The sequence below is a fragment of the Anas platyrhynchos genome, chromosome 25 (genome assembly GCF_047663525.1).
Source record: "Anas platyrhynchos isolate ZD024472 breed Pekin duck chromosome 25, IASCAAS_PekinDuck_T2T, whole genome shotgun sequence".
In the NCBI taxonomy this organism is placed as follows: domain Eukaryota; kingdom Metazoa; phylum Chordata; class Aves; order Anseriformes; family Anatidae; genus Anas; species Anas platyrhynchos.
In genome coordinates, this window is record NC_092611.1 from 714,087 (window position 1) to 786,175 (window position 72,089).

General features: G+C 46.0%; 1 pseudogene; it reads right to left on the minus strand.

Moving 5' to 3' along the window:
- Positions 1–1,740: 1,740 nt before the first annotated feature.
- On the minus strand, positions 1,741–51,863 carry LOC139999416 (cysteine protease ATG4A-like; annotated as a pseudogene).
- Between the last annotated feature and the right edge of the window lie 20,226 nt (positions 51,864–72,089).

Here is a 72,089-nt window from a genome sequence, read left to right on the forward strand (position 1 = left end):
ATAGAAGCTGCTGCTGCCCTCCTCCGAGTTGACTAGGGCTGAACTACTGAAAAAGAAAAGAAAAGCTATAAATAAGAGTGAGAGATGGTGAATACCTAACCATCTCTTAAAAGCAGGATTTTAAGAGAATAAGTAATTGATAAATGGAGTTAAGATCGGAGGGAAAAAAATCCACTGTTGCAATCAATAGAGTTAAGAAGTTTTTCAAGTACATTAGGAACAAAAATTAGAGTAATGACACAGATCTGATACGGGATGGGTATTGCTTCAGTGAGAAATGATGGAAAAAAACACAACACAACACATGTGTATGTGTTGTTGGGTATTTGTAAAAAAAAAAAAGAAAAAAAAAAACAGGTTAATGAAAACTGCATGCTCAATTAGATGATTTTTTTGTTGTCATTGGTAGGGAATTGTGTGCTTTACAACACAGTATGTGTTATATATATATATTATATATGTTTTATATATGTTTTATATATGTTTTAATAAAATAAGGAAATGATATTTTTTTTCTACGTTTGTGGTTTCCAAACTGTAGTTAATAAACATTAAACAAGATGCAATAGGATCTCGTTAACTCTTTTGTTTGAAAAAACAGTGGCCCTGATGGAGAGGTGCAAGTGAGAGGAGACAATATTCAGTATTTCTCTATGTTGTCATTTATTGGTGAAGATGAAAGTCTGCAGTTCATGTTCATTACACTAGCATGACAAAATGACCACAAGGGGGACTGTCTGGTAGTGAAAAGGAACTTCAGCATGGATTAAAAATCTTTGCCTTTCTTTATTCTGAACTGTTTTTCTTATGGCTGCTAGAGAGAGATTCTCTGCCTTAGAAATAAAACTGCCCAGGCTGTTCTGATAAACCTGTAGGGTTAAGGCACGTCTACCAAAACAGATTTCAAAAGGCAAGAAGTCAAAAAGCAACAATTCAGTAATCTGTGTACGCTTCTATATTAAGTTTTAAGATAACCTGGTTTATATTTAGTTCACACAAATTAACCAAACATAGCAGCATACAACCTAAGAAAAGCTTAAGAAATTTATTAGATGCACAGATAAAGTGCTGTAACAGAGAAACTTGTGTAAATCTATTCTAAAATAAATAAGGTACAGTTAAACCACCTTTGACTCGTTTTAACTCGGAAAGAAATAACCTAAGTTTTAATCATTTGAATTTTAAGGTCAAGGTGAAATATACCATAACTATAACAGTGGTTGTGATCTGTATCAACTATTTGAGGCTCCTGTTCCTCTTGAGGTCTCCCAGAAACAGGAAGGCTATTGCAAAATGTATCCATTAGACATAGCTCCTTTTACAGAAACATTTTTGTAATAAAGTCTGGTTGCTCAAATACATGTTAAAATATTTAACAAGGAAACAATTTTCTCCTGATCCAGTCGATCTTTTAAACAAGACGATGTATTTTTCCTATGACGCAGCCCACAGGAGGGAACAGAAGTAAACATCCTCCTTAACTGAAGACTGTTTTGCTTGAAGAACTAAACTATTGCATTATTATATGAGAGCAAGAAATATCCATTTGGGTTATCCCTTTCTCCAAACATGGTGCCCAGTGATACATGTATTTTTGCCTTAATCTCAAAGGCCCGTTTGTCTCCAAGTAAGGTACGTTAAAAAGAGATTCCCTTTAAGCATCTTATCACAAGATCTCTTACTGCCTTTCCACCCGGGGAAGCTTGTGTGTTAGACTGCCCTTGGAGTTTTGGATGCTACTAGATTTCTGTGCTCTGTTATCCATAATTTCAGGCACTTCGGGGCTAACATGGCTGTTTAAGTCAATGCAATAATATTACCAACATATTCAACACTCAGAAGAGTCACCACAGTTTCATCACACACTCAGGATTTCAAATTCTTCTTCCAATTCAAATAGCTTGTCAGTAGATTCAATGAGTTCTGTAAAAAAAGATAAAGAAAAAAATGCTTCTAAAGACATGCCTGATTTTGTTCACTTAAAAAAAAAACTTTGAAAGACGCATTCCAGAAAAGTACTTTGTAAGAGTGAAAAAAAAAATCTGTGCTAGCAATTGTATGGCTTGTTTGGATACATGCCTGCTATATATTGCTTGACACTCACAAAGGATAGTTATTCTACCTGTGATTATTCTTTTATTTGCTAACGAGGAACATAACATTGCACAATTAGGCTTTTAATCGGTGCCTTACCTGCTCCTGTGGTTGTCACTTCTGGTTTTGTTGGAGGTATGAAAGGAGGCCAGTGTGGCGGGTGCTTCTGGACCAGCTCAAACATCCGTAGACTCTGCTGCTTTAGAATCTCCTGAGGACAGAATGCTTTCATTTTAAAAGCTGGCTCGGGAGACGCTTCAAACACAAAACGTGTCTGCTTAATTGAAAGTGTTTTTTAATTACGCATGTCCATCAGGAAAATAAAGTCTTTATACAGACATACTGTGAAATCCAAGCACCATGGTCTCTGTAATACATCCCTAGTTAAAACACATCTGGAAGACAGATCTCTTGAACTGTACTACAAATTATCAGTCTTATCATCTTTTGATATCAGCTTTGATATCTGCAAACCTGTAATTTTGTTTACAGGTAGCAAGCACACTAGGAATGTACAATATTTTCTGCTTTTTAAAAGGAAGTTGCTTGCATAGAACTCTCCTCAAGTTTTCTGTTGATCAATAGCACAAAAGACAGATCTATCAGCTCCTCCAAAGGGGAAAAAAAAAAAAAAAACGCATCAGATTTTGAAGGACAGGTTTTGGTCAGGAAAAAAGGTGTTCCTGAAGCCAAACGCTATTCCTCTTCAAAGAGAAGTTACCTTCTGTCCTGTATTTCAGTTATTTACAAACTGTTTTCCTTAGATGATTTTTTTTTTTTTAAATAAATGCCCTTAGAGGTTGATGGTACTTTACATTCAGACGTCTGGTGCTTAGCTTAACAGCTGCATGCAGAAACATCCTCAAGTCTGTTTCCTGTGGCAGCCAGCACCTTCTGTTCTCCCTAGATCAGCAGGAGCTAGAGGCCTGCAGCACTTACAGAATCAGATCTTTAAGATAGCAGGGACTAACAGTCATAATTAGAACACGCAATCTATTATGTCAAACAATAAAAAAGGATCAGGAAGCAAATCATTGATACATCACTACAATATGGCAGTTAAACCTTAGTCATTTAGTGAGAATTAGAAGTTAAAAGCAAGTGTCACCCAGTAACACCTTCAAGTGTGGATGTTTACACCCATTTTCCAACTGGCAGGGTTTGTGGCTGGTAAAGTGCTGAACAATTTCCAATTAGCAATTCAGTAGTATTGCCTTACCCTGATGCTTTAATGCATTCTTCTCTATGGCTCATACAATTTGTATACAAAGGAAAATGCAAAGGAAAATTTTACAAAAAACAAACAATAAAAAACAGACTTTATAAAGAACAAATCGAGATGCTAAGTTCCCACTCTTACCTTTTGTACAAGACTACACCGGTTATCAAAATCACATTCTTCTTTGCAAAAGAAGCCCTTAGGGGAAAAAACAAACACACAGAGTTTTACCTTTGCTGATGGTAGGTATGTGGTACCAGCAGGTAAGGCGGTTTGACCTCTGATACAGTAATGCCCTGTACGATCAGTAGATATAAGACTCCAAATATGTGGCAGCTCTAGGGAGAGAACCCACGGGGAGAACAAGGCCCTGCAAACCCCTAACGAAATAGTCAAGCAAAAAATAGCAGCAGCTCCTGTGTGCTCCTCCATGGAGCGCCACCCAGTTCCTACAGTCCAGGTATCAGCAGAAGCTGAAAACTTGTAGATGATGGACCACCTAAGGAACATTTCCATTCTGGTATCTATACTGAAAATATTTGCTCTTCATTATGATTTTGTCTGTCTCGTTGCATCATGCCACATTTTGCACAGTTACGTAGTTAAGTATTAAAACAAAACAAAACAAAAAAACTTTCTAAAAAGCAGCAGTATTAAAAAACAGGTATGTGAATGAATGACAGATACCGGTATCTTTACAGATTGTTTAAAGCTTTAGAAACACATCCCACTGGTGACAACTGCCAATCACCCAATCACAGGATACTGGCATGGGATCAGATCCAATTTTTTCAAATACCACACTACCCCCATGACATTTTGGGTGAATTACAAATAATACATTTGTATTTGTAATTTGGGGTGAAATACAATAATTCCACTTAAACAGTTTCAACTTATGATATAAAGTAAGTTTAAGTAACTTGTCTAGAGGTGACCAAACATAAAGTAGTGATAGAATAAAACACGTAAACCTGTTTCAGTTCCTTGCTCTGACCATTATAATGCCTCTTGAAAGAAGTAAAAGCTGCTCAGTAAAGAAAACAAAGCGAGCTCCCTACAGTACAGACAGCTCCCCACTTGCCCTAAGATTCTCCATGTAGTTATGTACAAACTACTATGTGTTGATCACAGAAGACAGCTTTGTGATCTTGGTTCTGTTCAAGGAGATGCATTGCTGCCCTTACCAATGTAGAGAGACATTACTTTGAGATAAAGTACATGCATTCCAGATTTCCTGACACTTACTAAAGCTACTGAAGGGTCCAAATTCATGATCTTCATTCTATGTGGGGCTTCCTGGCAGTGGAAACTCTCATCGTCAACCGTGCCATTTTCTTCTGAATCTACAAAGCTTTGAGTGGTGTGAGGGTCCAGATAGATCAGCTCATTGCCTGGATGGGTAAAAGCCGTATGTTAAAAATAAGCAAGTGACATTAATAAGCACTTGGTCCAGAACTGTAAAATAGAAATTAGATTGCCATCGCAGTCAGTATAATCTAGAATTTCCAGCTAGGGATTCTTTAAGAGAATCGGAAGGGTTAGACACAACGTTTCCCACAGGGTATTTAGTATAACTTCCTATTGTGACCTATTACTGTAATTTTTTGGTTGGTTATGTTCTGTCTTTGTCACATACTTTTATTTTTCCATGTGAGATCCAGTACTTTTTTTTTTTTTTTTTTTTTTTTTTTTTTTAAATCTCAAGTGTTGTAAACACTAACATTTGACAGATTAAAAGGTACAGGATGTTCACAGATGCAATCTGTAATCCCATTAGGCATTCATTCAGAAATTGGAACAAAAAAGCCTAACTAAAACAGGTTAGGTTTTACAAAAGGACAAAATAGGGTTGCAAAATTTTGGCCCAAAGTGGGGTGAAATCTGAAGGAGTGCATTTTAAATTAATTAGAGCAATACTTAATAACAGAAGGTATGCAAAAGGTGAAAAAGATACTGCTATCAGAAACAGTTTTGAAATACAAGAAAATAAAAGTGACATTTGACCAATACACTTGTCAAATGCTATCAGCTATTCTTAGTACGTTGCTCTTGTTGATGTCATCACTTATTTTTACACCTAGCTTTGCTGTTAACTTTCTGCTCCTGTTAAGGATCATCTCATACTGTTTCTAAACTCTTTTAGATATGCTTCTTCATTTATTTTATTCTATTCTCATCTTTCTTTACTTCTAGAGGTTCACGCTTAGACCCCTTACTATTTCCCCTTCAAAAAATGTTCTCTTTTGATCATCTGCACATTTGGAATAAGTTTCTTTTTTCCTTACCTAAAAATCCTATGAAATAATAGGCATTCTTTGGTTTCCCTCCTAATGCTCCCAAAGACTGTGGCATCTTAAAGCATTCCTAGGAGTTCAAAAGGAATAAAGGAAATTGTAATTCATTTCTTTACTGACATCACAGATACCCAAACTTATTTGACAGTAACGAGCAATGAATTGAAAGAAAACCTTACTTTAAATGCATCAATATATACGGGATTTATGTGATTTATCCCTAGTCGTAGAGGTATAATAAGCAAGAGGGCTTTCCAGCCTGTGCAGAGTCCAAATGTGCACTGCTGTGGGACGCGCTGCTGCTCTGAGGAGGGCACCAGCACATTTTTTCTGCGGGAATAAAACTAGAAATCAGTCAACGCACAGAGGAACACAAAGCAGATCTTCCTCTCAGTAGTGAATTAAGCTAGTTTGCCTGGGATCTTTATAGGGCACCCAAGACAAAACGAGCCGGGCATGGCAATTACAGCTATTTAGTAGAAGTGATTCTAGCAGACAGTATGTGCTGGCACGTCCAAGTGAGACGTTAGATAAATGATTGGGAGATGACAATTTAAGACTGCAGTGACATGTCCTATTAATGTTATTAATAGTGTCAAGCTTTGCCTATAAAACGCCAGAGAAATGAAATGGCAGCAATGATGACAGTAGAAATTCTTCAAGGAGCTCTTCACATCCAGTGATGTGAGCACGAAGTTGGCATCAGGGATCAAAAAAACACAACTGAGTTTGTATGTCCTTCTTCCCTCTTCTTACCCTTGCAAGACAAACCCATGGCCCCCCAAGTATTTGTTCATGTTTAGATACATGCTGGCAAATGGAGTCAAATCAGAAACTGTTACCAGAAAACTGATGAGGTTTCACTTACTGATGTCTTCAATGACCACCGTATTGCCCATAGATACATAAACTGCTAATGAATTCCATTCATCAAATAAAGCAAGCTTCCTAGAAAACATTAAGGTACTAATTAATATAAACTAGTTGGATCAAAAGGGTAGCTTTACACTCAGAACCATTTGATTTATTTTTTTTTTTTTTTCTTAAGAAAAAACATCCTTTCTGCATTTTTTAAAGTCTCCATGTAAGAAAAAGAAAACTTTAAACATTAAATGTTTAATATCTTTAGAAAAATAGGTACTGACTGGTACCAGGAAAAACATATGCGCTGCACCATGTGCAAACTGTTTTGTCTTACTGCTAAGTGCAGTGACAGTAACAGTCCAACTACATCAAGTTTATTACTTTTTATTGCACTCGACAGTCTCTGCACTGGGTTCTTGCCCAGTTGTGTCTTTTCTCATCTGGAAAAGAAAAAAATTCCTATGCCAGTTTTGCAGATTACTTTTTGCTTAAGAAATTCCACTGAATTCAGTGGAATTACTTCTGCCTGAGCCTGCGTGCACAGCAGAAATGGGGCATTAAAAGCTAAACCAGCTAAGGGTTTGGGGCACCAAAACTTCAGTGGGAGACAGCAGCACACAGTTTTATGTCCACTTCTGCAAAATCCAAACCTTTGGGGAAGGGAGCTACACTCTTAAGCTGCACTGGCAGAATTAGCTGTTTCAAATAAGCCAGAAAGAAATGGGGGTGAGCGTTTCACCATGAAAAACTTGGCCATGAAAGATCTGGAGTCCAGGGCATGCTTCAGCTCCCCTCCCTCTTCAGATCATGTGCCTGTTCCAGGGTGTCAAAGACTTGCTGCTGAGCTCGCAGGACCTGTAGCCTAGCCCCTGCCTGAGGTAAGACACCTCCACGTACCCCTGGAGAACTGAGCAGCCTCAGTTCCTTTCAGTGTGGCTCCCAGACTATGAGGAGCTGCCCATCTTTATCCAGTAGCCTTGCTGGCAGAACTGCTGCGCAGAAAGGGAGGAATTGCAGCTCAGTTCCCTCCTCAGCCGAGATGGCTTCTCTCTGATGTTTCACACCACCACTCCGACCTACACGGTGGCACTCTCGACCTGCCAGAGCTGTGCCACTGTGCAGAAAGGAATATACATCTGTGGTGTGACTGGTGAGGGCATGCAGACAGCATAGCAGGAGACCTTCCTGCAGTTTCTTCTTCTCAGGCTCTTCCTTTATTAAAATTTAGAGGTCACCCATTCCCAACTCAGTACCTGCACACCGAGCTGTGGCATGACATTCCATGCTGCACTTGTAAATAGATGGCAAGTACATTCCTGACTGTGGGACAGGGGGAGATGCAGCCTTCAAAACTCTGCCTGGGCCTTCTCTTGGCTGCCCCAGGGGAGTACGTTCTGAATGAGACTGGTATGATCTCACTTACTTTAGTACTTGAGCAACTGTATTTGGTCCAAACCATTCTCCAATTGACTTCCCCTCTCCAACACCCACCTGTGCTGTTTTCATAGTGAAAAAAAGACACACGTACACAAAATCAAAGAAAAATGAGACCATAAAGAATGTGGGAACAATATACAGTAAATACCGTGACTGTCAAACATTCTAGAGTAACTGCAATCTGTATTTACCAATAACAATTATTTTCTCAATCTATGCTCTTTTCAAAACTTAGGGAGTGCCAGTTTCTTTAAAAAACAAAAGGCTTCTAAACTACAATGAGAATTACAAGTTAACAAATGTTAGTGCCCCTTATTACAAATTACAGCAATAAGCTACAAGACTGTCTGTTCTAACATTACTGACTCTGGTACCCAAGGCTTACAGAGTTTATCAAGAGCTAGATTCTAGTACATGGCTTTATTTAGGTCTCAGGGAATGTTTCTGTACTACTAGTCTTTGCGCCCATCTGCATACCTTTTTATTTTTGTATAAGCATACACATTGTCTTCACATCCACTTTTTAAAATTATGAATTAACATACTGCAAATTAGTGATTCAACACAGTAGAAATTTCAGTGGAAAAAACCTGAAAGTTTATGTTTGTTCTTACCCATCTGGTGGATTGAATAACAGCAAGCCTTCCTGTCGAGAAAGCATCGTAGGATTCTGTGATATTCTTCTGGTTGTTTTTTGTGTTTTTCCCATTGCCAATCTGAAAGGAAAAATTGATATGGAATAAAAAATGGTGACGTTTTCATTACACTGATCAAATGTCTAGACAGCAGAAAGCTTTATAATGAGATGTTAAAAGACCTTTCAATTCAACTCGAATATTTACATTTTGTGTAGAGCTCCTAGAATTCCAAGCTTGTTATTTATCATCAAGCTGCCCTTTATCATCATAGGCTAGATTGTAAAAACAGGGAAAATAAAACAAAACAAAAACATCAACTGCAAACATATTCTGACGGATCATGCTGCGTGTTGATAGCCATTCCAGTATCTCTGAGCTTCCAAGATTATTTAAAAGTACAGGCTGTGTTTAGACCTTGTTGGATTTCTAAGCACCCATTAAATAACAACATAAGATCCATACAGAAAGTCCAAACACTCCACTGGCAGCATCCTGGGATGTGACATGCATGCTTAAGAGCTTGCACCAGGGGGGTTTGGACCTCGTGCTGCTGACAAGTGAGTAGTGAAGAGAAGGGTAAGAGCACTGTCCCACGGTGGCAGGTTTTCCCTTGGCCTCAACTTGGGTGTTACACTTGGGTGAGGTTTATAAAATAATGGCGACAGGATTCCCCATTTGTTCTCCTTCTATGCCTATTTCTCTGCTTCAGGCTGGGATGATTTCACCCAGCTGAATATGAATTGATTCATTAGGAACTGTTACCAGGGCATCAAAGAAAGTCTCACTAATAAATTCAGGGTTTGTGCTTTTAATGGAGTACTTACGAAGAAGCGTCTGCAGACAATACCAAAGTTCCCTCAGGACCAGCACTCACCTCTCCCTAAGTGTCTGCAGATCAGTGCTTGGGCCAGCATCATCTGCCCGCATCGCAGCATACATCCCCAGCCAGCGTCCGACGAAGGACCCGTGCCTCCTGTTAGGAAAGTTCAGCACAATCAGTGCAGGCTTTCAACTGGGTGCAGCACCACAGAGGACATTTCAGAGTGCTAGAAAACAGATAGGGCTGCTGAAGCCTCCATGAACTGTCCTACAGATAAAAGGCACACAGCAAGACTTTGGTTCCATGCTGTTGGTCTAATTCTAATCTCTGCATTGCACAAATAAACAAAATTCATTTATTCCTTGTGGAGCTGACTTACTCTTTTCATTCTTCAAGCAGCATTCACAAACCATTTACTGCATGCTATACAACATGATCACCTGTTTACATACAGACCTAAATAAACACTGATTTTAATAATCTTCATGTTTGCATAAACAGTTAAAATGATGCTCAAAATGCGCTAATACTCTAGAAATATTTTCCCAGCCTACGATGCCATCACTTATCTTGCTATTTAATTTAGAACAATGCAGCAAATCTGCAGTATACTCACCAATAGGCGAAAACTTTCTTCTATACGTAAACCACAGTAAACCACACGTGAACACACCTTGGCTTATTGTCTGACTTTGGCTTATGGTGCGTCTGTTGCTGTGTCCAGCACAGTGCAGCCCCTAAATTGCTACCAAAACCTTGCCACAAACCTCAATCCCCCTGTTAAAAGAGACCCTCTTGTTTGTTGCCCTTCTTTCGACACTCTCTAACAGTTTTATGTCTTCATACATATATATACAACAAAACATCAAAGAGCTCAGCAAGGTCCACCAAGGAAAGGAAGCAATGCAGGAGAAAGAAGACAGGACAACAGGGAGAATGGGCAGCATAAGGGAGGAGGCAGCCAGTGGCCTTAAAAACAAAGCCTAAAAAATAACTTCCACTAGTGGGACATAGTGAATTGGAGCTCTGGGGTCTGCATCTAGAGATGTCTTTTCTATTTATCGTCTTGTTGCGGAGATGGGTCCTCTGGCTTTGGTTGTGTTTTTTCATGTTGGGCAATTATCTCCCAAGAAGAACCCCCTGTTGGACAGAAAGGTAGAGGTGTGCTCCAGAAACACAGTGATGGCAAGGAGTTCTCCACTTCATTCTGGCATTTTTTTCCAGCTGGAAGCATTCCCAGTTGTCAACGGAACTGGTTTTGAGGAGTAGGAAAGACAGCATTGCTGGATTTCTGCTTTCTCCTCCATCCTATCAGACCACATCATGAGAGTTGTCTTTGTTTGATGTTCTTATGTCGCGTTCTGTTATTCTATATTTTTTTCTCTCTTATGTGATTTTATGTTCTTCTGTTACGTTATGTTCTTATGTTCACAACAGGACTCCTTGCCAACACCGCCTCACAGACACCTGGGCCAAAGAGCAGGGCCTTGAGCGGCTAGCTCACCATGACAGAGCTCATTTCCTTCCCAGTAGCTGCCAGGTGCCCTCTGGGGGCATTTCGGGGCTACAGCATGGGAAGACTTCCTTGGGGTGGGAAGCCATTGGGCTAGGAAATGGGCAATGTTCCCTAGGAAGGAAATCCCTGGGAAGCAAAAGCCTTGGGATGGGAAGTCTTGAATGGGGTGGGTACCATTCCCTGGAGAAGGAAGTGCTTGGAGAAGTCCTCCAAGAGAGGGAAATTCTTTGGGACGAGGTCTCTTTGGCTGAAGAAACGCTTGATGGGGCAGATTTCGTCTGGGTGGCTGGGAATGTGCCATGCGGTGAAATGGCAAGGATGGGCACTGCCGCTGAGGCCGAGAAGCTGGTCGTGGGCTGGGCAAGCCTTGGGCCGGGCAAGTGGTGGTGTGGAAGCGTCGTGGGCATGGCAAGTGCTGCGTGGGAGGGAAAGCCTGCTGGGGATGGCCAAGTCTTGCGCTGGGCAGCCTGCTTGGCTCCAAAGCCTGCAGTCCTCCCCAAGATGTCGGCGAGGGGCTGGTCAGCCGTTGGGACGGAACCCCCGTTGCCCGCGTTCCCCAAGCAACCGCCCCACTCTCCAGCCACCATGGCAGGTCCAGCAGCCGGCTCCCGCTCCTCCCGGGGCTGCGGCCCTGCTGGTGAGCCCAGCGCCCCAGAGCTCAGCCCAGCGCCCTTTTTCCCACAGAGGGTTTCCCCAGACGGCTTCCGCGGCTTCCGCAGACGCAAAACTCCCCCTTCGTCGTCCCAGCCGTGCCGCCAACGGTGGCTGCCTGGCTGCTTCCCTCCCTCCCCGGAGCGATGGCGCTGCCCTTGCAGCCCCCCCAGGTACCCACCCTCCCCTCCGCACTGCCCCAGGCCACCGTCTGGCACGTGGTGCCGGGGGTCCAGGGGCAGGTGCTGCAGCTCCCCGCCAGGGTGCAGCTGCCACCTGGGTGGCACCTCCCAGCCCAGGGGCACCACCTGCAGCTTGGGCAGCTCCCCGCCGCCGCCGTGGGGCAGCTCCCTGCTGTGGGGCAGCTCCCCCACAGCGCTCCTGTGGGTGCCCCCAGTGTCTCCCAGCCCCTGCTGATGTGGACGGGGACGCTGGTGCCCCAGGATGGTGCTCCCCTCTGCTTGAGGCCCAGGGCCGTGCTCCATGGGGAGCTCCTGCACCCCGCAGGCACCTGCCTGTTGCAGGCCCCTGCCTACCCCGGCCCCACAACACTCCTCGTGCCGGGGCCTCCGCTTGCTTTTTCCTCTGCGGCGACACTTGCAGAGGTGCCTGAGGAGCCCCTGGAGCTGCTGGAGCTGGGCCCCGATGCCTTCGCCGAGGCCTTTCCCCAGCTGGCAGGGGACAGCCAGCAGCTGCAGCACCTGCAGGACCAGCTCCCGGCCAACCTGGACAGCTCCGGCTTGGAGGAGCTGCTCAGCTGCCTGGATGCCGTGGAGCCCCAGGACGCCTTCGCCGCTGTCCCCAGCAGTCCTGTCCTCAAGCGCTTCCTCTCGCAGCTGCCCGACCTCTGCGAGGACATCGAGGAGCCCAGCACACAGGGACTGGCAGCCACCAGAGCGCTGGGTGAGGTCCCCTCAAGCCCTGGGCTGCACCCCAACAAGGTGCAGGCTGGGCGGGCGCTGCAGCCCCCTGCAGCTGCTGTGCCGCCACTCAGCTCCCCCCTCAAGCCTGCAGCCCGGCCCCAGCTCAGGAGAGCCCTGCCCAAAAGGCCCCCCCTGCAGGAATTCTTCCCTGCCCGCAGGAGAACCCTGCCCCAGCCTCCCTTGGCTCCCCTCAAGAGGCGCCCCGACCCTGACTGCCTCCCTGCCCACAAGAGACCCCTGCCCCAGCCTCCCCAGGCTCCCGTCCAGAGCCCCCCTGACCCTGATTTCCTCACTGCCCTCAGGAGAGCCCTGCCCAAGCCTCGCCTGAGTCCCCTCCAGAGCCCCCCCGACCCTGCCCGCAGGAGACCCATGCCCAAGCCTCTCCCCAAAAGGCCCCCCCAGCAGGAATTCATCCCTGCCCGCAAGAGAACCCTGCCCCAGCCTCCCTTGGCTCCCCTCAAGAGGCCTCAACTTCTCCCAGCCCTCAGGAGAGCCCTGCCCAGTCCCCCTCGCAGTCCCCTCCAGAGCCCCCCGCTCTGGAGGGGACTGCCCACGGCTCTGCCCACGCAGCCGCGCACGCTGCAGCGTCCGGCGCAGCCCCGCGGGGACTACGTGCCCTGCGTGGGGCCCTGGGCGGGCGGCGACGCAGCGCCCACACCGCTGGAGGAGCAGGAGTCGTCGGTGCCCATCACGCCGCAGCAGCGTCCCGAGCGGGAGCGCCTCAAGAAGCTGGCCCAGGAGGAGCGGCAGCGGGCGGCCCACCACATGAAGATCGGCCCCGGGCAATTCTTCGAGCAGCGGCAGAAGGACCACGCCAGAGCCTACTCTTACGGCTACCCGTGACCGACCTCGGGCTTCTCCTCGATGGCCCCCGCAGCACCCAGGCCCGCTCAGCACGCAGGCAGGCACAGAGACCTCTGCAGGCACCTGCTCCAGCTTCAGCCACGCTCCTCAGCCCTTGCCCCTCTCGCTTGCCCTCTCCCCTCTCTCGTGCTGGACCTACGCACTGCTTGCCACTCTCAGGGATGGGCAACGGCAAATGCCAATGGCAAATGCGCGCGCGCCTCACCCAGGAAGGTGGCAATGGCAAGCTGGGGGGATGCTGGCAGCAGCTGGGCTGGGAAAGCTTGCCCATGGCAACTGCTGCTTGGGACACCAAAGGGCTGAGAGACAAGACTTAGCTCTTCTTTCGGGGCATTGCTCTTCTTTGCTGCCTTCTGGATTACATTCCTCTCCTTAGGTGCTCACTCAGCAAGGCCTCTGCCTGCAGCTCTTCTTGCACTGGGACACCGAGGGGATCAGAACTGGGACGTTGTTGGGATAGGAAATGATCAGTGGGATGGGAAGTGATGATGGGGATAGGAACGCATTGGCACGGGAAAAATGGGTTTTATTTGTATTAAATTTACATTTTTAAATTTTATTTAAATTTCTGAGTTTTATTTTTATTAAATTTAAATTTTCAAATTTTATTTAATGTACTGGTTGTATTATTTATTTCATGAAATCCACTTTATTGACTGTGTTGTACAGTATGGCATTGTTTCATTATTAGAAAATGATAAGTATTTACTATTATTAATTAAACAATATTTACATATTTTATACATTATAAATTATCAATATTCTCATTTCTAATTTTGTTTGTTTTTATTCCTTTTCTACCCTATTAAACTCTCTTTATCCCAGTGCACTGGTTTGGACTTTAGTTTTTCTTCCGAGTCGTTGTGGATCCACTCCGGATGGGGGGACATTAGCGAACGCCTGTGTGCTTCAGATCCAAGGTCACCTTTGCCCTCAACTCAAGATCCATGTTTGCATCTGTTGTCATGAAGCAATGTTAACAACAGCAACAATTAAGTTACCTTATTTATTATTTCATGTTATTTCATGATTTCATGTTCAGTTATTTCATGCAGCCCGCTCCCGCTGCCCATGCTCAGGCCGGGCATGGATGTGGGCATGGCCAGCACGGACGGCAGAAAATGGGTGCATGGCTGGATGGATGGCTGGGTGGGAGTTGGGAATTCAGCCTTGGGATCAGAACTGGGAGGTTATTGGGATAGGAAATGATCAGTGGGATGGGAAGTGATGATGGGGATAGGAACTCATTGGGATGGGAAAAATGGGTTTTATTTGTATTAAATTTACATTTTAAAATTTTATTTCATTTACTGGGTTTTATTATTTATTTAATTAAATCCACTTTCTTGACTGTGTTGTACAGTATGGCATTGTTTCATTATTATAAAATGATAAGTATTTAATATTATTAATTAAACAATATTTATATATTTTATACTCGTAAGGGGGTGTCGAGAGGCAGGAGACCTTTTCTCCATTAACACCAGCGACAGGACCCACGGGAACGGGGTTAAGCTGAGGCAGGGGAAATTTAGGCTTGACATAAGGAGGGGGTTCTTCACAGAGAGGGTGGTTGCACACTGGAACGGGCTCCCCAGGGAAGTGGTCACTGCACCGAGCCTGTCTGAATTTAAGAAGAGATTGGACCGTGCACTTAGTCACATGCTCTGAACTTTTGGGTAGACCTGTGCGGTGTCAAGAGTTGGACTTGATGATCCTTAAGGGTCCCTTCCAACTCAGGATATTCTATGATTCTATGATTCTATGATACATTATAAATTATCAATATTTATCAAATATCAAAATATTTATCAAATATCAAAATTATCCCCTTCCGGCCCCACCTTCCCAGGTGCCCTTACAAAACAGGTTTGAGGCCCTGGAGATTGAGAGACCAGCAATTGAGAGACCAGCAACTGAGGAAGAGATAGACAGTGTTCCCAGGAGGATGCCTAGGGCGAGGAGGTCGACTCCACGCATCAGGACTGCCTCCACCAAGAAAGAAAGAAGGGTGATTGTCGTGGGAGACTCTTTCCTTAGGGGGACAGAGGGCCCTATTTGTCGGCCTGACCCTACCCGTAGGGAAGTCTGCTTCCTCCCTGGGGCCAGGGTCAGGGATGTTGCCAGGAAGCTCCCCAACCTGGTACGCCCCTCTGATTATTATCCTCTCCTGATAGTCCAGGCGGGCAGTGATGACATTGATGACAGAAGCCTGAAGGCTATCAAAAGAGACTTTAGGGGGCTGGGACGGTTAGTGGACGGAGCAGGAGTGCAGGTAGTATTTTCGTCCATCCCTACGTTGACAGGGAGGGGTACGGAGAGGACAAGGAAAGCCCACCTGTTAAACACGTGGCTCCGGGGCTGGTGCCTACGCAGAAATCTTGGGTTTTTCGACCATGGGGCAGTTTACTCAGCACCTGGTCTGATGGCCGTAGACGGGTCCCTATCCTTTAGGGGAAAAAGGATCCTGGGCCAGGAGCTGGCGGGGCTCATTGATAGGGCTTTAAACTAGGTAAGAAGGGGGATGGGGCTGAAGCAAGGACTGTTGGGGCTATGCCAGGGGGAGCAATGGCAAGGCTGGAGGATAAGGTAAAGGCCCAGATGAAGTGCATCTACACCAATGCACGCAGCATGGGTAACAAACAGGAGGAGCTGGAAGCCATCGTGCAGCGGGCAGGCTACGACTTGGTTGCCATCACGGAAACGTGGTGGGACCAGTCTCATGACTGGAGTGCTGCGATGCCTGGCTATAGGCTCTTCAGAAGGGACAGGCAGCACAGAAGGGGTGGCGGTGTGGCTCTCTATATTAGAGAGTCTTTCGACGTTGTAGAACTCGAGGCTGGGAATGACAAGGTCGAGTCCCTTTGGGTTAGGATCGGCAGGGACAACAAGGCTAGTGTCCTGGTCGGGGTCTGCTATAGACCGCCGAACCAGGATGAAGAGATGGATGAGGAGTTCTACAGGCAGCTGACAGAAGTTGCGAAATCGTCGGCGCTTGTACTCGTGGGGGACTTCAACTTCCCTGACATATCCTGGAAGCACAACACAGCCCAGAGGAAGCAGTCTAGGAGGTTTCTGGAGAAAGTGGAAGATAGCTTCCTGACACAGCTGATTAGTGAACCTACCAGGGGTGGTGCCCTGCTAGACCTTCTCTTCACAAACAGAGAAGGACTGGTGGAGGATGTGATTGTCGGGAACAGTCTTGGGCAGAGTGACCACGAAATGGTGGAGTTCACTATTCTTAGCAGGGCCAGGAAGGGAACCAGTAAAACCACTGTATTGGACTTTCGGAGGGCTGACTTTGGGCTGCTCAGGACACTAGTTGGTGGAGTCCCATGGGAGGCGGTTCTGAAGGGCAGAGGGGTCCAGGAAGGCTGGGCGCTCTTTAAGAGGCAAATCCTAATGGCGCAGGAGCGGTCTATTCCCATGCGCCCAAAGATGAGCCAGTGGGGAAGAAGACCAGCCTGGCTCAACAGAGAATTGTGGCTTGAGCTTGGGAGAAAAAAGAGGGTTTATAATCTTTGGAAAATTGGGCAGGCCACTAAGGAGGACTATAAGGATGTAGCGAGGCTGTGCAGGGACAAGATTAGGAAGGCCAAAGCTCATCTGGAGCTCAATCTGGCTACTGCTGTTAAAGATAACAAAAAACGCTTTTATAAATACATCAACACCAAAAGGAGGACTAGGGAGAATCTCCATCCTTTACTGGATGCGGGGGGAAACTTAGTTACAAGAGATGAGGAAAAGGCGGAGGTGCTTAATGCCTTCTTTGCCTCAGTCTTTAGCGGCAAAACCGGTTGCTCTCTGGATACTCAGTACCCAGAACTGGTGGAAGGGGACGGGGAGCAGGATGTGGCCCTCACCATCCACGAAGAACTGGTTGGTGACCTGCTACGGCACTTGGATGTCCACAAATCGATGGGGCCGGATGGGATCCACCCAAGGGTACTGAGAGAACTGGCAGAGGAGCTGGCCAAGCCCCTATCCATCATTTATCAGCAGTCCTGGCTATCGGGGGAGGTCCCAGCTGACTGGCGACTAGCAAATGTGACGCCCATCTACAAGAAGGGCCGGAGGGCAGACCCGGGGAACTACAGGCCGGTCAGTTTGACCTCAGTACCAGGGAAGCTCATGGAGCAGATCCTCTTGGGAGTCATCATGCGGCACTTGAAGGGCAAGCAGGCGATCAGGCCCAGCCAGCATGGGTTTATGGAAGGCAGGTCCTGCTTGACGAACCTGATCTCCTTCTACGACAAAGTGACGCGCTGGGTGGATGAGGGAAAGGCTGTGGATGTGGTCTACCTTGACTTCAGCAAGGCTTTTGACACCGTCTCCCACAGCATTCTCCTCAAGAAACTGGCTGCTCTTGGCTTGGACTGGCGCACGCTTCGTTGGGTTAGAAACTGGCTGGATAGCCGGGCCCAAAGAGTTGTGGTAAATGGAGCCAAGTCCAGTTGGAGGCCAGTCACTAGTGGCGTCCCCCAGGGCTCGGTGCTGGGGCCGGTCCTCTTTAACATCTTCATCAATGATCTGGATGACGGCACTGAGTGCACCCTCAGTAAGTTTGCAGATGACACCAAGCTAGGTGCGTGTGTCGATCTGCTCGAGGGTAGGAAGGCTCTGCAGGAGGATCTGGATAGGCTGCACCGATGGGCTGAGGTCAACTGTATGAAGTTCAACAAGGCCAAGTGCCGGGTCCTGCACCTGGGGCGCAATAACCCCAAGCAGAACTACAGGCTGGGAGAGGAATGGTTGGAGAGCTGCCAGGCAGAGAAGGACCTGGGAGTGATGGTGGACAGTCGGCTGAATATGAGCCAGCAGTGTGCTCAGGTGGCCAAGAAGGCCAACGGCATCCTGGCTTGTATCAGAAACACTGTGACCAGCAGGGCTAGGGAGGTGATCGTCCCCCTGTACTCGGCTCTGGTGAGGCCGCACCTCGAGTACTGTGTTCAGTTTTGGGCCCCTCGCTACAAGAAGGACATCGAGGTGCTTGAGCGGGTCCAAAGAAGGGCGACGAAGCTGGTGAGGGGCCTGGAGAGCAAGTCCTATGAGGAGAGGCTGAAGGAGCTGGGCTTGTTCAGCCTAGAGAAGAGGAGGCTCAGGGGTGACCTTATTGCTCTGTATAAGTACATTAAAGGAGGCTGTAGAGAGGTGGGGGTTGGCCTGTTCTCCCATGTGCCTGGTGACAGGACGAGGGGGAATGGGGGGGAATGGGCTAAAGTTACGCCAGGGGAATGGGCTAAAGTTACGCCAGGGTAGTTTTAGGTTAGATGTTAGGAAGAATTTCTTTACTGAAAGGGTTGTTAGGCACTGGAACGGGCTGCCCAGGGAGGTGGTGGAGTCACCATCCCTGGAAGTCTTCAAAAGACGTTTAGATGTAGAGCTTAGGGATATGGTTTAGTGGGGACTGTTAGTGTTAGGTTAGAGGTTAGACTCGATGATCTTGAGGTCTCTTCCAACCTAGAAATTCTGTGATTCTGTGATTCTCATTTCTTATTTTGTTTGTTTTTATTCCTTTTGTACCCTATTAAACTCTCTTTATCACAGTGCACTGGTTTGTTCGGATACTTTTTCTTATACTGTGGAGCCCAAAACTGCACTCAGTACTCAGTACATGGAATACCAAGAGAGACTGCCTGGCATTTTCTCTTCTCTGCAGAAGCTCTGTTGCTAACACTGTCCAGAAATCACCACTGTCACAGACAGTAGTAGCATTCCCTCCTCCCACAGTTGGTTCTTCCCCCCCAAGACTTAGACACCATCCAGAAAAATAAGAAGAATAATACTAATCAAATAAAATAAAATAAATAAAATAAATAAAATAAAATAAAATAAAATAAAATAAAATAATAAAATAATAAAATAAATTAAAATAGTCAAAAGCCGTCAGGAAGGCAGTGGTGCAGACTGTGGAGAGCCTGGGTTCAAATCCTTCTTCTGTGAGGCTCTGAACCTATATCCCACCACAATCTCTCTGCTAATGTATGGCAGGGAAAGGAGGAAGAAAGAACGTATCTCCTGCACTTTCCATTTATTGTTGACTGACAATTCTGTAGAGTTATAAAGCCTCAATCAGTGAGATACAGGGTTCTTCTCACATTGTCTCACTGTGCCCTAAGCGGAACAGCTCTCATTTAATAGATGCTTCACCACAAAATCATGAGTCATCTGCAGTTTTGAACCTTTCTGGGATCAAGTCCCTTCAGATGGTTGAGGAATCTGCTCCAGCACCTATGTAAACTGGTGCTCTACTAAGCTAGTGAGTGAACAAGAGAGAACATAACTCATATAGAGAGAATAGAACTCATACAATTGCTAGCACAGATTTTTTTTTTCACTCTTACAAAGTACTTTTCTGGAATGCGTCTTTCAAAGTTTTTTTTTTTAAGTGAACAAAATCAGGCATGTCTTTAGAAGCATTTTTTTCTTTATCTTTTTTTACAGATGTTTGTTTGTTTTTATTCCTTTTCTACCCTATTAAACTCTCTTTATCCCAGTGCACTGGTTTGGACTTTAGTTTTTCTTCCGAGTCGTTGTGGATCCACTCCGGATGGGGGGACATTAGCGAACGCCTGTGTGCTTCAGATCCAAGGTCACCTTTGCCCTCAACTCAAGATCCATGTTTGCATCTGTTGTCATGAAGCAATGTTAACAACAGCAACAATTAAGTTACCTTATTTATTATTTCATGTTATTTCATGATTTCATGTTCAGTTATTTCATGCAGCCCGCTCCCGCTGCCCATGCTCAGGCCGGGCATGGATGTGGGCATGGCCAGCACGGACGGCAGAAAATGGGTGCATGGCTGGATGGATGGCTGGGTGGGAGTTGGGAATTCAGCCTTGGGATCAGAACTGGGAGGTTATTGGGATAGGAAATGATCAGTGGGATGGGAAGTGATGATGGGGATAGGAACTCATTGGGATGGGAAAAATGGGTTTTATTTGTATTAAATTTACATTTTAAAATTTTATTTCATTTACTGGGTTTTATTATTTATTTAATTAAATCCACTTTCTTGACTGTGTTTTGTGGTATGGCATTGTTTCATTATTATAAAATGATAAGTATTTAATATTATTAATTAAACAATATTTATATATTTTATACTCGTAAGGGGGTGTCGAGAGGCAGGAGACCTTTTCTCCATTAACACCAGCGACAGGACCCACGGGAACGGGGTTAAGCTGAGGCAGGGGAAATTTAGGCTTGACATAAGGAGGGGGTTCTTCACAGAGAGGGTGGTTGCACACTGGAACGGGCTCCCCAGGGAAGTGGTCACTGCACCGAGCCTGTCTGAATTTAAGAAGAGATTGGACCGTGCACTTAGTCACATGCTCTGAACTTTTGGGTAGACCTGTGCGGTGTCAAGAGTTGGACTTGATGATCCTTAAGGGTCCCTTCCAACTCAGGATATTCTATGATTCTATGATTCTATGATACATTATAAATTATCAATATTTATCAAATATCAAAATATTTATCAAATATCAAAATTATCCCCTTCCGGCCCCACCTTCCCAGGTGCCCTTACAAAACAGGTTTGAGGCCCTGGAGATTGAGAGACCAGCAATTGAGAGACCAGCAACTGAGGAAGAGATAGACAGTGTTCCCAGGAGGATGCCTAGGGCGAGGAGGTCGACTCCACGCATCAGGACTGCCTCCACCAAGAAAGAAAGAAGGGTGATTGTCGTGGGAGACTCTTTCCTTAGGGGGACAGAGGGCCCTATTTGTCGGCCTGACCCTACCCGTAGGGAAGTCTGCTTCCTCCCTGGGGCCAGGGTCAGGGATGTTGCCAGGAAGCTCCCCAACCTGGTACGCCCCTCTGATTATTATCCTCTCCTGATAGTCCAGGCGGGCAGTGATGACATTGATGACAGAAGCCTGAAGGCTATCAAAAGAGACTTTAGGGGGCTGGGACGGTTAGTGGACGGAGCAGGAGTGCAGGTAGTATTTTCGTCCATCCCTACGTTGACAGGGAGGGGTACGGAGAGGACAAGGAAAGCCCACCTGTTAAACACGTGGCTCCGGGGCTGGTGCCTACGCAGAAATCTTGGGTTTTTCGACCATGGGGCAGTTTACTCAGCACCTGGTCTGATGGCCGTAGACGGGTCCCTATCCTTTAGGGGAAAAAGGATCCTGGGCCAGGAGCTGGCGGGGCTCATTGATAGGGCTTTAAACTAGGTAAGAAGGGGGATGGGGCTGAAGCAAGGACTGTTGGGGCTATGCCAGGGGGAGCAATGGCAAGGCTGGAGGATAAGGTAAAGGCCCAGATGAAGTGCATCTACACCAATGCACGCAGCATGGGTAACAAACAGGAGGAGCTGGAAGCCATCGTGCAGCGGGCAGGCTACGACTTGGTTGCCATCACGGAAACGTGGTGGGACCAGTCTCATGACTGGAGTGCTGCGATGCCTGGCTATAGGCTCTTCAGAAGGGACAGGCAGCACAGAAGGGGTGGCGGTGTGGCTCTCTATATTAGAGAGTCTTTCGACGTTGTAGAACTCGAGGCTGGGAATGACAAGGTCGAGTCCCTTTGGGTTAGGATCGGCAGGGACAACAAGGCTAGTGTCCTGGTCGGGGTCTGCTATAGACCGCCGAACCAGGATGAAGAGATGGATGAGGAGTTCTACAGGCAGCTGACAGAAGTTGCGAAATCGTCGGCGCTTGTACTCGTGGGGGACTTCAACTTCCCTGACATATCCTGGAAGCACAACACAGCCCAGAGGAAGCAGTCTAGGAGGTTTCTGGAGAAAGTGGAAGATAGCTTCCTGACACAGCTGATTAGTGAACCTACCAGGGGTGGTGCCCTGCTAGACCTTCTCTTCACAAACAGAGAAGGACTGGTGGAGGATGTGATTGTCGGGAACAGTCTTGGGCAGAGTGACCACGAAATGGTGGAGTTCACTATTCTTAGCAGGGCCAGGAAGGGAACCAGTAAAACCACTGTATTGGACTTTCGGAGGGCTGACTTTGGGCTGCTCAGGACACTAGTTGGTGGAGTCCCATGGGAGGCGGTTCTGAAGGGCAGAGGGGTCCAGGAAGGCTGGGCGCTCTTTAAGAGGCAAATCCTAATGGCGCAGGAGCGGTCTATTCCCATGCGCCCAAAGATGAGCCAGTGGGGAAGAAGACCAGCCTGGCTCAACAGAGAATTGTGGCTTGAGCTTGGGAGAAAAAAGAGGGTTTATAATCTTTGGAAAATTGGGCAGGCCACTAAGGAGGACTATAAGGATGTAGCGAGGCTGTGCAGGGACAAGATTAGGAAGGCCAAAGCTCATCTGGAGCTCAATCTGGCTACTGCTGTTAAAGATAACAAAAAACGCTTTTATAAATACATCAACACCAAAAGGAGGACTAGGGAGAATCTCCATCCTTTACTGGATGCGGGGGGAAACTTAGTTACAAGAGATGAGGAAAAGGCGGAGGTGCTTAATGCCTTCTTTGCCTCAGTCTTTAGCGGCAAAACCGGTTGCTCTCTGGATACCCAGTACCCAGAACTGGTGGAAGGGGACGGGGAGCAGGATGTGGCCCTCACCATCCACGAAGAACTGGTTGGTGACCTGCTACGGCACTTGGATGTCCACAAATCGATGGGGCCGGATGGGATCCACCCAAGGGTACTGAGAGAACTGGCAGAGGAGCTGGCCAAGCCCCTATCCATCATTTATCAGCAGTCCTGGCTATCGGGGGAGGTCCCAGCTGACTGGCGACTAGCAAATGTGACGCCCATCTACAAGAAGGGCCGGAGGGCAGACCCGGGGAACTACAGGCCGGTCAGTTTGACCTCAGTACCAGGGAAGCTCATGGAGCAGATCCTCTTGGGAGTCATCATGCGGCACTTGAAGGGCAAGCAGGCGATCAGGCCCAGCCAGCATGGGTTTATGGAAGGCAGGTCCTGCTTGACGAACCTGATCTCCTTCTACGACAAAGTGACGCGCTGGGTGGATGAGGGAAAGGCTGTGGATGTGGTCTACCTTGACTTCAGCAAGGCTTTTGACACCGTCTCCCACAGCATTCTCCTCAAGAAACTGGCTGCTCTTGGCTTGGACTGGCGCACGCTTCGTTGGGTTAGAAACTGGCTGGATAGCCGGGCCCAAAGAGTTGTGGTAAATGGAGCCAAGTCCAGTTGGAGGCCAGTCACTAGTGGCGTCCCCCAGGGCTCGGTGCTGGGGCCGGTCCTCTTTAACATCTTCATCAATGATCTGGATGACGGCACTGAGTGCACCCTCAGTAAGTTTGCAGATGACACCAAGCTAGGTGCGTGTGTCGATCTGCTCGAGGGTAGGAAGGCTCTGCAGGAGGATCTGGATAGGCTGCACCGATGGGCTGAGGTCAACTGTATGAAGTTCAACAAGGCCAAGTGCCGGGTCCTGCACCTGGGGCGCAATAACCCCAAGCAGAACTACAGGCTGGGAGAGGAATGGTTGGAGAGCTGCCAGGCAGAGAAGGACCTGGGAGTGATGGTGGACAGTCGGCTGAATATGAGCCAGCAGTGTGCTCAGGTGGCCAAGAAGGCCAACGGCATCCTGGCTTGTATCAGAAACACTGTGACCAGCAGGGCTAGGGAGGTGATCGTCCCCCTGTACTCGGCTCTGGTGAGGCCGCACCTCGAGTACTGTGTTCAGTTTTGGGCCCCTCGCTACAAGAAGGACATCGAGGTGCTTGAGCGGGTCCAAAGAAGGGCGACGAAGCTGGTGAGGGGCCTGGAGAGCAAGTCCTATGAGGAGAGGCTGAAGGAGCTGGGCTTGTTCAGCCTAGAGAAGAGGAGGCTCAGGGGTGACCTTATTGCTCTGTATAAGTACATTAAAGGAGGCTGTAGAGAGGTGGGGGTTGGCCTGTTCTCCCATGTGCCTGGTGACAGGACGAGGGGGAATGGGGGGGAATGGGCTAAAGTTACGCCAGGGGAATGGGCTAAAGTTATGCCAGGGTAGTTTTAGGTTAGATGTTAGGAAGAATTTCTTTACTGAAAGGGTTGTTAGGCACTGGAACGGGCTGCCCAGGGAGGTGGTGGAGTCACCATCCCTGGAAGTCTTCAAAAGACGTTTAGATGTAGAGCTTAGGGATATGGTTTAGTGGGGACTGTTAGTGTTAGGTTAGAGGTTAGACTCGATGATCTTGAGGTCTCTTCCAACCTAGAAATTCTGTGATTCTGTGATTCTCATTTCTTATTTTGTTTGTTTTTATTCCTTTTGTACCCTATTAAACTCTCTTTATCACAGTGCACTGGTTTGTTCGGATACTTTTTCTTATACTGTGGAGCCCAAAACTGCACTCAGTACTCAGTACATGGAATACCAAGAGAGACTGCCTGGCATTTTCTCTTCTCTGCAGAAGCTCTGTTGCTAACACTGTCCAGAAATCACCACTGTCACAGACAGTAGTAGCATTCCCTCCTCCCACAGTTGGTTCTTCCCCCCCAAGACTTAGACACCATCCAGAAAAATAAGAAGAATAATACTAATCAAATAAAATAAAATAAAATAAAATAAATAAAATAAAATAAAATAAAATAAAATAAAATAAAATAAAATAAAATAAAATAATAAAATAATAAAATAAATTAAAATAGTCAAAAGCCGTCAGGAAGGCAGTGGTGCAGACTGTGGAGAGCCTGGGTTCAAATCCTTCTTCTGTGAGGCTCTGAACCTATATCCCACCACAATCTCTCTGCTAATGTATGGCAGGGAAAGGAGGAAGAAAGAACATATCTCCTGCACTTTCCATTTATTGTTGACTGACAATTCTGTAGAGTTATAAAGCCTCAATCAGTGAGATACAGGGTTCTTCTCACATTGTCTCACTGTGCCCTAAGCGGAACAGCTCTCATTTAATAGATGCTTCACCACAAAATCATGAGTCATCTGCAGTTTTGAACCTTTCTGGGATCAAGTCCCTTCAGATGGTTGAGGAATCTGCTCCAGCACCTATGTAAACTGGTGCTCTACTAAGCTAGTGAGTGAACAAGAGAGAACATAACTCATATAGAGAGAATAGAACTCATACAATTGCTAGCACAGATTTTTTTTTTCACTCTTACAAAGTACTTTTCTGGAATGCGTCTTTCAAAGTTTTTTTTTTTAAGTGAACAAAATCAGGCATGTCTTTAGAAGCATTTTTTTCTTTATCTTTTTTTACAGATGTTTGTTTGTTTTTATTCCTTTTCTACCCTATTAAACTCTCTTTATCCCAGTGCACTGGTTTGGACTTTAGTTTTTCTTCCGAGTCGTTGTGGATCCACTCCGGATGGGGGGACATTAGCGAACGCCTGTGTGCTTCAGATCCAAGGTCACCTTTGCCCTCAACTCAAGATCCATGTTTGCATCTGTTGTCATGAAGCAATGTTAACAACAGCAACAATTAAGTTACCTTATTTATTATTTCATGTTATTTCATGATTTCATGTTCAGTTATTTCATGCAGCCCGCTCCCGCTGCCCATGCTCAGGCCGGGCATGGATGTGGGCATGGCCAGCACGGACGGCAGAAAATGGGTGCATGGCTGGATGGATGGCTGGGTGGGAGTTGGGAATTCAGCCTTGGGATCAGAACTGGGAGGTTATTGGGATAGGAAATGATCAGTGGGATGGGAAGTGATGATGGGGATAGGAACTCATTGGGATGGGAAAAATGGGTTTTATTTGTATTAAATTTACATTTTAAAATTTTATTTCATTTACTGGGTTTTATTATTTATTTAATTAAATCCACTTTCTTGACTGTGTTTTGTGGTATGGCATTGTTTCATTATTATAAAATGATAAGTATTTAATATTATTAATTAAACAATATTTATATATTTTATACTCGTAAGGGGGTGTCGAGAGGCAGGAGACCTTTTCTCCATTAACACCAGCGACAGGACCCACGGGAACGGGGTTAAGCTGAGGCAGGGGAAATTTAGGCTTGACATAAGGAGGGGGTTCTTCACAGAGAGGGTGGTTGCACACTGGAACGGGCTCCCCAGGGAAGTGGTCACTGCACCGAGCCTGTCTGAATTTAAGAAGAGATTGGACCGTGCACTTAGTCACATGCTCTGAACTTTTGGGTAGACCTGTGCGGTGTCAAGAGTTGGACTTGATGATCCTTAAGGGTCCCTTCCAACTCAGGATATTCTATGATTCTATGATTCTATGATACATTATAAATTATCAATATTTATCAAATATCAAAATATTTATCAAATATCAAAATTATCCCCTTCCGGCCCCACCTTCCCAGGTGCCCTTACAAAACAGGTTTGAGGCCCTGGAGATTGAGAGACCAGCAATTGAGAGACCAGCAACTGAGGAAGAGATAGACAGTGTTCCCAGGAGGATGCCTAGGGCGAGGAGGTCGACTCCACGCATCAGGACTGCCTCCACCAAGAAAGAAAGAAGGGTGATTGTCGTGGGAGACTCTTTCCTTAGGGGGACAGAGGGCCCTATTTGTCGGCCTGACCCTACCCGTAGGGAAGTCTGCTTCCTCCCTGGGGCCAGGGTCAGGGATGTTGCCAGGAAGCTCCCCAACCTGGTACGCCCCTCTGATTATTATCCTCTCCTGATAGTCCAGGCGGGCAGTGATGACATTGATGACAGAAGCCTGAAGGCTATCAAAAGAGACTTTAGGGGGCTGGGACGGTTAGTGGACGGAGCAGGAGTGCAGGTAGTATTTTCGTCCATCCCTACGTTGACAGGGAGGGGTACGGAGAGGACAAGGAAAGCCCACCTGTTAAACACGTGGCTCCGGGGCTGGTGCCTACGCAGAAATCTTGGGTTTTTCGACCATGGGGCAGTTTACTCAGCACCTGGTCTGATGGCCGTAGACGGGTCCCTATCCTTTAGGGGAAAAAGGATCCTGGGCCAGGAGCTGGCGGGGCTCATTGATAGGGCTTTAAACTAGGTAAGAAGGGGGATGGGGCTGAAGCAAGGACTGTTGGGGCTATGCCAGGGGGAGCAATGGCAAGGCTGGAGGATAAGGTAAAGGCCCAGATGAAGTGCATCTACACCAATGCACGCAGCATGGGTAACAAACAGGAGGAGCTGGAAGCCATCGTGCAGCGGGCAGGCTACGACTTGGTTGCCATCACGGAAACGTGGTGGGACCAGTCTCATGACTGGAGTGCTGCGATGCCTGGCTATAGGCTCTTCAGAAGGGACAGGCAGCACAGAAGGGGTGGCGGTGTGGCTCTCTATATTAGAGAGTCTTTCGACGTTGTAGAACTCGAGGCTGGGAATGACAAGGTCGAGTCCCTTTGGGTTAGGATCGGCAGGGACAACAAGGCTAGTGTCCTGGTCGGGGTCTGCTATAGACCGCCGAACCAGGATGAAGAGATGGATGAGGAGTTCTACAGGCAGCTGACAGAAGTTGCGAAATCGTCGGCGCTTGTACTCGTGGGGGACTTCAACTTCCCTGACATATCCTGGAAGCACAACACAGCCCAGAGGAAGCAGTCTAGGAGGTTTCTGGAGAAAGTGGAAGATAGCTTCCTGACACAGCTGATTAGTGAACCTACCAGGGGTGGTGCCCTGCTAGACCTTCTCTTCACAAACAGAGAAGGACTGGTGGAGGATGTGATTGTCGGGAACAGTCTTGGGCAGAGTGACCACGAAATGGTGGAGTTCACTATTCTTAGCAGGGCCAGGAAGGGAACCAGTAAAACCACTGTATTGGACTTTCGGAGGGCTGACTTTGGGCTGCTCAGGACACTAGTTGGTGGAGTCCCATGGGAGGCGGTTCTGAAGGGCAGAGGGGTCCAGGAAGGCTGGGCGCTCTTTAAGAGGCAAATCCTAATGGCGCAGGAGCGGTCTATTCCCATGCGCCCAAAGATGAGCCAGTGGGGAAGAAGACCAGCCTGGCTCAACAGAGAATTGTGGCTTGAGCTTGGGAGAAAAAAGAGGGTTTATAATCTTTGGAAAATTGGGCAGGCCACTAAGGAGGACTATAAGGATGTAGCGAGGCTGTGCAGGGACAAGATTAGGAAGGCCAAAGCTCATCTGGAGCTCAATCTGGCTACTGCTGTTAAAGATAACAAAAAACGCTTTTATAAATACATCAACACCAAAAGGAGGACTAGGGAGAATCTCCATCCTTTACTGGATGCGGGGGGAAACTTAGTTACAAGAGATGAGGAAAAGGCGGAGGTGCTTAATGCCTTCTTTGCCTCAGTCTTTAGCGGCAAAACCGGTTGCTCTCTGGATACCCAGTACCCAGAACTGGTGGAAGGGGACGGGGAGCAGGATGTGGCCCTCACCATCCACGAAGAACTGGTTGGTGACCTGCTACGGCACTTGGATGTCCACAAATCGATGGGGCCGGATGGGATCCACCCAAGGGTACTGAGAGAACTGGCAGAGGAGCTGGCCAAGCCCCTATCCATCATTTATCAGCAGTCCTGGCTATCGGGGGAGGTCCCAGCTGACTGGCGACTAGCAAATGTGACGCCCATCTACAAGAAGGGCCGGAGGGCAGACCCGGGGAACTACAGGCCGGTCAGTTTGACCTCAGTACCAGGGAAGCTCATGGAGCAGATCCTCTTGGGAGTCATCATGCGGCACTTGAAGGGCAAGCAGGCGATCAGGCCCAGCCAGCATGGGTTTATGGAAGGCAGGTCCTGCTTGACGAACCTGATCTCCTTCTACGACAAAGTGACGCGCTGGGTGGATGAGGGAAAGGCTGTGGATGTGGTCTACCTTGACTTCAGCAAGGCTTTTGACACCGTCTCCCACAGCATTCTCCTCAAGAAACTGGCTGCTCTTGGCTTGGACTGGCGCACGCTTCGTTGGGTTAGAAACTGGCTGGATAGCCGGGCCCAAAGAGTTGTGGTAAATGGAGCCAAGTCCAGTTGGAGGCCAGTCACTAGTGGCGTCCCCCAGGGCTCGGTGCTGGGGCCGGTCCTCTTTAACATCTTCATCAATGATCTGGATGACGGCACTGAGTGCACCCTCAGTAAGTTTGCAGATGACACCAAGCTAGGTGCGTGTGTCGATCTGCTCGAGGGTAGGAAGGCTCTGCAGGAGGATCTGGATAGGCTGCACCGATGGGCTGAGGTCAACTGTATGAAGTTCAACAAGGCCAAGTGCCGGGTCCTGCACCTGGGGCGCAATAACCCCAAGCAGAACTACAGGCTGGGAGAGGAATGGTTGGAGAGCTGCCAGGCAGAGAAGGACCTGGGAGTGATGGTGGACAGTCGGCTGAATATGAGCCAGCAGTGTGCTCAGGTGGCCAAGAAGGCCAACGGCATCCTGGCTTGTATCAGAAACACTGTGACCAGCAGGGCTAGGGAGGTGATCGTCCCCCTGTACTCGGCTCTGGTGAGGCCGCACCTCGAGTACTGTGTTCAGTTTTGGGCCCCTCGCTACAAGAAGGACATCGAGGTGCTTGAGCGGGTCCAAAGAAGGGCGACGAAGCTGGTGAGGGGCCTGGAGAGCAAGTCCTATGAGGAGAGGCTGAAGGAGCTGGGCTTGTTCAGCCTAGAGAAGAGGAGGCTCAGGGGTGACCTTATTGCTCTGTATAAGTACATTAAAGGAGGCTGTAGAGAGGTGGGGGTTGGCCTGTTCTCCCATGTGCCTGGTGACAGGACGAGGGGGAATGGGGGGGAATGGGCTAAAGTTACGCCAGGGGAATGGGCTAAAGTTACGCCAGGGTAGTTTTAGGTTAGATGTTAGGAAGAATTTCTTTACTGAAAGGGTTGTTAGGCACTGGAACGGGCTGCCCAGGGAGGTGGTGGAGTCACCATCCCTGGAAGTCTTCAAAAGACGTTTAGATGTAGAGCTTAGGGATATGGTTTAGTGGGGACTGTTAGTGTTAGGTTAGAGGTTAGACTCGATGATCTTGAGGTCTCTTCCAACCTAGAAATTCTGTGATTCTGTGATTCTCATTTCTTATTTTGTTTGTTTTTATTCCTTTTGTACCCTATTAAACTCTCTTTATCACAGTGCACTGGTTTGTTCGGATACTTTTTCTTATACTGTGGAGCCCAAAACTGCACTCAGTACTCAGTACATGGAATACCAAGAGAGACTGCCTGGCATTTTCTCTTCTCTGCAGAAGCTCTGTTGCTAACACTGTCCAGAAATCACCACTGTCACAGACAGTAGTAGCATTCCCTCCTCCCACAGTTGGTTCTTCCCCCCCAAGACTTAGACACCATCCAGAAAAATAAGAAGAATAATACTAATCAAATAAAATAAAATAAAATAAAATAAATAAAATAAAATAAAATAAAATAAAATAATAAAATAATAAAATAAATTAAAATAGTCAAAAGCCGTCAGGAAGGCAGTGGTGCAGACTGTGGAGAGCCTGGGTTCAAATCCTTCTTCTGTGAGGCTCTGAACCTATATCCCACCACAATCTCTCTGCTAATGTATGGCAGGGAAAGGAGGAAGAAAGAACATATCTCCTGCACTTTCCATTTATTGTTGACTGACAATTCTGTAGAGTTATAAAGCCTCAATCAGTGAGATACAGGGTTCTTCTCACATTGTCTCACTGTGCCCTAAGCGGAACAGCTCTCATTTAATAGATGCTTCACCACAAAATCATGAGTCATCTGCAGTTTTGAACCTTTCTGGGATCAAGTCCCTTCAGATGGTTGAGGAATCTGCTCCAGCACCTATGTAAACTGGTGCTCTACTAAGCTAGTGAGTGAACAAGAGAGAACATAACTCATATAGAGAGAATAGAACTCATACAATTGCTAGCACAGATTTTTTTTTTTCACTCTTACAAAGTACTTTTCTGGAATGCGTCTTTCAAAGTTTTTTTTTTTTAAGTGAACAAAATCAGGCATGTCTTTAGAAGCATTTTTTTCTTTATCTTTTTTTACAGATGTTTGTTTGTTTTTATTCCTTTTCTACCCTATTAAACTCTCTTTATCCCAGTGCACTGGTTTGGACTTTAGTTTTTCTTCCGAGTCGTTGTGGATCCACTCCAGATGGGGGGACATTAGCGAACGCCTGTGTGCTTCAGATCCAAGGTCACCTTTGCCCTCAACTCAAGATCCATGTTTGCATCTGTTGTCATGAAGCAATGTTAACAACAGCAACAATTAAGTTACCTTATTTATTATTTCATGTTATTTCATGATTTCATGTTCAGTTATTTCATGCAGCCCGCTCCCGCTGCCCATGCTCAGGCCGGGCATGGATGTGGGCATGGCCAGCACGGACGGCAGAAAATGGGTGCATGGCTGGATGGATGGCTGGGTGGGAGTTGGGAATTCAGCCTTGGGATCAGAACTGGGAGGTTATTGGGATAGGAAATGATCAGTGGGATGGGAAGTGATGATGGGGATAGGAACTCATTGGGATGGGAAAAATGGGTTTTATTTGTATTAAATTTACATTTTAAAATTTTATTTCATTTACTGGGTTTTATTATTTATTTAATTAAATCCACTTTCTTGACTGTGTTTTGTGGTATGGCATTGTTTCATTATTATAAAATGATAAGTATTTAATATTATTAATTAAACAATATTTATATATTTTATACTCGTAAGGGGGTGTCGAGAGGCAGGAGACCTTTTCTCCATTAACACCAGCGACAGGACCCACGGGAACGGGGTTAAGCTGAGGCAGGGGAAATTTAGGCTTGACATAAGGAGGGGGTTCTTCACAGAGAGGGTGGTTGCACACTGGAACGGGCTCCCCAGGGAAGTGGTCACTGCACCGAGCCTGTCTGAATTTAAGAAGAGATTGGACCGTGCACTTAGTCACATGCTCTGAACTTTTGGGTAGACCTGTGCGGTGTCAAGAGTTGGACTTGATGATCCTTAAGGGTCCCTTCCAACTCAGGATATTCTATGATTCTATGATTCTATGATACATTATAAATTATCAATATTTATCAAATATCAAAATATTTATCAAATATCAAAATTATCCCCTTCCGGCCCCACCTTCCCAGGTGCCCTTACAAAACAGGTTTGAGGCCCTGGAGATTGAGAGACCAGCAATTGAGAGACCAGCAACTGAGGAAGAGATAGACAGTGTTCCCAGGAGGATGCCTAGGGCGAGGAGGTCGACTCCACGCATCAGGACTGCCTCCACCAAGAAAGAAAGAAGGGTGATTGTCGTGGGAGACTCTTTCCTTAGGGGGACAGAGGGCCCTATTTGTCGGCCTGACCCTACCCGTAGGGAAGTCTGCTTCCTCCCTGGGGCCAGGGTCAGGGATGTTGCCAGGAAGCTCCCCAACCTGGTACGCCCCTCTGATTATTATCCTCTCCTGATAGTCCAGGCGGGCAGTGATGACATTGATGACAGAAGCCTGAAGGCTATCAAAAGAGACTTTAGGGGGCTGGGACGGTTAGTGGACGGAGCAGGAGTGCAGGTAGTATTTTCGTCCATCCCTACGTTGACAGGGAGGGGTACGGAGAGGACAAGGAAAGCCCACCTGTTAAACACGTGGCTCCGGGGCTGGTGCCTACGCAGAAATCTTGGGTTTTTCGACCATGGGGCAGTTTACTCAGCACCTGGTCTGATGGCCGTAGACGGGTCCCTATCCTTTAGGGGAAAAAGGATCCTGGGCCAGGAGCTGGCGGGGCTCATTGATAGGGCTTTAAACTAGGTAAGAAGGGGGATGGGGCTGAAGCAAGGACTGTTGGGGCTATGCCAGGGGGAGCAATGGCAAGGCTGGAGGATAAGGTAAAGGCCCAGATGAAGTGCATCTACACCAATGCACGCAGCATGGGTAACAAACAGGAGGAGCTGGAAGCCATCGTGCAGCGGGCAGGCTACGACTTGGTTGCCATCACGGAAACGTGGTGGGACCAGTCTCATGACTGGAGTGCTGCGATGCCTGGCTATAGGCTCTTCAGAAGGGACAGGCAGCACAGAAGGGGTGGCGGTGTGGCTCTCTATATTAGAGAGTCTTTCGACGTTGTAGAACTCGAGGCTGGGAATGACAAGGTCGAGTCCCTTTGGGTTAGGATCGGCAGGGACAACAAGGCTAGTGTCCTGGTCGGGGTCTGCTATAGACCGCCGAACCAGGATGAAGAGATGGATGAGGAGTTCTACAGGCAGCTGACAGAAGTTGCGAAATCGTCGGCGCTTGTACTCGTGGGGGACTTCAACTTCCCTGACATATCCTGGAAGCACAACACAGCCCAGAGGAAGCAGTCTAGGAGGTTTCTGGAGAAAGTGGAAGATAGCTTCCTGACACAGCTGATTAGTGAACCTACCAGGGGTGGTGCCCTGCTAGACCTTCTCTTCACAAACAGAGAAGGACTGGTGGAGGATGTGATTGTCGGGAACAGTCTTGGGCAGAGTGACCACGAAATGGTGGAGTTCACTATTCTTAGCAGGGCCAGGAAGGGAACCAGTAAAACCACTGTATTGGACTTTCGGAGGGCTGACTTTGGGCTGCTCAGGACACTAGTTGGTGGAGTCCCATGGGAGGCGGTTCTGAAGGGCAGAGGGGTCCAGGAAGGCTGGGCGCTCTTTAAGAGGCAAATCCTAATGGCGCAGGAGCGGTCTATTCCCATGCGCCCAAAGATGAGCCAGTGGGGAAGAAGACCAGCCTGGCTCAACAGAGAATTGTGGCTTGAGCTTGGGAGAAAAAAGAGGGTTTATAATCTTTGGAAAATTGGGCAGGCCACTAAGGAGGACTATAAGGATGTAGCGAGGCTGTGCAGGGACAAGATTAGGAAGGCCAAAGCTCATCTGGAGCTCAATCTGGCTACTGCTGTTAAAGATAACAAAAAACGCTTTTATAAATACATCAACACCAAAAGGAGGACTAGGGAGAATCTCCATCCTTTACTGGATGCGGGGGGAAACTTAGTTACAAGAGATGAGGAAAAGGCGGAGGTGCTTAATGCCTTCTTTGCCTCAGTCTTTAGCGGCAAAACCGGTTGCTCTCTGGATACCCAGTACCCAGAACTGGTGGAAGGGGACGGGGAGCAGGATGTGGCCCTCACCATCCACGAAGAACTGGTTGGTGACCTGCTACGGCACTTGGATGTCCACAAATCGATGGGGCCGGATGGGATCCACCCAAGGGTACTGAGAGAACTGGCAGAGGAGCTGGCCAAGCCCCTATCCATCATTTATCAGCAGTCCTGGCTATCGGGGGAGGTCCCAGCTGACTGGCGACTAGCAAATGTGACGCCCATCTACAAGAAGGGCCGGAGGGCAGACCCGGGGAACTACAGGCCGGTCAGTTTGACCTCAGTACCAGGGAAGCTCATGGAGCAGATCCTCTTGGGAGTCATCATGCGGCACTTGAAGGGCAAGCAGGCGATCAGGCCCAGCCAGCATGGGTTTATGGAAGGCAGGTCCTGCTTGACGAACCTGATCTCCTTCTACGACAAAGTGACGCGCTGGGTGGATGAGGGAAAGGCTGTGGATGTGGTCTACCTTGACTTCAGCAAGGCTTTTGACACCGTCTCCCACAGCATTCTCCTCAAGAAACTGGCTGCTCTTGGCTTGGACTGGCGCACGCTTCGTTGGGTTAGAAACTGGCTGGATAGCCGGGCCCAAAGAGTTGTGGTAAATGGAGCCAAGTCCAGTTGGAGGCCAGTCACTAGTGGCGTCCCCCAGGGCTCGGTGCTGGGGCCGGTCCTCTTTAACATCTTCATCAATGATCTGGATGACGGCACTGAGTGCACCCTCAGTAAGTTTGCAGATGACACCAAGCTAGGTGCGTGTGTCGATCTGCTCGAGGGTAGGAAGGCTCTGCAGGAGGATCTGGATAGGCTGCACCGATGGGCTGAGGTCAACTGTATGAAGTTCAACAAGGCCAAGTGCCGGGTCCTGCACCTGGGGCGCAATAACCCCAAGCAGAACTACAGGCTGGGAGAGGAATGGTTGGAGAGCTGCCAGGCAGAGAAGGACCTGGGAGTGATGGTGGACAGTCGGCTGAATATGAGCCAGCAGTGTGCTCAGGTGGCCAAGAAGGCCAACGGCATCCTGGCTTGTATCAGAAACACTGTGACCAGCAGGGCTAGGGAGGTGATCGTCCCCCTGTACTCGGCTCTGGTGAGGCCGCACCTCGAGTACTGTGTTCAGTTTTGGGCCCCTCGCTACAAGAAGGACATCGAGGTGCTTGAGCGGGTCCAAAGAAGGGCGACGAAGCTGGTGAGGGGCCTGGAGAGCAAGTCCTATGAGGAGAGGCTGAAGGAGCTGGGCTTGTTCAGCCTAGAGAAGAGGAGGCTCAGGGGTGACCTTATTGCTCTGTATAAGTACATTAAAGGAGGCTGTAGAGAGGTGGGGGTTGGCCTGTTCTCCCATGTGCCTGGTGACAGGACGAGGGGGAATGGGGGGGAATGGGCTAAAGTTACGCCAGGGGAATGGGCTAAAGTTATGCCAGGGTAGTTTTAGGTTAGATGTTAGGAAGAATTTCTTTACTGAAAGGGTTGTTAGGCACTGGAACGGGCTGCCCAGGGAGGTGGTGGAGTCACCATCCCTGGAAGTCTTCAAAAGACGTTTAGATGTAGAGCTTAGGGATATGGTTTAGTGGGGACTGTTAGTGTTAGGTTAGAGGTTAGACTCGATGATCTTGAGGTCTCTTCCAACCTAGAAATTCTGTGATTCTGTGATTCTCATTTCTTATTTTGTTTGTTTTTATTCCTTTTGTACCCTATTAAACTCTCTTTATCACAGTGCACTGGTTTGTTCGGATACTTTTTCTTATACTGTGGAGCCCAAAACTGCACTCAGTACTCAGTACATGGAATACCAAGAGAGACTGCCTGGCATTTTCTCTTCTCTGCAGAAGCTCTGTTGCTAACACTGTCCAGAAATCACCACTGTCACAGACAGTAGTAGCATTCCCTCCTCCCACAGTTGGTTCTTCCCCCCCAAGACTTAGACACCATCCAGAAAAATAAGAAGAATAATACTAATCAAATAAAATAAAATAAAATAAAATAAATAAAATAAAATAAAATAAAATAAAATAAAATAAAATAATAAAATAATAAAATAAATTAAAATAGTCAAAAGCCGTCAGGAAGGCAGTGGTGCAGACTGTGGAGAGCCTGGGTTCAAATCCTTCTTCTGTGAGGCTCTGAACCTATATCCCACCACAATCTCTCTGCTAATGTATGGCAGGGAAAGGAGGAAGAAAGAACATATCTCCTGCACTTTCCATTTATTGTTGACTGACAATTCTGTAGAGTTATAAAGCCTCAATCAGTGAGATACAGGGTTCTTCTCACATTGTCTCACTGTGCCCTAAGCGGAACAGCTCTCATTTAATAGATGCTTCACCACAAAATCATGAGTCATCTGCAGTTTTGAACCTTTCTGGGATCAAGTCCCTTCAGATGGTTGAGGAATCTGCTCCAGCACCTATGTAAACTGGTGCTCTACTAAGCTAGTGAGTGAACAAGAGAGAACATAACTCATATAGAGAGAATAGAACTCATACAATTGCTAGCACAGATTTTTTTTTTCACTCTTACAAAGTACTTTTCTGGAATGCGTCTTTCAAAGTTTTTTTTTTTAAGTGAACAAAATCAGGCATGTCTTTAGAAGCATTTTTTTCTTTATCTTTTTTTACAGATGTTTGTTTGTTTTTATTCCTTTTCTACCCTATTAAACTCTCTTTATCCCAGTGCACTGGTTTGGACTTTAGTTTTTCTTCCGAGTCGTTGTGGATCCACTCCGGATGGGGGGACATTAGCGAACGCCTGTGTGCTTCAGATCCAAGGTCACCTTTGCCCTCAACTCAAGATCCATGTTTGCATCTGTTGTCATGAAGCAATGTTAACAACAGCAACAATTAAGTTACCTTATTTATTATTTCATGTTATTTCATGATTTCATGTTCAGTTATTTCATGCAGCCCGCTCCCGCTGCCCATGCTCAGGCCGGGCATGGATGTGGGCATGGCCAGCACGGACGGCAGAAAATGGGTGCATGGCTGGATGGATGGCTGGGTGGGAGTTGGGAATTCAGCCTTGGGATCAGAACTGGGAGGTTATTGGGATAGGAAATGATCAGTGGGATGGGAAGTGATGATGGGGATAGGAACTCATTGGGATGGGAAAAATGGGTTTTATTTGTATTAAATTTACATTTTAAAATTTTATTTCATTTACTGGGTTTTATTATTTATTTAATTAAATCCACTTTCTTGACTGTGTTTTGTGGTATGGCATTGTTTCATTATTATAAAATGATAAGTATTTAATATTATTAATTAAACAATATTTATATATTTTATACTCGTAAGGGGGTGTCGAGAGGCAGGAGACCTTTTCTCCATTAACACCAGCGACAGGACCCACGGGAACGGGGTTAAGCTGAGGCAGGGGAAATTTAGGCTTGACATAAGGAGGGGGTTCTTCACAGAGAGGGTGGTTGCACACTGGAACGGGCTCCCCAGGGAAGTGGTCACTGCACCGAGCCTGTCTGAATTTAAGAAGAGATTGGACCGTGCACTTAGTCACATGCTCTGAACTTTTGGGTAGACCTGTGCGGTGTCAAGAGTTGGACTTGATGATCCTTAAGGGTCCCTTCCAACTCAGGATATTCTATGATTCTATGATTCTATGATACATTATAAATTATCAATATTTATCAAATATCAAAATATTTATCAAATATCAAAATTATCCCCTTCCGGCCCCACCTTCCCAGGTGCCCTTACAAAACAGGTTTGAGGCCCTGGAGATTGAGAGACCAGCAATTGAGAGACCAGCAACTGAGGAAGAGATAGACAGTGTTCCCAGGAGGATGCCTAGGGCGAGGAGGTCGACTCCACGCATCAGGACTGCCTCCACCAAGAAAGAAAGAAGGGTGATTGTCGTGGGAGACTCTTTCCTTAGGGGGACAGAGGGCCCTATTTGTCGGCCTGACCCTACCCGTAGGGAAGTCTGCTTCCTCCCTGGGGCCAGGGTCAGGGATGTTGCCAGGAAGCTCCCCAACCTGGTACGCCCCTCTGATTATTATCCTCTCCTGATAGTCCAGGCGGGCAGTGATGACATTGATGACAGAAGCCTGAAGGCTATCAAAAGAGACTTTAGGGGGCTGGGACGGTTAGTGGACGGAGCAGGAGTGCAGGTAGTATTTTCGTCCATCCCTACGTTGACAGGGAGGGGTACGGAGAGGACAAGGAAAGCCCACCTGTTAAACACGTGGCTCCGGGGCTGGTGCCTACGCAGAAATCTTGGGTTTTTCGACCATGGGGCAGTTTACTCAGCACCTGGTCTGATGGCCGTAGACGGGTCCCTATCCTTTAGGGGAAAAAGGATCCTGGGCCAGGAGCTGGCGGGGCTCATTGATAGGGCTTTAAACTAGGTAAGAAGGGGGATGGGGCTGAAGCAAGGACTGTTGGGGCTATGCCAGGGGGAGCAATGGCAAGGCTGGAGGATAAGGTAAAGGCCCAGATGAAGTGCATCTACACCAATGCACGCAGCATGGGTAACAAACAGGAGGAGCTGGAAGCCATCGTGCAGCGGGCAGGCTACGACTTGGTTGCCATCACGGAAACGTGGTGGGACCAGTCTCATGACTGGAGTGCTGCGATGCCTGGCTATAGGCTCTTCAGAAGGGACAGGCAGCACAGAAGGGGTGGCGGTGTGGCTCTCTATATTAGAGAGTCTTTCGACGTTGTAGAACTCGAGGCTGGGAATGACAAGGTCGAGTCCCTTTGGGTTAGGATCGGCAGGGACAACAAGGCTAGTGTCCTGGTCGGGGTCTGCTATAGACCGCCGAACCAGGATGAAGAGATGGATGAGGAGTTCTACAGGCAGCTGACAGAAGTTGCGAAATCGTCGGCGCTTGTACTCGTGGGGGACTTCAACTTCCCTGACATATCCTGGAAGCACAACACAGCCCAGAGGAAGCAGTCTAGGAGGTTTCTGGAGAAAGTGGAAGATAGCTTCCTGACACAGCTGATTAGTGAACCTACCAGGGGTGGTGCCCTGCTAGACCTTCTCTTCACAAACAGAGAAGGACTGGTGGAGGATGTGATTGTCGGGAACAGTCTTGGGCAGAGTGACCACGAAATGGTGGAGTTCACTATTCTTAGCAGGGCCAGGAAGGGAACCAGTAAAACCACTGTATTGGACTTTCGGAGGGCTGACTTTGGGCTGCTCAGGACACTAGTTGGTGGAGTCCCATGGGAGGCGGTTCTGAAGGGCAGAGGGGTCCAGGAAGGCTGGGCGCTCTTTAAGAGGCAAATCCTAATGGCGCAGGAGCGGTCTATTCCCATGCGCCCAAAGATGAGCCAGTGGGGAAGAAGACCAGCCTGGCTCAACAGAGAATTGTGGCTTGAGCTTGGGAGAAAAAAGAGGGTTTATAATCTTTGGAAAATTGGGCAGGCCACTAAGGAGGACTATAAGGATGTAGCGAGGCTGTGCAGGGACAAGATTAGGAAGGCCAAAGCTCATCTGGAGCTCAATCTGGCTACTGCTGTTAAAGATAACAAAAAACGCTTTTATAAATACATCAACACCAAAAGGAGGACTAGGGAGAATCTCCATCCTTTACTGGATGCGGGGGGAAACTTAGTTACAAGAGATGAGGAAAAGGCGGAGGTGCTTAATGCCTTCTTTGCCTCAGTCTTTAGCGGCAAAACCGGTTGCTCTCTGGATACCCAGTACCCAGAACTGGTGGAAGGGGACGGGGAGCAGGATGTGGCCCTCACCATCCACGAAGAACTGGTTGGTGACCTGCTACGGCACTTGGATGTCCACAAATCGATGGGGCCGGATGGGATCCACCCAAGGGTACTGAGAGAACTGGCAGAGGAGCTGGCCAAGCCCCTATCCATCATTTATCAGCAGTCCTGGCTATCGGGGGAGGTCCCAGCTGACTGGCGACTAGCAAATGTGACGCCCATCTACAAGAAGGGCCGGAGGGCAGACCCGGGGAACTACAGGCCGGTCAGTTTGACCTCAGTACCAGGGAAGCTCATGGAGCAGATCCTCTTGGGAGTCATCATGCGGCACTTGAAGGGCAAGCAGGCGATCAGGCCCAGCCAGCATGGGTTTATGGAAGGCAGGTCCTGCTTGACGAACCTGATCTCCTTCTACGACAAAGTGACGCGCTGGGTGGATGAGGGAAAGGCTGTGGATGTGGTCTACCTTGACTTCAGCAAGGCTTTTGACACCGTCTCCCACAGCATTCTCCTCAAGAAACTGGCTGCTCTTGGCTTGGACTGGCGCACGCTTCGTTGGGTTAGAAACTGGCTGGATAGCCGGGCCCAAAGAGTTGTGGTAAATGGAGCCAAGTCCAGTTGGAGGCCAGTCACTAGTGGCGTCCCCCAGGGCTCGGTGCTGGGGCCGGTCCTCTTTAACATCTTCATCAATGATCTGGATGACGGCACTGAGTGCACCCTCAGTAAGTTTGCAGATGACACCAAGCTAGGTGCGTGTGTCGATCTGCTCGAGGGTAGGAAGGCTCTGCAGGAGGATCTGGATAGGCTGCACCGATGGGCTGAGGTCAACTGTATGAAGTTCAACAAGGCCAAGTGCCGGGTCCTGCACCTGGGGCGCAATAACCCCAAGCAGAACTACAGGCTGGGAGAGGAATGGTTGGAGAGCTGCCAGGCAGAGAAGGACCTGGGAGTGATGGTGGACAGTCGGCTGAATATGAGCCAGCAGTGTGCTCAGGTGGCCAAGAAGGCCAACGGCATCCTGGCTTGTATCAGAAACACTGTGACCAGCAGGGCTAGGGAGGTGATCGTCCCCCTGTACTCGGCTCTGGTGAGGCCGCACCTCGAGTACTGTGTTCAGTTTTGGGCCCCTCGCTACAAGAAGGACATCGAGGTGCTTGAGCGGGTCCAAAGAAGGGCGACGAAGCTGGTGAGGGGCCTGGAGAGCAAGTCCTATGAGGAGAGGCTGAAGGAGCTGGGCTTGTTCAGCCTAGAGAAGAGGAGGCTCAGGGGTGACCTTATTGCTCTGTATAAGTACATTAAAGGAGGCTGTAGAGAGGTGGGGGTTGGCCTGTTCTCCCATGTGCCTGGTGACAGGACGAGGGGGAATGGGGGGGAATGGGCTAAAGTTACGCCAGGGGAATGGGCTAAAGTTATGCCAGGGTAGTTTTAGGTTAGATGTTAGGAAGAATTTCTTTACTGAAAGGGTTGTTAGGCACTGGAACGGGCTGCCCAGGGAGGTGGTGGAGTCACCATCCCTGGAAGTCTTCAAAAGACGTTTAGATGTAGAGCTTAGGGATATGGTTTAGTGGGGACTGTTAGTGTTAGGTTAGAGGTTAGACTCGATGATCTTGAGGTCTCTTCCAACCTAGAAATTCTGTGATTCTGTGATTCTCATTTCTTATTTTGTTTGTTTTTATTCCTTTTGTACCCTATTAAACTCTCTTTATCACAGTGCACTGGTTTGTTCGGATACTTTTTCTTATACTGTGGAGCCCAAAACTGCACTCAGTACTCAGTACATGGAATACCAAGAGAGACTGCCTGGCATTTTCTCTTCTCTGCAGAAGCTCTGTTGCTAACACTGTCCAGAAATCACCACTGTCACAGACAGTAGTAGCATTCCCTCCTCCCACAGTTGGTTCTTCCCCCCCAAGACTTAGACACCATCCAGAAAAATAAGAAGAATAATACTAATCAAATAAAATAAAATAAAATAAAATAAATAAAATAAAATAAAATAAAATAAAATAAAATAAAATAATAAAATAATAAAATAAATTAAAATAGTCAAAAGCCGTCAGGAAGGCAGTGGTGCAGACTGTGGAGAGCCTGGGTTCAAATCCTTCTTCTGTGAGGCTCTGAACCTATATCCCACCACAATCTCTCTGCTAATGTATGGCAGGGAAAGGAGGAAGAAAGAACATATCTCCTGCACTTTCCATTTATTGTTGACTGACAATTCTGTAGAGTTATAAAGCCTCAATCAGTGAGATACAGGGTTCTTCTCACATTGTCTCACTGTGCCCTAAGCGGAACAGCTCTCATTTAATAGATGCTTCACCACAAAATCATGAGTCATCTGCAGTTTTGAACCTTTCTGGGATCAAGTCCCTTCAGATGGTTGAGGAATCTGCTCCAGCACCTATGTAAACTGGTGCTCTACTAAGCTAGTGAGTGAACAAGAGAGAACATAACTCATATAGAGAGAATAGAACTCATACAATTGCTAGCACAGATTTTTTTTTTCACTCTTACAAAGTACTTTTCTGGAATGCGTCTTTCAAAGTTTTTTTTTTTAAGTGAACAAAATCAGGCATGTCTTTAGAAGCATTTTTTTCTTTATCTTTTTTTACAGATGTTTGTTTGTTTTTATTCCTTTTCTACCCTATTAAACTCTCTTTATCCCAGTGCACTGGTTTGGACTTTAGTTTTTCTTCCGAGTCGTTGTGGATCCACTCCGGATGGGGGGACATTAGCGAACGCCTGTGTGCTTCAGATCCAAGGTCACCTTTGCCCTCAACTCAAGATCCATGTTTGCATCTGTTGTCATGAAGCAATGTTAACAACAGCAACAATTAAGTTACCTTATTTATTATTTCATGTTATTTCATGATTTCATGTTCAGTTATTTCATGCAGCCCGCTCCCGCTGCCCATGCTCAGGCCGGGCATGGATGTGGGCATGGCCAGCACGGACGGCAGAAAATGGGTGCATGGCTGGATGGATGGCTGGGTGGGAGTTGGGAATTCAGCCTTGGGATCAGAACTGGGAGGTTATTGGGATAGGAAATGATCAGTGGGATGGGAAGTGATGATGGGGATAGGAACTCATTGGGATGGGAAAAATGGGTTTTATTTGTATTAAATTTACATTTTAAAATTTTATTTCATTTACTGGGTTTTATTATTTATTTAATTAAATCCACTTTCTTGACTGTGTTTTGTGGTATGGCATTGTTTCATTATTATAAAATGATAAGTATTTAATATTATTAATTAAACAATATTTATATATTTTATACTCGTAAGGGGGTGTCGAGAGGCAGGAGACCTTTTCTCCATTAACACCAGCGACAGGACCCACGGGAACGGGGTTAAGCTGAGGCAGGGGAAATTTAGGCTTGACATAAGGAGGGGGTTCTTCACAGAGAGGGTGGTTGCACACTGGAACGGGCTCCCCAGGGAAGTGGTCACTGCACCGAGCCTGTCTGAATTTAAGAAGAGATTGGACTGTGCACTTAGTCACATGCTCTGAACTTTTGGGTAGACCTGTGCGGTGTCAAGAGTTGGACTTGATGATCCTTAAGGGTCCCTTCCAACTCAGGATATTCTATGATTCTATGATTCTATGATACATTATAAATTATCAATATTTATCAAATATCAAAATATTTATCAAATATCAAAATTATCCCCTTCCGGCCCCACCTTCCCAGGTGCCCTTACAAAACAGGTTTGAGGCCCTGGAGATTGAGAGACCAGCAATTGAGAGACCAGCAACTGAGGAAGAGATAGACAGTGTTCCCAGGAGGATGCCTAGGGCGAGGAGGTCGACTCCACGCATCAGGACTGCCTCCACCAAGAAAGAAAGAAGGGTGATTGTCGTGGGAGACTCTTTCCTTAGGGGGACAGAGGGCCCTATTTGTCGGCCTGACCCTACCCGTAGGGAAGTCTGCTTCCTCCCTGGGGCCAGGGTCAGGGATGTTGCCAGGAAGCTCCCCAACCTGGTACGCCCCTCTGATTATTATCCTCTCCTGATAGTCCAGGCGGGCAGTGATGACATTGATGACAGAAGCCTGAAGGCTATCAAAAGAGACTTTAGGGGGCTGGGACGGTTAGTGGACGGAGCAGGAGTGCAGGTAGTATTTTCGTCCATCCCTACGTTGACAGGGAGGGGTACGGAGAGGACAAGGAAAGCCCACCTGTTAAACACGTGGCTCCGGGGCTGGTGCCTACGCAGAAATCTTGGGTTTTTCGACCATGGGGCAGTTTACTCAGCACCTGGTCTGATGGCCGTAGACGGGTCCCTATCCTTTAGGGGAAAAAGGATCCTGGGCCAGGAGCTGGCGGGGCTCATTGATAGGGCTTTAAACTAGGTAAGAAGGGGGATGGGGCTGAAGCAAGGACTGTTGGGGCTATGCCAGGGGGAGCAATGGCAAGGCTGGAGGATAAGGTAAAGGCCCAGATGAAGTGCATCTACACCAATGCACGCAGCATGGGTAACAAACAGGAGGAGCTGGAAGCCATCGTGCAGCGGGCAGGCTACGACTTGGTTGCCATCACGGAAACGTGGTGGGACCAGTCTCATGACTGGAGTGCTGCGATGCCTGGCTATAGGCTCTTCAGAAGGGACAGGCAGCACAGAAGGGGTGGCGGTGTGGCTCTCTATATTAGAGAGTCTTTCGACGTTGTAGAACTCGAGGCTGGGAATGACAAGGTCGAGTCCCTTTGGGTTAGGATCGGCAGGGACAACAAGGCTAGTGTCCTGGTCGGGGTCTGCTATAGACCGCCGAACCAGGATGAAGAGATGGATGAGGAGTTCTACAGGCAGCTGACAGAAGTTGCGAAATCGTCGGCGCTTGTACTCGTGGGGGACTTCAACTTCCCTGACATATCCTGGAAGCACAACACAGCCCAGAGGAAGCAGTCTAGGAGGTTTCTGGAGAAAGTGGAAGATAGCTTCCTGACACAGCTGATTAGTGAACCTACCAGGGGTGGTGCCCTGCTAGACCTTCTCTTCACAAACAGAGAAGGACTGGTGGAGGATGTGATTGTCGGGAACAGTCTTGGGCAGAGTGACCACGAAATGGTGGAGTTCACTATTCTTAGCAGGGCCAGGAAGGGAACCAGTAAAACCACTGTATTGGACTTTCGGAGGGCTGACTTTGGGCTGCTCAGGACACTAGTTGGTGGAGTCCCATGGGAGGCGGTTCTGAAGGGCAGAGGGGTCCAGGAAGGCTGGGCGCTCTTTAAGAGGCAAATCCTAATGGCGCAGGAGCGGTCTATTCCCATGCGCCCAAAGATGAGCCAGTGGGGAAGAAGACCAGCCTGGCTCAACAGAGAATTGTGGCTTGAGCTTGGGAGAAAAAAGAGGGTTTATAATCTTTGGAAAATTGGGCAGGCCACTAAGGAGGACTATAAGGATGTAGCGAGGCTGTGCAGGGACAAGATTAGGAAGGCCAAAGCTCATCTGGAGCTCAATCTGGCTACTGCTGTTAAAGATAACAAAAAACGCTTTTATAAATACATCAACACCAAAAGGAGGACTAGGGAGAATCTCCATCCTTTACTGGATGCGGGGGGAAACTTAGTTACAAGAGATGAGGAAAAGGCGGAGGTGCTTAATGCCTTCTTTGCCTCAGTCTTTAGCGGCAAAACCGGTTGCTCTCTGGATACCCAGTACCCAGAACTGGTGGAAGGGGACGGGGAGCAGGATGTGGCCCTCACCATCCACGAAGAACTGGTTGGTGACCTGCTACGGCACTTGGATGTCCACAAATCGATGGGGCCGGATGGGATCCACCCAAGGGTACTGAGAGAACTGGCAGAGGAGCTGGCCAAGCCCCTATCCATCATTTATCAGCAGTCCTGGCTATCGGGGGAGGTCCCAGCTGACTGGCGACTAGCAAATGTGACGCCCATCTACAAGAAGGGCCGGAGGGCAGACCCGGGGAACTACAGGCCGGTCAGTTTGACCTCAGTACCAGGGAAGCTCATGGAGCAGATCCTCTTGGGAGTCATCATGCGGCACTTGAAGGGCAAGCAGGCGATCAGGCCCAGCCAGCATGGGTTTATGGAAGGCAGGTCCTGCTTGACGAACCTGATCTCCTTCTACGACAAAGTGACGCGCTGGGTGGATGAGGGAAAGGCTGTGGATGTGGTCTACCTTGACTTCAGCAAGGCTTTTGACACCGTCTCCCACAGCATTCTCCTCAAGAAACTGGCTGCTCTTGGCTTGGACTGGCGCACGCTTCGTTGGGTTAGAAACTGGCTGGATAGCCGGGCCCAAAGAGTTGTGGTAAATGGAGCCAAGTCCAGTTGGAGGCCAGTCACTAGTGGCGTCCCCCAGGGCTCGGTGCTGGGGCCGGTCCTCTTTAACATCTTCATCAATGATCTGGATGACGGCACTGAGTGCACCCTCAGTAAGTTTGCAGATGACACCAAGCTAGGTGCGTGTGTCGATCTGCTCGAGGGTAGGAAGGCTCTGCAGGAGGATCTGGATAGGCTGCACCGATGGGCTGAGGTCAACTGTATGAAGTTCAACAAGGCCAAGTGCCGGGTCCTGCACCTGGGGCGCAATAACCCCAAGCAGAACTACAGGCTGGGAGAGGAATGGTTGGAGAGCTGCCAGGCAGAGAAGGACCTGGGAGTGATGGTGGACAGTCGGCTGAATATGAGCCAGCAGTGTGCTCAGGTGGCCAAGAAGGCCAACGGCATCCTGGCTTGTATCAGAAACACTGTGACCAGCAGGGCTAGGGAGGTGATCGTCCCCCTGTACTCGGCTCTGGTGAGGCCGCACCTCGAGTACTGTGTTCAGTTTTGGGCCCCTCGCTACAAGAAGGACATCGAGGTGCTTGAGCGGGTCCAAAGAAGGGCGACGAAGCTGGTGAGGGGCCTGGAGAGCAAGTCCTATGAGGAGAGGCTGAAGGAGCTGGGCTTGTTCAGCCTAGAGAAGAGGAGGCTCAGGGGTGACCTTATTGCTCTGTATAAGTACATTAAAGGAGGCTGTAGAGAGGTGGGGGTTGGCCTGTTCTCCCATGTGCCTGGTGACAGGACGAGGGGGAATGGGGGGGAATGGGCTAAAGTTACGCCAGGGGAATGGGCTAAAGTTACGCCAGGGTAGTTTTAGGTTAGATGTTAGGAAGAATTTCTTTACTGAAAGGGTTGTTAGGCACTGGAACGGGCTGCCCAGGGAGGTGGTGGAGTCACCATCCCTGGAAGTCTTCAAAAGACGTTTAGATGTAGAGCTTAGGGATATGGTTTAGTGGGGACTGTTAGTGTTAGGTTAGAGGTTAGACTCGATGATCTTGAGGTCTCTTCCAACCTAGAAATTCTGTGATTCTGTGATTCTCATTTCTTATTTTGTTTGTTTTTATTCCTTTTGTACCCTATTAAACTCTCTTTATCACAGTGCACTGGTTTGTTCGGATACTTTTTCTTATACTGTGGAGCCCAAAACTGCACTCAGTACTCAGTACATGGAATACCAAGAGAGACTGCCTGGCATTTTCTCTTCTCTGCAGAAGCTCTGTTGCTAACACTGTCCAGAAATCACCACTGTCACAGACAGTAGTAGCATTCCCTCCTCCCACAGTTGGTTCTTCCCCCCCAAGACTTAGACACCATCCAGAAAAATAAGAAGAATAATACTAATCAAATAAAATAAAATAAAATAAAATAAATAAAATAAAATAAAATAAAATAAAATAATAAAATAATAAAATAAATTAAAATAGTCAAAAGCCGTCAGGAAGGCAGTGGTGCAGACTGTGGAGAGCCTGGGTTCAAATCCTTCTTCTGTGAGGCTCTGAACCTATATCCCACCACAATCTCTCTGCTAATGTATGGCAGGGAAAGGAGGAAGAAAGAACATATCTCCTGCACTTTCCATTTATTGTTGACTGACAATTCTGTAGAGTTATAAAGCCTCAATCAGTGAGATACAGGGTTCTTCTCACATTGTCTCACTGTGCCCTAAGCGGAACAGCTCTCATTTAATAGATGCTTCACCACAAAATCATGAGTCATCTGCAGTTTTGAACCTTTCTGGGATCAAGTCCCTTCAGATGGTTGAGGAATCTGCTCCAGCACCTATGTAAACTGGTGCTCTACTAAGCTAGTGAGTGAACAAGAGAGAACATAACTCATATAGAGAGAATAGAACTCATACAATTGCTAGCACAGATTTTTTTTTTCACTCTTACAAAGTACTTTTCTGGAATGCGTCTTTCAAAGTTTTTTTTTTTAAGTGAACAAAATCAGGCATGTCTTTAGAAGCATTTTTTTCTTTATCTTTTTTTACAGATGTTTGTTTGTTTTTATTCCTTTTCTACCCTATTAAACTCTCTTTATCCCAGTGCACTGGTTTGGACTTTAGTTTTTCTTCCGAGTCGTTGTGGATCCACTCCGGATGGGGGGACATTAGCGAACGCCTGTGTGCTTCAGATCCAAGGTCACCTTTGCCCTCAACTCAAGATCCATGTTTGCATCTGTTGTCATGAAGCAATGTTAACAACAGCAACAATTAAGTTACCTTATTTATTATTTCATGTTATTTCATGATTTCATGTTCAGTTATTTCATGCAGCCCGCTCCCGCTGCCCATGCTCAGGCCGGGCATGGATGTGGGCATGGCCAGCACGGACGGCAGAAAATGGGTGCATGGCTGGATGGATGGCTGGGTGGGAGTTGGGAATTCAGCCTTGGGATCAGAACTGGGAGGTTATTGGGATAGGAAATGATCAGTGGGATGGGAAGTGATGATGGGGATAGGAACTCATTGGGATGGGAAAAATGGGTTTTATTTGTATTAAATTTACATTTTAAAATTTTATTTCATTTACTGGGTTTTATTATTTATTTAATTAAATCCACTTTCTTGACTGTGTTGTACAGTATGGCATTGTTTCATTATTATAAAATGATAAGTATTTAATATTATTAATTAAACAATATTTATATATTTTATACTCGTAAGGGGGTGTCGAGAGGCAGGAGACCTTTTCTCCATTAACACCAGCGACAGGACCCACGGGAACGGGGTTAAGCTGAGGCAGGGGAAATTTAGGCTTGACATAAGGAGGGGGTTCTTCACAGAGAGGGTGGTTGCACACTGGAACGGGCTCCCCAGGGAAGTGGTCACTGCACCGAGCCTGTCTGAATTTGAGAAGAGATTGGACCGTGCACTTAGTCACATGCTCTGAACTTTTGGGTAGACCTGTGCGGTGTCAAGAGTTGGACTTGATGATCCTTAAGGGTCCCTTCCAACTCAGGACATTCTATGATTCTATGATTCTATGATACATTATAAATTATCAATATTCTCATTTCTTATTTTGTTTGTTTTTATTTCTTTTGTACCCTATTAAACTCTCTTTATCACAGTGCACTGGTTTGTTCGGATACTTTTTCTTATACTGTGGAGCCCAAAACTGCACTCAGTACTCAGTACATGGAATACCAAGAGAGACTGCCTGGCATTTTCTCTTCTCTGCAGAAGCTCTGTTGCTAACACTGTCCAGAAATCACCACTGTCACAGACAGTAGTAGCATTCCCTCCTCCCACAGTTGGTTCTTCCCCCCCAAGACTTAGACACCATCCAGAAAAATAAGAAGAATAATACTAATAAATAAAATAAAATAAAATAAAATAAAATAAAATAAAATAAAATAAAATAAAATAAAATAAAATAAAATAAAATAAAATAAAATAAAATAAAATAAAATAAAATAATAAAATAATAAAATAAATTAAAATAGTCAAAAGCCGTCAGGAAGGCAGTGGTGCAGACTGTGGAGAGCCTGGGTTCAAATCCTTCTTCTGTGAGGCTCTGAACCTATATCCCACCACAATCTCTCTGCTAATGTATGGCAGGGAAAGGAGGAAGAAAGAACGTATCTCCTGCACTTTCCATTTATTGTTGACTGACAATTCTGTAGAGTTATAAAGCCTCAATCAGTGAGATACAGGGTTCTTCTCACATTGTCTCACTGTGCCCTAAGCGGAACAGCTCTCATTTAATAGATGCTTCACCACAAAATCATGAGTCATCTGCAGTTTTGAACTTTTCTGGGATCAAGTCCCTTCAGATGGTTGAGGAATCTGCTCCAGCACCTATGTAAACTGGTGCTCTACTAAGCTAGTGAGTGAACAAGAGAGAAATCCTCTGCTAGATGACTTGACAAATTGGGTCTGAAAATAGTGTTGAGGCAGAATAGTCCACGATTTTTGCCTTGGGTGCACACAGGGATTGGGTGTTGTAGACTTCTTTTATTCTTCATTAAGATAAACATTTTCAAAAATGTGCTTGTTCAACCTTGCTCCCACTGTGTGCATGGGAGGGAGATAGCTGAAAGTGGGGAGCGTTGCTTGGATCCTGCAAGTGGCTGAGGTCCAGTGGGGTTGGAGGCTTTCTTCCTCCTTTTGGAAATGCAAAGCAACCCTGCACCTCCCCTGCACTTGCAGGAGGATCGTGACAGCCCAAAGCACAGCGGCTTTGTAATTGCTGCATACACTTCGATCGGATTTACGTGGCAAGGGTTTGGTAGCAGGGGTCTGCAGGGATGGCATCTGTGAGAACAGTCCAGACAACAGCCAGCTCCAGATAGCTCCAAAAGGGCCCCGGCGCTTGCCAGAGCTGAGCCAATAAGCGATGTTGTTTGCACCTCTGGGAGAGCAGATGTAAGAAGGGGGAAATACTGCTGCACAACAGAAGCTGGTAGAGAAATGAGTGAGAAGCAGCCCTGCAGCCCCCAAGGTGAGTGCAGCAGGAGGCAGGAGGTGCTCCAGGCTCACAGCAGCAGTTCCCCTGCGGGCTGTGCAGGGAGAGGCCCCTGGTGGAGCAGGCTGTCCCCCTGCACCCATGGGTCCCACATAGAGCAGATCTCCACGCTGCTGCCCCCCTGTGGGTGGAGGAGCCCCCGGTGGAGCAAGTGGCTGTGGCCTGGAGGAGGCTGCGGCCTGTGGAGAGCCCCTGCAGGAGCAGGCCCCGGGCCGCAGCTGCAGCCATGGAGAGGAGCCCACGGGGAGCAGGGACAGAGAGGGACCTTGGAGGAGGGAACTGTATCCTCTTTTTTCATCGGTGCTGAGATTGAGGATCAGGATTTCGTGGTAGGAATTTGTTTAGATGAACCAATTTACATCCATATGGGTTTTGTATGTTTGTTTCACCTTGTCTTGCAGGACCATCTTGGCTGGGTCTGCAGTGTTGTGCAAAAGTGAAGTTTTTCACAATAAAGAGCAGGTTTTTTTTTCGGGGAAAAGGCTGAGGTGGCCTTCATCAGAGTCTTGTGACCTGAAAATGCAGAAAATGGGTGCATGGCTGGCTGGATGGGTGGGTGGGAGTTGGGAATTCAGCCTTGGGATCAGAACTGGGACGTTGTTGGGATAGGAAATGATCAGTGGGATGGGAAGTGATGATGGGGATAGGAACTCATTGGGATGGGATAAATGGGTTTTATTTTTATTGCATTCAATCCACTTTATTGACTGTGTTGTACAGTATGGCGTTGTTTTATTACTATAAAATTATAATGATTATTATTTAATCTTATCATGTTTGCATCTGTTGTTGTGAAGCAATGTTAAGAACAGCAACAAAATAGTTCCCTACTTGCTAGCAGCATCCCTACGTTTGCTGGGGTCTGCTCTGTGCATTTTGAAGACTGTTCCATGCTATTCAGCCCCTTCAGGAGGAAATGGATGGTTCTAGGAAAATGCGTCTTGACCTGATGCAAAGCTGTGACTCAGCACCCTGCAGCCCCCTCAACCCCTGGCATTTTACCTGCAGCCCCTCCAACAACTCTGATGTTCCCTGCATCGACTTCAACCACTGCGCTGGGACCTGAGGCCCCTCAAAGCCTTGTCACTCCCCTGCAGCCCCTCGAGCCCCTGGCATGTTCCCTGCAGCCCCTCCAAGCCTGGCACAGGCCCTAAGAGCTGGCTCCGGGGACTACCCCGGTGCTGTCTCAGGCGCCAATACACACAAGGGGAAGGAATGCATGCAGAAGTCATCTCGTTTCGGAAGGGCAGAAAGTCCTCCGAAGAAGGGGAAGGAGCAAGAGGAAGGCAAGGCAGCCTACCCCAAGGTAGGGCCATCCCAGGGAACAGGAGGCTGTTGGAAAGGAGAGCAGAGAGAAAAGCAGCAGCAAGCAGGTGATCCCCATCCCTGGGCGAGCTGCGAGCCATGGGACAAGATTGCAGCTGTCCTCCAGGCGAGCACATTGTCAGCTGGCTGCTGCGCTGCTGGGATAGCAGCTGCGGGAGCCTGGCAGCAGAGGGCAGGGAAGCCAAGCAGCTGGGATCCTTCTCTGGGGAAGGGGGCACTGAGAAAGCGCTTGCAAACGGGGCACAAGCCCTCAGCCTCTGGAGGCGGCGCCTGGCAGGCGTGAAGGAAAGGGATCCCTTCAAGGAAGATGCTGTGGGCTTGCTGAGGCTCAAAGAACAGACGCTGCTGGCTGCTACCAGCGTGCTGCAGCAGCGGCAAGAGAGAGCAAACCGTGGTGGTTTTCCTCAGCTGGGCAGCTGAACTCCAGCACAAGCGCTCTCTCCCTGCCCCTCCTCCAACGCCAAGGGGAGAAAAGAGGCTGGAAAGGGCTCAAGGGCTGCCAGAAGGATAGGGAGATCACTCCACAAGGAGCGTCACGGGCAAAGCAGGCTCAGCACAGCCTGTTCCAGTCCAGCCCGGGGCCTGCTCCTGCGGGGGCTCTCCACAGGCCGCGGTCTCCTCCAGGCCACAGCCACCTGCTCCACCGGGGGCTCCTCCAGCCACAGGGGGGCTGCAGCGTGGAGATCTGCTCCACGGGGGACCCATGGGCTGCAGGGGGACAGCCTGCTCCACCAGGGGCCTCTCCCTGCACAGGCCGCCAGGGAACTGCTGCTGTGAGCCTGGAGCACCTCCTGCCTCCTGCTGCACGGCCCTTGGGGGCTGCACAGAGCTTTCCCACTCCTCCCTGAGCCAGAGGCTGCTGGGCAGCAACTTTTGTTCCCTTTCTTAGATGCAAGATCCCTTCTTAAATTCAGTCCAGCCAAGTAGGAAAAGTAAATGTGGACAGCTGTACCTTGGCAAAGAAGATAGTAGGGGACAAGGAGGTTTAGCAGTCAAGATGGAAGGTGATGCCATGAGGCTTACAGGCTAGTAATGTTCTAGTGAAACCCAGCCTTCCTAAAGAAACCTGCCTGACTACTTCACGTGAATAACAGACTCTGTTCAGCTATTTCCTAACATAGAAAGGGTGCTGACTGCTTCTTCAGAGTAACATGGTAGTGATACTGCTGAAATAGTTGTGGTTCAGACGTAGATCTGATTTCTCCTAAGCACGCTGAATTCACAGCTGTTGATCCTCCAGAGGAGGCTTTGCAATTGAACACCTGGAGAATAGGTAAATTTCCCGCTGTTGTTCTCCTCTCCTCTTGTTTTGTTTTGTTTTTTTGTTTTTTTTTTCCTAGTAGCATAGGCTTAAGACTCTGAAGAAACGGGCTGCTTTTTTTCATTTCCAACACTGGCTGTTCCTCCTGTAGAGATTATATCAAACAGTCTTGAAGTGCTTGATGACTTACCAGTCTGCAGATTTATTATCAAACCAAAAAAAACCCCGACTTGGTAGACTATTTTTTTCTTACTTTTGAATGACTACTAGGAAGAAGGTTGTTCCAGCATCAAGAAAGTCACGTGGAATGTAATAAAATTTACTGAACCAGTAAATAAAAACTATATTTTTCTATTAGTTCCATTGTTTCAACTCTTCTGACGCTTATGGATGGCACAGATAACAGAGGGGAGATCGTGGTAATCGGAGCTACCAACAGACTGGATTCTATAGATCCTGCTTTACGAAGACCAGGACGCTTTGGCAGAGAGTTCCTCTTCAACTTGCCAAATAAAGAGGTGAGAACTTAAATTGAATGTTAGTGCTACCATGGCAAAGTCCAACTTTATAGGAAAAAAAAATAATTGACAACTTGAACAAAAGAGTGATATGTGGAGACACTGCAAAGTTGTACCTGTTTGCTTAATTATTTAGTCCACTTGGGCGTTTTCATCATGAAGTTGTGTTTTTGGTCTCAATCCTTCACTTCTGAATGTATAGGGGACGTGTTTGCATTTGATTGTGCCCCGGATCAGTGGTAGTAGTTTGAGTCATAATTATTTTCTTCTTTATAGTAATTGTAGCAATTTGAAGCATTGTGCCAGAAGTGCTTTCTGTGAATTTACAGCCTGAAAAGCAAATGTGATGAAGTAATGAGACTGTCACAATGAAAGCTTGCTAAGTTTTAGAGAAGATTTTTGGACAACAAAGAAATGTTTCTGGATAAATTTTTCATTACAGTATTTTCCTCTGGGTCATTAGGTCTCGTAGTTTGGAAACTTGTTATTGAAGCTATAAATGCCTTTTCTTTCATTGTAGGTTCCTAGAAAAAGTTCAGTATAACAAATAAGAAATATTCAATTTCCTGGTTGAAAATGCAGAGTGTATATTAAATAACTGTAAAATACTTGAAAGTTGAGCAAGTAAGAAAAGCGTATTAATAGATGAGGGGTTTTCAGGGAGGACTGTTTGTTTGTTTGTTTGTTTGTTTGTTTGCTTTTTGGTTTGTTTGTTTCTTGTTGGTATTTTTAAGGAAAACTTGGGGCAAGCTAAAACGCAATGATTTTGCTTCCAGGCTAGAAAAGAAATTTTCAAGATTCATACTCGTGACTGGACCCCTAAGCCACCGGACATGTTGCTTGATGAACTAGCTGAGAAATGCATTGGTAAGACTGAAACCAAAATGGATTCTTGCTTGTGAGCAAGTTGTAAAGAACCTTAGCTTGTACCAGGCAGTACCCAAGCTCTTGTGCCTTGCTGCACAACTAGTCAACGAGGCAGCTGGCACGCCTTCATAGCAATCAGAGTTAGATGCTTTCATCTATTTACTCTTTGTTGTCGTTCTTTTTGTTTTCTGAGAACGTTAAATGGTTCTGGGGCATCTTCCTCAAGAGTATAGTTTTTGATGAGGAGTCTGCTTCAGCTGCATAAGCGCAGGATATCAGGCAGTGAGCAACATGAAACTTCCCTGCAGAGCGGTAGCACTTTGAATTCCCTGTTAACCTGTTTGGTTTTGGCATTACAAATTCTTTAAATGTTGCATGTTGTAAACCTGGGCCTTGACTGATGTAATGTTTGGTTTTTGTTTGTTAGGATACTGTGGTGCAGATATCAAATCTTTATGTACTGAAGCTGCGCTGTGCTCTCTACGTCGATGCTATCCTCAGATTTATGCAAGTAGGGAGAGGTTGCTACTATTAAAATAAAAGCAAAAAAAAAGCATTATATATATAAAAAAAAAAAAGCATTATATTATGCAAGTAGGGAGAGGTTGCTTCTATTAAAATAAAAGCAAAGGACTTTTTCATGGCTCTGAAGAAGGTTGTTCCGGCATCAAACAGGATCGTGGCTTCACCCGGACAAGCACTATCACCCATTTTCAAGCCACTTTTTAAAAGATCAGGAGCGAATATTTTACAAGTTGTGCAGAAGATCTTCCCGCATGCACAGCTCGCACTAAAGGAGGACCGACAGCAAGGTATAACCACAGCATCCACTTCTTTATAATTCTGCTAAAGCAAAAACTTGTGGTTTGTGCAATCAACTTAAACCTTTCAGACATAATGATGGTAGAATTTTATTATTTGCATGTGCATGTCTTTCTTTTGGGCATGTCTGGAAGATAACGCATAGGTTTTATTCTGGATTCGAAACTGAAATGCCAAATGGAAGCCCTGAATGACTCAATACACAGTAAAGGACGATGCGTTCTCTACTGAAGCATCCTGCTTCTGACGGCAGCTAAGATAATTAGCATTTGTAGAGGTTGACTTGAGGTTTGAAGTATAAGGCACCTATTTTTCTTTAAAAAATCAAAACTCAGATATTTGGAGGGGAAGCATTTCTAGGTCAATGTTTCTAATTCCTTTCTGAAGAATGTCGGGACCAGGATACAAGTATAACTGGTCTAAGCTAAATATTGTTTTAGCTATCATCGTTTTTAACCAGTCTCCTAATTTAAATGTTTGTGGATCGTACTATACATGTGCATGTGAGATCAATTAGCACTGATATTTACTAGATGAATGGAATTCTGTGGCCATCACATCCTTAATCCCCGTGCTTTCATTGTGGGAACCTCCTCCAGAAAGAAATGGTCTTGTTTTTTTTTCTTTTTTTTGCTTGTTTGTTTGTTTGTTTTTAGCTATTTAGCAACTGCGGAAATTGTTTGTAATCTCCTTTATTCTAAGGGGGAGAAAAAAATCACCAAGAGTAGCGTACCTTATACGTACACATCAGTGGGACTTAGTACAGCTTTGTAGGGCCTTGTGCCATCTCCTTAGATCTGTGGTGGGATGAACTCTAGGAAATAGCTTTCAGTGTGTGCTCTCAAATGAAGAAAGGGTTTTGGCACTGATTTAGAAGCTGTATTCATGTAAGAGAACGAGACAAAGGCTATTCAGGAAAGTTAACAAACCTCTTTTGTCTTTCAGACCATTTAAATCCTATTTTACAAGATGATACGTTTGACAGTGATGACGATGCATCCTTGGTTTCTGGAGATGAATTAAAAGAGGGAATGCCTGACGGACCAGAGAAAAAAACGCCTCTGTTTCAGCAGGTAAAGAAAGATAGATCCGTGTTATGTTTAGATTCTCAGGACTGCTGAGTCTTTGTAAACAGTTCCAGCTGTTAAAAGTGCGAGGGGTGGTAGACGAAGGGGTAACATCAAGTTTGTGTGTTGAAGGGGTGCTTGGTATTCACAAGGAGAAAGGGTGAAGGGACTAAAGTGGTAATGAAGTTGCTCTGAATGACCAAATTGAAAAGCCCAGGCTTCTCTTCCTAAGCCAAAGTGATCCGTAGACTACCAGAACACGTTGACTTAATCCATGGCATTCTTTGAAAGACTCAAGACCACATAAATGTCCTGTCTGTCCTTTTAGCTAAAAATACCCCAACTTTATGGGTTTGTGTTGCCACCTTTTGCCCTTCTGTTTTCCAGGATTCTTAAACCAATGGTGAATTATGTGGCAGAAAGAAAACTGAGAAATGGCTTGTTAAAACACCTTGAGAAAAATCTGAATGGTGTCTTTATTTGTTAAGCCACCAAGTTGTGTTAATCTTGTGGTATTTTAGTATGGAAGTCATGCAAGCCCACTGTTGGAAAGTTAGATCATGTTGTCACAGCTGGATCAGTTATTTTTCTCAGTTTCTATTGCTGTGCTGTCCAGAAGATTTTCTGTCCTCTAGAGCAAGGCTAAGTCTCTAGCATCTTTGATTTAAGCCAGCAAAGGTACAGCCTGATTGTAGTGGGGAAACAAATGCTCCTCACAAATTTATTTCCTAGTAGTAAAGCAAGATTGCAGGGATATTAATTTGCAGTCTTGGTTCAGTAAAGAATAGGAAACACAAGGGAAGAAGATGAAACAATTGGAATGACTGAATAACTTAACTGGAAATCTTACATGTATTTAATGTACCGCTACCATTTGGATTATTTGGGGATGGAAAAGTAAGTCTATAGGAAAATTACTTGGAACATCTGTGTGTGTCTATTCAGCACCTCATTTATAAACTTGTTTTCTTTACTCTTGTTCTAGGAGTGCTTTCTGTGAACCAACATCACGCCGGCCCCGTCTGCTAATAGTAGGAAAAGAAGGGTACGGCCAGGTTTCTTACGTGGCACCCGTGGTGTTGCATGCTTTGGAGAAGTTTCCCGTTCACACCCTGGACCTTTCTGTTCTGCTTACAAACGTTGCACCGCCAGAAGAGATCTGCAGACAGGTACCTTTTTTCTTTTTATTCTCATCGGATTCACTGACTGTATATAAAGGATCAATCGAGTTGCAGGTAAGGTGAGCAAAATTCATTGGTAATGGAGTTGGCGTTGTTTTAATGTGCTGGGATGTTTGCTTCTGTCTGAAAATCCCCTTTTCTTTTAGACAAAACCACAAACAATCTGGATGTTGTACATGTCCACATTTTCCATACCCAATTTTACAGTGATGATGTTGCTAGCAGCTCAGGAAGCTGGGCGGTGTTGCTAATAAACATCTCTTTGTGGAAAGAAATGCTGCTCATCTCCCTGGGATCCAGAAAGTAGTTCTCATTGCCTCCGAAGACTGTGTGCTCCCAGTAGATGGCTCTGTATCAGACTGCATGTCGGCTACTTTTTGTAGCCTTCTTCTAAATTGTATTAGTAAGGCAACCAAGGTTTGGGGCTTCTGTTTATTTTGTTTTCACACGGACATACACAACTTGTGCCGTTGCAGTATGTGCAATAAAAGCATTAACATTCACTAAACACTTCATTTGCACGCTGATGTGGTTTTAACTAGAAAAAATAAACAGATCTGGTGTTTTTACTTTTAGGCAGGAAATCCATTTTATTGTTTGGCATCACTACCTTTAAATATTTTTACCTTTAGTGGGAACATTTGAGAGCCATACAAGTAAGGACAGACATGTTACACGACTGAATACTGATGTGTCCCATAAGAGGGACATTTCCTTTCTTTGTTATGCGATGATTGTGGCTGTGGCCATATAGCTACGGTGTCTAGCCACTGCCTGAATATATCCTTCCCATCTTCTGACTAGAGTTCTTCGAATACTGGTAATCTGAAAGGGTGCACAGAGAAATTCCTTATGTGAAAGGATGCTTGCCACTCTGTTCACATAGTTTCCTTTCATGGGGCAGTCAGGTGGCTATGTAGCTATGTATTAACAGGTTATTCTACGTGTTTTAGTTTTCTTACCCAAGCTTTCCTTTTCACTAGCTGATCCGAAATGCTCAGAAGACAGCACCAAGCATAATTTATGTCCCAGATATCCATTTATGGTGGGACAACGTTGGACCTGCCTTGAAACTTACTTTTCTAACTCTAACTCTTCCAGCATTTTCGCCAGTTTTGCTGCTTGCTACGTCTGATGTATGTCACTCAGATCTCCCAGAAGAGGTATTTGTCAATACTTTTCTTACTATTTCTTCAGTGTCTTGTAATTTATGAATGCTTTCAGCATCAAAATGCTGCGCTTTCTTAAATGCCTACTGTTATTACTCAGGCACCCTAACAAATCACTTAAAATTTGCTTAGAGAAAAAGAATACTGTGAAAGCATCTGCTTAAGGTTTTTTCTGAGTCAAGCAAGTGACTTTCACCCCCTTCTCATGCATGCAAATAATAAATTAATACAATAATTCTGGTGGCTACAAAGTGGTTCAGTCAAGAATATGCAGTGCTTGAAATGACAAGAAGATGTTTTTACTGAAGAGATTTCTTCTGACAGTCTGCCATTCCATGCTATGTTGGGTAAACTGCTAATAATGCAATTTAGTAGAGAATTGAAACACTTTGATTAAAAAAAAAAAAAAATCAGTTTCTTTCTTCATATAGGCCAAAGCTTTCCAAGCTGGAAAGCTGAGTTCCAATTTCTGCTCAAGTAACTTTGGAATGGAATTCTAGTTGTATTCCTAAATAAACTGTAGTAAAAGTACATGCAGAACTTCATTGACTTCTGAGAGTTTACATTAAGGGAAGGTGCCCAAAACAGGAACACGCTGTTCTCATTCCGATTATTTTGTCTCAGTTACTGGGGGAAGAGAACAGGTCTTACCTAGATGTGTTTATTATCAACTGCTTTGAAAGTGCTTGAGTTCCCACAGAAGTTTTTGTACAGGTTCTAAATTCCTTCTAAAATAAGTAGTGAAATTCCTTACCTACCTTTTAATACTAGAAATTGAAAATGGAGGAAGATGTAGAGGTACTAGCTACTTCAGACACCTTTTGGTAGAGAAATAAAAACTCAGCAAAAAGCCCTCACTTGTCTGCTGAAGCCTTTCTCTTCCCTCTATAGCCATAAAGGTTCTAAGTAAAGGATGCAGCAGGGCCAGTAAATACAAAGGAAGCGATGTTGGATGTGGTGAAAGCCATTACTTTATCAGTGTAGCGTACAATCCCTTCACCAAGATTTAATTCTACAGGTGATTCTTAAAGGTGATATTTGAATTTGCCATGCCAGCCTGTGAAAATGTAGCCATTTAAGGCCAGGAAGATAACTTTTTTCAGTTTGTGTTCTTCAGGTTATTATTCATTTTAAAAGGTACTCATCTTTTTGGAATAGAAGATGAGTTTTTGTGGCCTTAAATCTGAAATGTCTTTCCTCCTTCTGCTTTAGATCCAAAAATTATTTAATAAGGAATTTGGAGAAGTGTGCAATATTGAGTTGCCTGGTAGGGCAGAGAGAGCAGCTTTTTTTGAGGACCTAATTCTAAATCAAGTGGCTAAGCCTCCTGTAAAGAAAACAGGTGAGGAGGATATAAGAAGTACATCTAAAACTTTCCTATCGAAGTTACTAGCTCTTTGGGATTTGCTTTGGTGGTCATTTTCTGTCAGTAATTTTGTCATATGCTTGTATTTGAGTACTGTAAATTGGCTAATTTTTCCTGATTAATTGAAGTTGATCGGACATTGGAAGTCCTGCCTGTAGCACCACCAGCTGAGCCTCAGAAGCCACAAGAGGAAGAAGTAGGGATGCTGGAGGAGGAAGAGGAGGATACCTTGCGTGAACTTAGAATTTTCTTGAGGGACGTTACTCACAGACTTGCCACTGACAGACGTTTCAGGGAATTTGCAAAGCCTGTTGACCCACAGAAGGTAAACTAGTGCTGATCTGTGTGTGTCTGTAACTTCTCAGCGTTCGTATTTCTCAGCGTTTTGGGGAAGGTTCAACTTTGTTTTTAGGGCTGCACTATTAGGATTTTGCAAGAAGCAGAGGCAGTGCTTTTACTTCTGCTGACTCTCAGATGTCTCTTATCGGATTATTCACTGAAAGCCCTGGTTTCATTCTAAGAAGCCAGTCCAAATGCCAACACAGTCTGTTCGTGAAAAGGCTTTGATATGTAGGCATGTCACAGCACTGAAAAGCACAGAGATCTTTCCTTATAATTACAAACAGTACTTACAGGACTACTTTAATGAAGTCTAAAGCCCTTTATTGGACTGTCAGTTCCTGTGGGAACAGGAATAGGAGCAGCAGTTTGTAAAAATAAGTTTTGAGATCCTGTTCTCTGTTTCATCTGGAACTCCTCAAGAGGAATCAACCATAAGTGCAGTGTGTTTTCTTTTTCCTCCAATAGGCTGCTTAGATCCCTTTTTCTCCTTAATTGATTAGATAAGCCTAAACTAGGGGCGTATATTTCAAAGACAGGTGTAACTTGACTATACCTGCGGATCAGCAAAGGCCTCTTCACGTGGGCATCCACTGGCTTTTCTTCCCCTTTTCTCCTAGGTTCTTGAGCTGTGAAAAATCTAGACAGATACGTATGTCTTCATCTGAACTAGTCATTAGGCTCCTCTTATGGTCTGAGGGAAGAAATCAGCACCTCTGGGCCCAGTTATCTCATTCTAAAGTAGATGCCTGCAATAGGTACTTCACAGGTGCAATTCATGCACCTTTTCCTCAATGTCGACAGCAAAAAGAATGTTGGATGGCTTACTCAGCTTTCACTGTTGTGATTTTCTGAAGCAAAGTGAAATGAATCTCCCACCCTCAGTGTTTCTTCTGTACCATGCACGTGCTTCTGACCTCCCTACTTCTTGTTGTCCTCTCCTAGCAGCTCTAATGCCAGTTGAAAGAGCCCTTCCATTTTTGAGAAGCAAACTGGTTAATTTCAGCATCTTCTGATGCATCGCAAATGTTCAGGGTTTTTAGGAAGTTGTTTATTTAAAGTTTTCAGAGTAATTTTGGTAGACAGTGTGCAAGGTTAAGAAAACCTCTGAATGCTTGTATTTGATCTGCAGGTACCTGACTATGCCACAAGGATTAAAGAGCCGATGGATCTTTCAACAGTTCTGACTCAAATTGACTCGTGCCAGTACCCCGCTGCAGGAGACTATCTGAAGGACATCGATCTAATCTGTAACAATGCCTTAGAGTACTACCCAGATCAAAGATCTACAAGTGAGGATGTGCTTTTTAGCCCTAGTTTAAAAAATCTGTCAAACGTATAGATGGATAAATGCTGTGTGCGGACAATAGACTTTGGATGGATTCGATGATTTTGGACATCCACAGAGAACATCTCTTACCACATTGTAAATATTTTACCATTTTGCTACTTGGGCATGGAATTGTGATATAAATGTTCCCAAGGAACTAGTGCTTTTGTTTTAATTAACTTCTATGTTGATATGCTGAAAATATTCACTGAGATAACCTTTCGGAACCAACCTATGAAGAAAGCAATTTTTTTCTGTGATCAAAACAGTTTCATTGGTTGGTAGACAACATTCAGTTAAAGTCTGTAAAATTTCAGATTGTCACAGAGCCTATGTTTTGCAAGACACTGCATATTCAATGGTGAGGAACAAAATGGATACAGAGTTTGGACGACTTTGTGAACAAATTAAAGAATCTCGTGAGAAAAGAGGTACGTGCTTTAACGCTAAGGATTTTAAGACTTGTCTCTGCATTTGTAACTGAAAATGCACAACGAAGATCTTTGGTATCTATTCTTTAATGCAAGGTCGCACCTCTCCAGCATGTGCTCCATGTGACAACTCCAAGTCACCACAGCAGAACCCTGCTACTGAAGACGACAAACCAGATGAAGAGAGTAATGAAAATGAGGCGATGACAGCGGCACCTGTAGATGCCAGTACACCCATTTCTAATGGTAAGTTGCATTTTATTCAGCTGCTCTTGTCATTCATACCTTCTCTGTTCTTGAGACGCAACAGGTGTCTCTGATGCCTGGCTCTTTATGCCAGAGGTATTTTGTTTTTTAAATTTACTTCAAAATGTGAGAGAGAAATCCAGAGGTCATCCATTCAATATAGTTATGAATTAAAGTTCAAAGAAAGTTGGTTTACAATATAAAAAACAAAAAACAAAAACAAAATAAAACAAAACAAACAAACAAAAACTTTGACGGCCCAATTGCCATTTAGTCGCCCCTAAATTGCTAATTCTTGAGGTAAAAAATGTTGTGGATGGCAGTTTCTGAATACTTAACTAGTTTTTAATTATGCAAAATGGTATTTTTACCCCCACTCCACCCCTCCCTTCCCCAAATGCTAAAATCTTAGCTCCCTCATACTGTGATTTCCAGTTGAAGGAGGGAAGTCTAACTAGTGAGAGTGGGAATTTTGCCATGGACTCCACCCATATCCTTTTGCAATACTATATGAATACTACGAATGTTGGGCAAAACCACAAAGTTTGTTTTTTCACAAAAGGTTTACCGAATCAGGAAGCATACGAGGTATAAGTCTTCACGTTTTTTCTCCTTTGAATATTCCCTTAAAATTGTCTCATTAATTAATCTCTTCCAAACATGTATTCAGCTTTTGAAGTCTTCAGCTTGATACCAGACTCGAAGGAGAGCTTATTTCCAGAGGCTTTTATGATGTTCATCTGTATTAGTTCATGCAGTAAGACAGTGACTTTATCAAATAACCTCACGTTGTATTAATACTGCCAATCCAAAGTAAGAATCCTCAGCATGTAAAATCCTGAAAGTGACTGTTTAGTGAATGAAATTCCATAGCAGTGTGTGTGGTTTGTTTGCTTGTTTTTAATCTTAATAGCAAACTGACCCCATTAACTTTCAACTCTTTTCTCAGCATATGTAGGCAGTGGTAGCTCAGTTCCTTTGTTTTCCTTGTCAGTCAAGTAAGATGAAGATAATGGATTTTGAAGAAAGAATTCTTTTGGTTATGTTTTGGATTACTTTTTTATGCTGTCTCTTTGTAGGTGCGTCAGAAAGAAAGTGCAGAAGGAACAACTGTGCGCATGCTGCAGCAAAGCGAAGAAGGAGTTCTCAATTCGATACAGAGAACAGAGTACCAACAGATGACCAAAACGATAGTGATGAAGAAGAGTTTGTGGACAAACATGTTTCTGACATCTGTCAAGTAAAACTTAACACTGAAAAGGAAAGTGCTAAGCTTTGTGGATATTCCCCACCAAGATGGGGAACTATAACTAATGAAAATCCAAGTTCAAATGGTAAGGGAGAAGTCCAACGGATCCTTTAGCACCTTATTCTTGCTGAGGAGGATTGCACTATTTATTAGCTTTAGCCTTCAATTTCACTCTATTTTTTCTGTTACAGCTCTCAAAAGTCACCACACAGTTTATTCCGTAATGATGTTGCTCCTCTAATTGTGCAAGCCAAGCCCGCATGTTTCTGTAGGTGCTGTTTTTTTGATTCTGAAGTCTGTTTTTTTCTAATGGTACCTAACTGAAAGCCAGCAGTCACTGACATTCTTTTATTGTACGAGGTGCTTTCCAATAACGAGCAGCTTAGGTGAAAAAGCTGCACTTCAAGATGCGTGGATCCAGAGTAACATGTGGAATAGGAGACTTAAGCCCTAATGTTGTACTCTAAGATGTGTTCCCTAACCTGAATTGGCAACATGACTATTTTTTTCCACTATTAAGCTTTTCATTAGTGCTTTTGGTTTGTTTGTGGGTATTTTTGTTTGCTTTTTTTGTCTTAGTTTCTAATTTTTGTGGAGCAGTGACTTTAGCTGGAAAGAAGGGAGAAGCCAAGTATTTCTCAGTGAAGACGATAACAATTCTGTCTCTGTATTTGTAGAAAGAGACTGTTTGGCAGGTACAGGATACTTCACTGAGACTGTATTCTAGATAAACAGAAAACCTGACTGAAGAAATCTGTGTCCTTCCAGATTCCTGGGCATTTCAAGCGGTGACTCCTGAACGTTCTTGGGAAGAAGACCAACAACAGATAAGTGATGAGAACACTGTACAAGTCCCTACAGAGACAGACTACATAGTTATTGTGGATCGCTATGAGCTCAAAGTATGTCTAATTTCAGCTTTTTTTTAATGCTCAAATAGGACATATTCCTGCGTCATGTAAAATTGCAAATTAAGCCCATTGTTAACCAATGCCAATTAAAACAATTAATTGGAAGGACATACAGATAGTGAAATAATTCAGCCTTTAATGCACTGTGACTGTTTAGTTTCCACACCTCATGGAGATTTCTGTAGGCTACCATTTGCTTCTGGTTATCTGTAGTTTAGGAGACAGATTCTTTGCCTAATTTTTAAGACAAAAGGCCTTGCTGAATTTTAAAATACCACACTGACAACCTGCTAGTACTATTATGGATATCATTTTAATGATTCATAATTCTTATGATGGGTTTGAGGGCTTTTATTTGGGGATTTTTTTTCATGCTTTGATGTACTAAGAACCTGAAAAAGATCTTTATTTCTTGCAGTGATGATATTAAACCTGAAGTTAGCAGGTTGACGTAAACTAGCTAGCCATGGAGAAGTGACTACTTTTCTGAAATTCCTTGAAAGTGCAGTATTAGAATTTCTTATATTGTGTGTGTGTGTGTATATATATATATATATATATATATATATATGAAGGAGGCAGAGTTTGCTGATAAGATGATAAGCAGCATTATTTCCAGGGGGCAGTAGTATTTCCATTTGGTATGGCTGCTCCCTAAAGCTACATGCTTGCAGGCTCACACAGGTAATGGACAGCTGTGGCAGTAGAAGAAGGTGCTGCCACTAGCTTGTCACTGTTGCTGTGCCAGAGATTATCATCTCTGCATCTTTGGTAATAGAAATGACTGTGTGAGAGAGAGGTGATTGCTACAAGCAGTCGCTTTGCTATTTACCCACCCCTGAATTTAAAGGTAGGATTGAGCAAACTAATCCACCTTTGCTCTGGGTGTTTGAGCAATCTGTTCTGCCAGCAGAGTTGTAGGCATGGCACACGTGGGTAAAGGTAATCACCTAAGGGTGCTTCCTTTTCCAGCTGGCACAGCTGTATCTACAAGATCTGCAGCCTTTTTACAGTGCCCCACGCTGCTGCAATGCTTCTCTAATGAAATGCAACAGTGGCTTTGCTGTGGAAGCAGCTGTCCTACAAAGAGGATCGTGTCATTCCCTGCTGCTTTGGGAGCAGTCGACTTACAATTACAACCACTGATGTGATAGATTGGTTAGTAGTAAAAGATTGTCCGAAATTTCAGCCTTTCCTTTCTCTGAAATATGAAAAATTAACTCATTTTCCCTGCTGAAATCTTGTGGGATATTTAATCTGTTCTCTGAAGTGTCACATTTTATTTAATAGCGTAAGAAAAAGTAGGCTCTCACTTGTATTGTTACTGTTCAACCTCCGAAAACATATAGAGCGTATTCAAAGGATCTGGTACTATTCTAAAGTTGTTGTTTTGCTCCATTGTTGTCTTCAGAAATTGTTATGCTTTGTCACTGAGATAACGAAGGGATTTGACATTTATCACCTGGAAAAAGTATATGGCGTCATTAATCAGTGTATTTACAACCAGAGAGAAGACTACGACAAAACCGATTTGGTGAAGGTAATTTTTGTTTTGAATTCTAGCACTTTCTGTCACTGTTACGCAGTATTTGTGTGTTCTGGGGTATCGTGGTTGTTTAGCATTGCTCTTCACTGCTTAGCTGTCTGTGCACAGACAACAACAGTACGACTTCTCCCTTTCAGTCTGGAAGACGTTTATCCACCTTGCAAAACAATTGTTATATTTGGCATAACTGTTGGCAGTTTCTGCAGGAAAAAGCTTGAACTTGAAGACAATGGGTCCACCCACACAGCCCTTTCAAAGCAGTTAACCTTAGTCTGTCAGTAGTTTTCCTTGGGAACCATTTTGGGAGCGGGAGGACTACGAAGGGAAGGTGCTTTTCTAAGTCTTTCACTCGCTCTCTCCCTCTACAGCCAGTCATGCACGGTGATAGCAGTTGTTCCATCCTTGGAGAGAAATTTAAGTATATAACAAGAGTTTGAGACTTCTCTCTAGTCACGCTCTAATCTCTTTTTAACTAATGCGCTTGAGCATCTGTAATTGGGGAGATTTCTGCCTGTGCCAGTTTTACACTGAGTCAAATTCTCTGGTCTCTTCCTGTAAAAGATGATTTCGGAGTTGTCCGAACTCCTCAGAAATCTGTGTGAGGCGTCCATGGTCCAAGTCAGGTGTTCCCAGTATACGCTTGGATATTCACTCTTCACATTGAAGATCCTTGAACCCATTTATCTTAGAGTTGCTTGTGCTTGAGAACAGATGAAATTTGTTGTGCCGATCAGTCTGCCTTGAAAAGAGAGTGCCTCTTTTTTTTAGGCACTGGTCATCTCGATCTCTTCTTCCACATCTGATAAAGAGTTAGAACGGACACTCTGTTCTGCCTGTGAGAGGATTATTTAGATTCAGGGAGGCCGCTCCTGAAAAAAAAAATGAGATCTTTTAGCTCGAGAAGGGATTTATTTATGTTATCTCATGGCCTGTGAACTTTTGTAACTTAACATTTAATTTAAGTGTTAAAAGTTAAGTAGCTTTCTTGGTTTTCTATTTCTTCCTTTAGCTTAGGCAAACAAATCTCTCCTATTCAGAGTGCACTGTACAAGTTAGTCAGGAGCGTGCTCTACTGTATGGAGAGAGAGAGAACTTAAGGAGTAATTATTCAAAGTCCAGAAATTAACTTGAGCTTGTTGTGGCTTCTCAGCAACTGTTTCTTCCTTCTAATTGTTGTGAAACCACTGCTGAGAGAGATCCATATAGTTTATATCCTCCTCTCTATTTTGGATGTGTAAGGATGCCTCTGAAGCTAGAAGGGGTAATAGGCCGTTGTGATGGTGGTAGCACACTGTTTGCTAAATATTACTAACCATGTATTACAAATTATTTATTTTTATAGTAATAGAAAGTGTTCTTAAGCTTTCATTTGTGCTTACTGCTATTTTAGTAATAGGTAGTAATGGTAATAGAAGGATGGAGGCGGCGGCGGGGCGCTGAGGGAGCGGAGAGGCTGCGGCTGTCAGCGCTGCCCGGTAGGTGCTGGGGCTCCCTGTCAGGCTTGACGGAGGAGTTTGGCTTCGTTGAAGGGTGAGTCAAGGCTGAGGTGGCGGTCCCAGCCGGGACAGGCGCCCCAGAGAGAGCCTTGGGGCTGTCAAAGTGCACGGCGATCCGTGCAAAGGGGGCTTTGTTGTGGAAGGCCTGAGGTGAACACGAGCAGCCCGCTGGAGGGGGAAAGGAGAGGGGAGTTTGGAAAGCTGCGCTGCTGGTGTTAAGCAGCAGCCTGTGCTGTGTTGGTGTTTGCTCAGAGGGGTTTCACGCACGAGGAGCTGGTGGGTGCTCTGAGGAACCTGGTCCAGCTGTGGAGAACAACCTGTATGAGGCAAACCCCAGGACCTAAATGCCATAGGCTGTAAGTCCAAACCTCCCCGAACAAGCAGACATTATGTAGAAAACCCATTTGTTACCATCTTGAAACATTGCCAGCAAGGCAGCCTCTTCCAGTTACGCTGTTAATTGGGTTCTCCGGAGCTCGTTAGAAGGAGGTGCCATTTTTTCTAAACGAGGTGACTGCTAACTTCAGGCTGGCAGTCTTACTAGCTTTCCTCAGCCAAAAAGCCCTTTGCATTTCCGTAAAGCACCTGTGCACTGTGCTTGTTTAACAAAGACAAGTTTGAGACATAACACTTGGAGGTAGGGCACGCATTCTCTTTGTGAGGCTTTCCTACTCCTTGAATGCTTCTTGTGGCTCTCCTGGGCTCTCTCTTCTCTTGCCAAGCCCTCGATGACCTGTGCCTGCTTCAGCTGCATCCAGCGCTCCGTTTGCTAGCCGTAATTGTCGTCATTTATCTCTGCTGGTTATTACTGGGAAAACCGATGTTTATCGCTGCGTGTCCATGCGTCCCTGGAGCCTGTTAGAGCTTGGTTTTGAACGGTTCTGCCTTTTGTAAATTTCTCTACGCTGAAGAATTTCTGTCAAGTGATGGACTTTGTGCTGTTGTTAGGATTCCTTTTGTTCCTAATGTACCAAAAAGGCTGTTTCTTTGGGTCTTTTGCTTCCCTTAGCAGTTTGTGGTGTTTCACTTAGGCTTATTACTATCCTTGCGCTGTTTTTCCCCCAGTCACTTACAAAGCCTGAGGGACAGGATTAATTTTTTTTTAATCTAGTTACCATTAATATAAATGATCTTTTTGTTTGGATGTGACTTCTGAATTCATAACAGTCTTACTTCAAAGATCTACGACTGGTTTTGAAGTCTGATGCTTTCTTCAAGTTTGAGTTGAGAATTTCTTCCATCTTTATGGAACTAACTTCTAAAGCAGCAAGTCAGTGTAAACTGTTTTTCTAGTTCTGTTTGCACATAATAAATATAACGGAGGCATACTCTCTTGTGGCTGAGCTCTGGCCAATCTCTATTTCTATGGTCAGTTTCGCTTTGTCTCAAGGCTGAAGTCTAGCTGAGAATTCCCCTGTGCCAGATGCAGTATTTTTGTATATTATGAAGTTAGCCTCTCTAATTTTGAGAAATGCTGAGCCTGTTGCAAAATTGACAGAACGAGCTCTTTGGGGTCTGTTTAATAGAAGTCCTACGTGATAAGTTTTGGGGTGATGAGGGGAGGGGACATTCTGACCACATTTGGCGGAGTGCAGGAGGGCCTGGACGCGCTATTCCCTTCTGTGAATAGCGGTCGGTATTCCCTCTCCGTCCTGTGCCAGAGACGTGAGGTCACTGATCCATAAATGCCCGAGATGGTTTGCCTCGGAGTTGCCGGTGACTTGTAAACAAGTGATGCAATTTTCAGGATAGCACGGTTTCCCCTCCTCCCTTTGTTTCCTCGCTGTTTCCCAGTCAGGTACCAGTATCAGTGTTCAAGTCCGGCTGTCGGTTGTATCGCCTTTGCCGAGTGTGTGCTCACAGGAATCCAGTTTTGTGGTGTTATTAATTAACTTTCTGACACTGTCACATCAGGCACTAAAGGTGCTTCCTCCTGCAGTCTACACAAGGGATGTGATGACTCAAGTTTTCAACATCTTTATTGTCATTGGTAGTATTAATTCTGATTTTCATCTTTTATTGCAGTCCATCATGTTAGTTTGGTTTGGTTTCGGTTTGGTTTGTGGTTTCGTTGTTGGTTTTTGGGGTAGCTCAGGGCCTCCTGAAATACTCCAACCACTCTGCTGCATAAATAGTTGTTTCTTTTTCTGTGGAGATGGGAGCCACCAAAAATGCCTCCTTTCCTTATCCTGTAGCAGCCAGATGGCATTTCGCAAGGCTGCGCCGTGCCTCCCTTTGGCTGATGGTTCATTTCCAGTTCTCTTGCCTTTCTGAGAGCTGGAAGGAACCACACCAGGACCACTCACCTCTTTTCGTGTACCCTTCAGAGTGCAGTGAGCTGCAAGGTGTTGCATAAAGCAGCATCTCTGCTTCCAGGGGATCCTTTCTACCCAGCTCTGGAAGTCAGCCCAAAGGGAGCACAGGGCTGCTGACGTGGAAGAACGTGAAGGGAAAAACAGGCAAGAACTCTGACCACGTTGCTACTAGCTCTTAGAAGACCTTGGAGATAGATCATGGAGAGCTTAATGATGCAAACATGCTTTGAGAGTTTGACTTCTGCTTGCACCTAACAGGTCCACAAGAGCTCACTTCCAAAAAAACCAACAGGCTTCCAGTTGTGTTTGGAGCCGTTCCAGAAAGCCACTTGGTGTTGCAGGTTCTCGTTGGGTGTCTTGGCCTTCTTGACCCACAGCTTGAAGCCGCTGCTGGAGCCAGCCTTGGAGCCAGCAGGGAGCTCCTGAACTTTGTCATGGTTATGGCAAAGGCTGCAGGTGTTCAGCGCCCTGAATCTGGAGAGCATCTCTCAAGCCACATATAGTTTGTGAGACCAGAAAGAGCTGCCGGCTTATAATGAGTGCTGTGACTTAGGCGCACGGTTTGTAGAGGTTTTAAGGCGTAGTGCATGAGTGCCAGGCTCCTGTTTGGTCACTGGGACAAAACGAGATCTGGGAATGTTGGATGTCCTAAAAAGAGTACAGGGGAGACAAACGGGGAGGAGATGTGGCTCTTCTTGGCCTTGTTTAGCCCCCAGCCCCTCTACACCCCACAAACCTTAGTTACAGCTGTGGGCTTCTGCAGAACGTCACAATGCCTAGTAAATCTTTGGGATATACTTAAAAGCAGGAAAATACTGTGTTGGTTTCTTCTTTTTTTGTATACATAGGGCAGCTGCCAGCAGCAGCACCTGCTGGAGTCGAGGGTGCTGAGCAAGGCAGGGTCGTGTCCCGAGCAGCAGTCACAAGGGGAGCTGAGCGGAGCCCGCCTGAAAACTCGGGGGGTTTCTGCTTCTTAGCAAGCCGAAACACAGCTCCCCGTCCCCAGTACTCCTTGCTGTGAGGATGAGGACTGAGGAAGGCTCACCCTGCCTGCAGCTTCTTCAGTTCTTCGTGCGGGGAACTCGTGGAGGAGCCAGTGCCTCTGGAAAGAAAGCACCTGTTGGTACTGTGGGCATCTGAGCGTGATGCTAACCCACGCAACGCTGCCCCTTGCATCTGACAAATGTTTTACAACTTTGACTTCTTTGCAGGTTCTACTTAAATTTGGTGGAGGAGGCTGTGGCTGAGCAGAGAACTAATTTGTTATTTCACTAACTGGAATAATTTACAATGGAAAGAAGCTTTTTTTAGTTAAAAGTTGTGTTTCTGATTACAGCTTCCGGTATTTTACCTCGCAGTCCACAAACACTCTTCTTAAACTTGATTCCTGACAAGTCGCTTTTCTCAGTTCTCGCGTTCTTGGACTCCACCAGGGGAAAAGGAAGGCCCTGCTAATATTGCTTGGCTGTTTCCTTCCGGAGGAAGGAGGGGAGAGTTGAGAAAAAGAGGAATGAAGTAAAATGAATTTACTCTTTGCACACGTGCTGAAAGAATAGGCAGTTGTTCTTGGGAATATCTCATTTAAATCTCTGTGTATGTGTTTCGAGAGGATGCGTCCTCACTTAGAGGAGCCGACATCCCATTGCTGGACCTAATCCTGATGGGGCTGGCATCTGAGGGTTACGCGGGCTGCTCCCGGCAGAGCTCTTCCCACGCGGGGAGGCCGAGGGAGCCGGTCGAGCACTGCTCCGCTGCCTGGAAAGATTCAGTCATTTCCACCCAAAGCGAGGAAATAAAAAGCTCGGTCAGCCATTTCATCTGGAGATACCCCGCCCTCCTCCAACAAATACGAAAAAGGGAAAATGTAGGCTTGGGCCCTCACATATCCCAGCAGTTTGCACCCATTCGGGCGATGCGATTGGGGTCGGGGCAGGCAAAATAGAAGTTACCTTTATTTTTTTTTTTAATTTCGGCAGAGGAAGTTATAAGGTTGATGTTGCCCCTTTGATATTTGATTT